General features: G+C 40.5%; 2 protein-coding genes and 1 long non-coding RNA gene across 5 annotated transcripts; 2 read left to right on the forward strand and 1 right to left on the reverse strand.

Moving 5' to 3' along the window:
- Positions 1–25,703: 25,703 nt before the first annotated feature.
- On the forward strand, positions 25,704–28,301 carry MAD2L1 (mitotic arrest deficient 2 like 1). The gene is made up of 5 exons (XM_030010835.1): positions 25,704–25,833; positions 26,025–26,171; positions 26,320–26,440; positions 27,065–27,168; positions 27,432–28,301. The coding sequence occupies exons 1-5, from the start codon at positions 25,758–25,760 to the stop codon at positions 27,602–27,604; spliced, it is 621 nt and encodes a 206-aa protein (XP_029866695.1). The 5' UTR covers positions 25,704–25,757; the 3' UTR covers positions 27,605–28,301.
- Positions 28,302–28,773: 472 nt separating this feature from the next.
- On the reverse strand, positions 28,774–33,337 carry RPL7L1 (ribosomal protein L7 like 1). Its single transcript, XM_030010823.2, has 7 exons — positions 33,227–33,337; positions 32,957–33,065; positions 30,926–31,089; positions 30,606–30,743; positions 30,231–30,340; positions 29,776–29,988; positions 28,774–29,508 (listed from the first exon to the last, which is right to left on the reverse strand). The coding sequence occupies exons 1-6, from the start codon at positions 33,238–33,240 to the stop codon at positions 29,780–29,782; spliced, it is 744 nt and encodes a 247-aa protein (XP_029866683.1). The 5' UTR covers positions 33,241–33,337; the 3' UTR covers positions 28,774–29,508; positions 29,776–29,779.
- A 1,897-nt stretch (positions 33,338–35,234) lies between these two features.
- LOC115340049 lies at positions 35,235–41,141 on the forward strand. Of its 3 annotated transcripts, none has more exons than XR_003922914.1 (2): positions 35,235–36,978; positions 39,074–41,141. It is a non-coding gene; the product is annotated as an uncharacterized LOC115340049 (long non-coding RNA). The 3 variants fall into 3 exon arrangements; XR_003922913.1 differs by having other exon boundaries at positions 39,084–41,141; XR_003922915.2 differs by having other exon boundaries at positions 40,740–41,141.
- Positions 41,142–72,089: the final 30,948 nt, after the last annotated feature.

Consider the following 72,089-nt stretch of genomic DNA (forward strand, 5'->3'; position numbering starts at 1 on the left):
CTTTCACCAGAGACTTTGATAATGGAGCTCTGTCATGCTTCCTTGCTGAAGTTTGCATTGCCTTAGGCTGATTTGGAAGGCCATCTGGAAATTACAACTGATTAATTAGCTGTGAGCCTATGATGTGAAGAGGGCAGATGGAAGAACACCGTACTTCATTGCTCCCTGCCCTGCAAGAGCTACCAGTTCAATACCCAATCCACATCAAGGTCCCAGTCTCTTTCCAGGAAGATTTAGAAAGATTCAGATAAGTCTGCCACTGTAATTTTTTTTCCTCAGCTGCTTTCTCTCCCAGCTCTGTTCACCGGAGATACCAGTGCTGACAAATATGATGTCCAAAAACCATGAGGGAAGGGAGCTGACAAGAAGAGTGTTTTCAGCAGAAGTCCTCCCTTGCAATCCACAGAACTTAGGCGAAACCAGCTTGGTTTTACATTTATCGCTCCTAGATGTATTCCCAAATGGAAAAGCTGTGGTGTTATAGACCTAGATTTTGTCTAACAGAAAAAAGGCATGTGAGAATCCCCCTGGCCCTTGTATTTATACAGCAGATTCACTTGCACACATCACATATACGCTCATATTTACTACCCATGATTTTCTGGCCAAAGATATGGAAGTCCTTTACCAATATCCTGGTGTTTTAAGTATCATAAGTACTAAGAAGCAGTTTTAGACTGACAAGGAGGGGAAAGCTATTTAGCTTTATCTCTCCACTGAGCCTTCCACTTGCCCTCTCTCTACACTCCAAGTGGGAAGGACAAGATGAGTATCAAGTTATTCTTCCATATTTCTGAGAACAAAGACTTCCTCTCTAATACTTTGGATTGCTATCCTTGTGGTCAGCTTGAATTTACAAAGTCAAGAGAGCTAGCTGACCCCTTTGGCGTAACAACTGTGTGAATAATGTTAATAAAAATAATATCAGAAAGACTGGAGATTTAAAAACAAAATCACTCTATTTTTCATTCTCCGGTTTCGGAAGTGAGAAGGTCCGAAGACCAACAGAGCACATGATAGAAATGGTAAAGATATTATTGCTCTTGATTATACAAGGTCTTATGGAATCACAGAGGAATATCTGATACAAGCACTACAGCAAAGTAAGAGAGAACAGAGATTATTTATTCCATTTAGAGTTATAGCTATGTATGAACTACAAGTAATCAAGCAGCTCTTCATTTCTTACTGGATGCAATACAACATTGTCATAGACATCCTAACGAAGGAAGTCAAAGTTAGCTTACAAGCACATTCGTGCGAAAAGCAAATTATTCTCTCATTCTCTTCTTACTATTTTGTCAGCTACTTTTACTTGAAAATTAATGCAGATAAGCAAAGAGGTATCATCTTTGATAAACAGCTCTTTCTGCACAAACAGTATCATAGCATACCAGTTCAAATTTAGCCTTACTTCTTTCAAATTATCACTGATGAAATATATATGCATGAGCATCACTGAAAACTGCACTTGCACAGGTTTTCCAAGAAACCTGGTCATAACTAATAACTTAAGATTACCTTAAGATCAACAACATCAAATGCTTGCCAGAAGATGGCTGGTAAGAGAGGGATGCAGAATTATAGCACAGTTACAATTAATGTTGAGACAGAATTTAAGACAGAAGTTTTTCAGTAATCATGTTTACAAATATTTAATTGAACTTGGATTAAAATGATATTTTGGTCAATTAAAATATAAGACTCAGTATTTGTTCATCAAATCCTTCTTCTCTCTTTAAATTACTTAAGAGCCCATGTTTTGAAACACTAAACTCCTGACTAGAGACCGAAAAAAAAGCTACCTGATGTCCCCTCCAAAAAATCCTTCCTTTTGCACTGAAATCTGAAAACAGAGTCAACCTCTGCCTATTTTACTCTGTCATACTGGCAGACATCAGCCTTGCCATTTTCAACTTGTCAAAAAGGCCACTGACTAGCTGTTTTAAACTAAATTGTAGATATTCCAGGTGCAGCCCAAAGGAAAGAAAAAACAGTATATCTAGTTTGCAAAACCTTTCCAGCTCATCATTATTTTCCAAGTGGGTAAGTCCGAAGATTTTTTTTTTTCCCCAGTAGGATAAATGACACACAGACTCAAATGTGAGTTCATACATTAAAACACTTCAGCTCTTCGCTTATCCGTAACAAGGTGAACAATTCAAGGCTCCTGATACTAGCTAACAGTAATATACATGTATGCAAAATCTTGTTTACCTTTCCCTCCTATTCTTCTTTCCTCCTCTTCCTTCTCTAAACCATTTCAGTGCCCATGTCTTGACATATTGAACTCCGCAGGTTAGGCTGCTTTTGATTTGCGAGGAGAGTTACAATAGTTAATTACAGAGCACGGTCTTCTGTGACTCAAACATTTTGCATTTATAGGCTCTTGATATAGTCCAGAGCAAGAGGCTAACCCATACTTAATTTGTCCAACACGTTTCTGGTTAAAGTTCCATCAGATGGGTGACTGGAATCCCTCCGATTCAGCTGGAAAAGTCACTTTGAAGGAGGCGTTTATTAGCAACATTTGCCTCAGTCACAACAGGAGGCCCTGAGGGCCTGGGGAAAATCAGTGGTTGCTTATAATAGTCAAAACCAGCAATTCCCCACAGGATAAAGTGTCAATAATAGGTTAGATATTATTATTTGGAATTGATTTTACAGCGGGTATAAAATTAAAGAAAATGAGGCCGTTTCTTTAGGCAGCAAAGGTCTGTGCTTTGAAATGCCCTCTAGCCTGACCCCCGCAGCCCCAGCCCCAGGAAGCACAGAGAGGCTGCAGCAGGGCTTGCCTCCCAGCCAGCGTGCCCAGTGCTGCACAGCTGCTCTGCATAGAGCATGATTAACATAGCTGAAGGCCCACAGCACTTAGCACAATTAAATCAACAGGCCGTAGCTCATTCTTCCAGCGTGACAGGAAAAAGGCACAAACCCCAGATGCTTTGCTTTCTTCTATCTTTATGTTTGCTGGAGCGATTTTTGTGAGTGTTTAATCCTCTCTGCGGCCCAACATTCACACGAAAATTTAATGTGCATGTGGTTTTGACTGAAAAAGTCTCAGGCCAGAATATCATTAGTTCACAGTCTTTTCAATTGATATATTCAGTAGTTAATTCTGAGGCTTTTCTACGTTAAACGTTTTCAGCAGTATTGTGAAGGAATGTGTTGGGTAGCCTGTAACTACAAGTATTTCTCTTTTCTTGCAAACGGACACTCTGGAACACCTCTACAGAAATGGCCACAAACTCCTTTAGCAGGAGGAGCACTGTCAGACTTCTGTAGTCTTTTACATTATGTTACTCATGAGGTCTTTTACAGCATTTTACTCTCTGTACTGTCCCAATGAGGAGACAGCTTAGTAAGACGGTCCTGCCGCATCAGACAGACTGTATTACTATTGTAAATATGATAAAATTATTCTTTGCAGAACACAGCAAAGACCATCCTTAAAAATCTGGGGAATAAGAATGACCTTACTGAATAGCTGCATTAAACAAAAATGTGGATACATTCTCTCCCTTTAGCGTCCCAGCCAGGCGTGGTAACTGAAAGTTCCTCCTGTTCAAGCCAACAATTATTATCCTTTCCTGGTTATTTCACTGTCCCTAGAAAATTTAAGGGATACTGTTCTCAAAAGCATTGATGTACAACTGTTTCATGGAACTTAAGCTCCTCACTGACAAACACCTCTAAAATTTAGCCTAAGCTTAACTCTTGAAATGCTATAGGCACTTAGGAGCCAAAGTCTCAGTGAAACCCTGATACAACTCCTTTCTGAAAACAAGACTATCTCATAAATCACTGAATATTTTGTCCAAAACCAAAGCTACATTTCTGCCCTGTTGTAATCAGGTCGAAATCCACTAGTCCAGTTGGACTTACCCAGCAATATCAGGTCTAAGTTTCACCAACCCTACGTAAAACCTTGAAAGTATAAAACTTATTTTCAATCCTGTTGTCTTCTTCTGAGGTGGTTGTGTAGGTTCTCTTTTTTTAATTTTGTTTTATTTTCCTTCTTTATTCCCTTTTCTCTTTGCCTCCTTTATACTCTCCTTTTACATCCTTCTCTTTTGTCTGTGTTTCTATCTCCATTCAGTGCTTCTTCATTGCCCCTTTTTCATAAGACTTCAAAAATTATTTTTAAGCCTGTTAAAACCAGGAAAGTAGGACTGAATCTCATGATGAACACACTATTTTGAAAGAAACCAGACTGTATCTAGAAAAGGTTGCAGGTGATTATTTTCTTTAAAAAAAAAGGTTTACTGCTTTACCAGTCTCACAAGGCCCTCTGGGTCTGAAGGTGGAGACCAGAGTGCTCTTGATGTAGAAGGCATAAAGTGCAGGGCCTCAGTGAAGAATAAGATGATGGAATATTTGTCCTGTCCACACCAAAATGCATTAGTCACAAAAATTTCTTCTAAACCTGTCAACGCATTGCCTTTTTCTCAAGGGAATCAAAGAAACATTTGCATACAGGAGGTGTTTACATAGATGTTAACAGAACATCATGGTTACTGATAGGGGCCTGTGAGCATCACATCCCAGTGCAATGTTGTTGTTTGACAGCCCTGCATCAGCCCATCCCCCAGCTGTGTCCTGAGCTTTCACACAGGAGGTGGTTCAATCCAACCAAGAGTGGAGGAAAAGCTGAGATCTCTCTTTACATGCATATTTAAAAGTATCATCCAGCACTACTTCACAGACCTTGATGTGGCCTTTCTTCTCGTACTATGCTTGCATAAGGAAAAAGCATGTCCTGTACTTTCTCTATTTGTGAGTTGCAAACTAACTGTTAAATCTTTGTGGCAAATGTGTTCTTATTCAGTAGCGGGCACTGTTCTCAGTCTGTTGATACCTTACACACATCTTATATTCACCCTCATTCTCTTCCCTAAGCTGTCATTGGGCTATGAATCTCAGAGCTGAGGGGACCTGGGTAAATTTTCCTCACTGTCAGGGTTAGGCAAACTTTGAGAAAACAGTGCTGGCCTAAATACACATCTGACTTCAGTGGTACAATGCTCAGCTGGGATTAGAGCTGGAAGTAAAAAATGGCTAGTTTCACAATTATGATACAAGTAACCTTCTCCTACCATACACAGAAAGCAACAAAAAACCTGTCCCAACTTGCTCCCTCACTTCCCATTATTAGTGTATGTCCTCTACATTACAGAAGAAGAAACAGCCCTTATGGGACCATGATTTGATTTACATCATCACATAACCAATACATTAAATAGTTATTGGAGATGATTTTTGCCATGTCCTTGGTGCAGTGCTTTCTGATGAAGTGTGCACAATACACACATCTGGTCTATTAAGCTATGGAAACATTGTGTGAACCATATGGTGAGGGCTGATGAAAAAAGAGACCAGTGAAATCTTCAAACCTAAATACATTTACCAAAGTTGGGAGTCTGATTCTGGTAATAGTCAGTACCAAGCTGGGATAATGTAATTAAAAATGTGTGATGTTACATGGGTCCAAACGTAGCTGGAGATTCCAGTGTGAAACCTAACATGCCACATGAAATGCTGAACTTCATTAGGTGAAGCTTCTAACAATCACATGGCATTTCTAAAAAAATAACTTATCAATACAACCCATGACACTGTGAAAATGTGTAAGTTTCCATGTCTCTTTTTTAAAAAAGTACCAATTTAAACAGATTTTGCCACTCTTATGAAAAGAAGCTGCTAGGTTTCTACCTGGGATTAGGATGTTTGACTAACGAATCTTTGAAAATACATTTTATTTTCACAGATATCTTTGAAGTACAGCTTTGTAGCCAATTTTACACTTAAGTATCTCTAAATACATTATGAATAATTTTTCAAGTAAGCTACTAATCTAGCTAGTTATGTTAAAATAATTTGAAGTATTTTGGTGGTTTGGATTTCTTCTGAAGGAGATAAACCATAACAACTTTCGATTATGTAAAATCAGGTGGCTTCAAACCTGTTATTTTAGATTATCAATGCCAAGGCTCAGGCACATCTTTTCAAGTCTTCAGTTTGATTTCATATATATGATTTTTTAAAATTTATTTATTTTAAATAGGAGCAGGTAGCAGTGCTGGGTTCTGGTATTAATTACACAAGGAAACAGAAAACCTGAAGCAAACCTGGTAGCATTTTAAGAATCCAGCTATTGTGAATTCATCTGGAATTCATTGGGCTACCCATGGCTGTAATAAATTCATGCTGTATTAGTAGTAACATCACATGTACACTAATAGATGTTCTACTGAGATCAGTATTATTTAATTGACTCAAAGGATTAATTTAAGATCAATTTTCTTTTAACTATATTTTTAACATAGCTTTCTACTGAAGCACAGCTTCCCAAAAGACAAAAAAAAGACATCAGAAGAAAAACATGCATAAGAAAATACACAAAATCTGACATTTTTGTCTCCTTAGGAAAGAAACAAAAAGCATTAGAATCATATAGTCTGTCCTCCATGTAAACAAACACATTGTGTTTATTTAGAAAATAATTTTCTCTGTGGGAAGCAAAACATTCAACTCTACAAAAGTGAACATATGCAGATTCAAGAGAGGTATTAAGATGCATCTAAGTAAAAATTACGTATCTTAAACTGAAAAAAATGATGGAAAAAATCTGTAAAGAAGTACTGAGCAGCATCATCTGCACATTTCTGCTTTGTCAGGCATGCTAAATAAGAGAACACAAATAACTTGCAGAAGATTTCACTGGTACCAGTTGCACGACTGGGATATGGTAAGTAATGGAAAAACAATAGCTTGGATACTTTGGGTTGGAAAGGGAAGATGTTCTTAACAGTTTGCTACGTCTTGTGAACTGTACCAGAAACACCAATGTGACTAGTTTTACCCCTTTGCAACATAGGTCCTGTTCACCAGTAAGTTTCTATTTCCTTCCTGAGTTAGCTGGCTAAGATGAACAGGCTGGTCAGACATCAAGGCTCAGACCCATTTAATATAATCAATCAGCACTTCTAAAACTGATGAGAAAAAAACAGGTCTTCCTGAGTCTACTGATTCAGCATCACTGAATAAACTATAAAAAGCAAAAATAAAGAACTGGTAAGCTCACTGCTTCTCGTGTTTTTATGCCAACCTCAGTAATGTCATGAGTCAATGCCATGCCAAAGGAACGGTGAAATGCAACCACAGACAAGGAAACAAATGTGTCTAAAAAGAGGTCTTGTCTCCTAGCCAGCCAACAGCCAACTAACTCAATGTGCAGGTACACAATTAAAAGCATATGACCGAGAATTTTGTTGAAAAAATCTTGCAGTTCCAACTCATATTTCTACCTACTCTCCTCCTCCAGAGATCCTGGAGGGGAAAAAAAAGGCATCTCTGTTTTCCCTATACTTTGAAGATAGCCTGGCTTTCTTCATTTTTTCTTTAAAGAAAGAAACCACTGCAGGGAAGTGGAAAAAAAGAGGTAAATGAGGGATACCTGGTTTGGACAATTCTACTTTTCTCAGATAGTATATTCCACCTATGGACAACAAGCCCTAGAAATCATCAACATTCCTTATGTCAAACAGCTGCACTTTCTTATCCTTTTATTCAGATTATCTTCCTCCCTGATTCTATCAATCAGTAGCACAAACAGCTCTTAGCAGAGTTTAGGGCTGTGATCATAAAATAAATAGTCTGAAGACCTAAATTGGAATTTAGAAGAGCTGTTTTCTTAGGAAGTAAGATTTACATGTATGGTGTGTGTATTCATCTGAGCCATCCCTCTCAATAACTTTAAAGCTCTGCCGGCTCCCTTCAAGCAGATTTATCAAAACAGTAGAGGTCTCAAAAGATGTTAGATTTCTACAGTTTTCAGGAATGGGGAGAAAACTTACTAATGCCCATGTGGGAAAGGAATGATATGTCTCAGTCCTTAGTAGATATCAGATAATTCACACAAGAGGGTATTATGAACGTCCTAAATACAGAAAAATGTTGAAGGAGGTTTGCAGCTTAGCAGACCTCAGTGAATCCATTTCCAAGCCATTCTCTTTGTCCTGTGGATTCTCTAGAATCCTCTTCAATTCCACATGTCTCATTTCTCTTTCCTTTTCTCTGTTCAGATTATCGGGCAATGCTTCCAAGGATGCAGTTCTTACTACTTCAGTATCATCTCTTCCACAGCGACTTTAATTTTAATAATCATAAAATATAGCAACATATAGCAACTTAAAACTTCCCACTATGCAAATTCAACAACAGCTTTTGTTCCTGTAGGTCACCTGTCTACTGCTCTAAAGTGATGTTTGTGTAGACCCTTTAATCAGCTTCCAAACTCAAAAAAACCCACATTCAGGCAATCTGTGCCTACCGGAAATGTGACCTACCCCCAGCTCTGAAAAACAGTACTGGAAGTGAAATGGACAGAAACGGGACAAACAGGAAGAAACATGCACAGACAGTAAGAAAGAGGAGAGGCAAATGTGAACCCAGGCTTGCCTCTGCCCTCTTCAGAGATAAGACAGTAGAAAACCTTTTTTGTTTGTTTTCAGAATTAGTTATCTGATGGAGACAATACTTTGTACTAATCTATTTCACACTTGCAGTTACTTCAAATACCAAGTCTTGTGTCAATAAATATTCACAACTATCCTTCTGTTGTGGTCCAAACTGTATTCTGGACTTCAGTTCCACTCCCTCGGTGGCATCGTTATGAAAACACTTGAATTTAAGGCAAGTATCACAGCAACAAATGGTGTGGCTTTATACTAATCATCTACTACATTTCTGCATACAGGAATCTGCAAAAAAGCTCAACGGGGAGGTCTGCCAAGTGTCCCCTGGGATAGCCTTTGTGTAAAAAGGGGTACTTTGGAAGTTAATTAGAGACAATCTGGTTTTTATACTGAGTTTAAAAAAGCCAATTAGAGTTAATGGGAATGCAAATGATTCTCATTCAGCTTTGTTTGATATGGTTACTATTATAATTCAGTTTTTCATCGCAAAACAGCAAAATGGACGTTAAACATGACTGAACAGTGAAAGAATCCCAACTTGCTGGAATTCAATTTTCTTACAGCAAACTTATCCCTTGTGTAAGAGTTGTGAAGGCACTGGGGATTAATTAAACAGCGTAAGAAAGATATACTGAACATATGGACACAACAGAACTACAGAACTTGCTAACATTTACCAGACAAATCATTCACACAGGGAAAGGAGACCCCCTTCATGGAGCACGCTGCCTCATAGCATGTGTGAAAAAGAGCCTTGTTACAGTGCCTTCCTCAAGCATACCCAACAGCGACGGAACAGCAACGGTCTCCCTTTGAAGACAAATACATACACTCAGATTAACTGAACAACTGAACTAGAATGAGCAGAAATTATGTAGCAGCCACCAACCGAATGATATAACTAGGCTTCCAAATATGGATCACAAGAGAAGGGCTACACTGTACAGCAGACAGCAGTGAAGAGATCATTGAACCAAGCTAACACGTGCATCAACAAAGGGTCATGCAGTACTATTACCTCTGAACCCCAGCTGCAACTCGATCCAGAACAGATCCCCAAGTCTATTTTAGGACAGGTATCTGCTTTTGTTTGTAAACCAGCTATTGGCATGCAAGGAAGAGGCCATGCATACTGTGGGCAGCTAGGATGGAGCTAGGAATAAGACTCCAGTAACACTGGCAGGAAGTAGGACTCTGTGGAAGGAGGTTAGTGCTGAGCTGGGACCACCCAGCACTACAGATACCTTGCACTCGACGGACTGCTTTACTTATCCCACTTCGGCAGAGGCTTAGCACCACACTATGATACTAATAGGCTCTGCAAGGGCAGCACAGATCCCAAACTAATTTTGACACTGAACAATAAGCTGAATCAAAGGTTTCCCCGCTTCCCCCACCCGCTTCAATAAAAACAGCTATTTTGGCCCAAAATGTCCATGGATGAGAGTTTTCATGGGTAACTTTTTATCTTTCTTAATAAAAAGACAGACATCAACCACTAGAATTTATTTTATTCTAGGTTTTCTCCACCTTCCTCCCATTAAAACAATTATTTAAAATGCTTCAATGAGCTTCAATTTAGTGTCATGTTTTTTTCTTTTTAAAAGTGCCTTATAAAGGTAAAATAATAAAAATAAAATTTAAAAAAATAATAATGAAAAACTACCAGTTTACACTTACATACTTTTTTCTAAACTGCAGCAGAAACCAGTCTGGAAGCTGTGTGAAATTCTGGACAGAAGGTATGCCATTATAAGATGTTAATATTTTTGTCCTTGTGCTAATACAGTCACTTGTCCAGGATTAGCAGAAAGCAAATTATTCTGTATTTCTTAAGTGCCACATAAAAATCCCCATCCCTGGATCTTGTGTAGCCTTGTGTGTTGCACTCCCACAATCCACCTCTGAAGCCTCTCCCTCCCCTGACAAAATGTCCACTTCATCAGTCCCAGCAACTGAAAAAACCAGTAGCTCTGAAAAGGTCCTTACTCAGACAAATGCCTTCTAACCTGGACAACACAAACAGCTGGGCAGTGTTCACAACCATTTACCTTTCCTGCTCTTAAACATGATTCCTATCTGGAATGCACTATGCTGGAATGCTCTTGAATCCTATTCAATCATTAGTGGGGAAACTACCCCTCTGTTTTCAATTCACTGCCTGCCTACATACTTATTGTTCCTATTCACAGTGCAGGATGGCAAAGGATTAAATTAAAAAAAAAAAAAATTAAAAAATTGTCAAAATGCTTGCTTACAGCCTGAATAAAACAAACACTACATTTTGATGAAAAATGAAAATCCATGAAGTTCCAATGCCATTAATCTTAAAACTCTCATTTTTTTCACTGACATTTTCACATAATCGTATTTTCTGGCAATACCATATTTAGCCAGAAAATTTTCAGCTAAACCTAGGTCTTAATCTGTCTCAGAAGCACTGACTTCGTACTCCAAAACTTTCCTACATTTTCTATGGATTTCATTTATGTGTTTGCAATATACTTCATAATCCACATAGGTTTATATGGTCACGGTAAATTTTGATGTGCTGAGCAGAAAAATTATCTATCTTGCAATCTATCCAGTAAAAACTTTTTGAAAGATACACATCTCAAAAAGTGTGCTTTAGTTTAACTTCATGTAGACAAGAAGTTAAGAACAACGTAAAGTAGAACTTCCTACAGAACAAAAATATTGGTTTTATTCTGGTTAGCATGTCTGGATAATTCCAGACATTTGTACAGACTTTTGTATTAGAAGTTAATAATCTTCTGATTCTCCCCACTCCCTCCTTGATGAAGTACCTCCTGATACACAACATTTCCTGTAACTTTTCACAGGACATAAAAGAACAAACTCAGACTATTGATTATGTCTGTGCATTATAATATTGTACCTTCCTTTGACTGCACTCTTGAGCCAGAATCATACACTTCAGTTGTGTGACACCAAACACTCGCTGTGGGGTTCTAGAAATACCAGCCTCATAGCATTTACTAGACAGTGCTGCCCTCCTTCACACACTTATGGAATGACTGGGTTTTTTGTAACTGTCAGTTATAACTATTTCTATCAAATGCAGACCAAAAATACTGCTAATCATGACTTAACTTTCAACTTTAGTCCTCAGTTAGCAATGGCAAGATCAACTGGTGCTTTCATGACAGCGGCACACAATGCCACCTGTCATATTCCAATGTGCAAATAAATGCTCAGTGGATATGAATTTTTGTAATTTTAGGGAAACACGTAAGAATATTTTCCATGAAACTGTCACTTCAGAAGTGCTAATTTCACGTAAACATGGATTAAAGAAATTAAATTTAGCAACCTGGAATTTATTGAATATACAGCAACCAAATGAAAGCTGTGGCCTGCTTGTATAGGGGACGAATCAAGAGTCGAAGACATTCAGTATGGGACATCACTCAGAATGGCACATGAAACAATGTTTTTTCATAAAACAGTGTTTGCACTGCACCAAAATATTTTTAAAAGTGAATTTAAAAACCAAACAGTAACTCATGAAAAATTAAACAATTAGACTCTTATCCTTGTGCATTTAGGTAATTTCATTAACATTCACTATGGCAAGAGATGTTTCAATCTCAACACTTACTCCATAAGACTCTGCTCTACGTTAATAAAAACTAAGCTTGAGGCTTTTCCTATCTGAATGCCTCTATTCCTGTTTCCCCTTTCAGCATTAATAGCCAAACAGATTTACCAATGAGCTCATCTCCTCTAGGATAAAATACAGGGTATAGGAAAAAACTCTTCTCAGCAGGAAATACCTAATGCAGCTTTTGTAGCATTCACTGTAAACAAGCAGGCTGATGTGCTAGGCTTGTTTACTGAGAAAAAGCTGCTGTTTCAATCATTTGTAAACAGAAACTACATGAGCACCAGAATAATTTATTGAAAAATAAATACATTTAGTAAAGCATCCAGTTTGGATAACTTATTAAAAAGTAAGAGAAGTATCATGTTACAAATATCCTCTAATCTTGCTGCTTCTTGTGTTACTGAGAGACATCTGGCTTCATAGGTATTGTGCCAAAGCCTGTTCCCATTTACATGAATGTAAACGTGGTGTAACTATACCGGTTTCATTGTTTAACTGAGCTTGCCTTGCTGAACATTCCCATAGGGGAGAAATGAGATATTAAGCATCATTCCTGAAGGTGTTCTGACGTGGGTTTTGTCATGTCATGACCAGGGCTGAAGGCTCTCACTCCTTAATAATAACATGCGAAGTTACATCAGCTGTGTTAACTTACCCAAGCATTCAGGAGAAAGGAGAGACTTAGAGACAGAAGATGGTCAAGCCCGATAACCCACTATCAGACACCCAGTCACATATTCCATTATACAACCAGTTAGGATTCTTGCCACTACTAAGAAACCAGAAAGGTGAGTTCTGTTTGGTGTTTAGTTTTCTTGGACAGAAGCAACCAAAGATATCTTCACTTTACAAAGATGCCAAACTTTGCTGCTGACCTTCGCATCACCAGGTGCTGAAAGCATCAGAACCACTGTGCTGTCACGGACACAGAAGAGGTCACTGAGCCTGTCTCTGAAGGAAAAAGTAAAACAGATTCATCTGGCAGGCTTAACTCTTCTGTGGATCCCTGAGGTTTCCCTTGTTCTGCCAGATTTCATTAGAAAATGAAGAGACTCCAAGTCTTTCTATGGTGTGTAGGAGATGGCTGGGAACTCTTTAATACTGCCAAGAGACATAGGAGATTGCTTAGTCCCAGAGCCTTTGTGCCCAAAGCCCGTAAGATGCGTATGGTGCACAATGCCCAAAGAAAGAAACTGCAATGCTCATAGAGAAGAGGAGACACAAAATTTAAAAGATCCAATTGATCTACTAGGATTTTGAGGCTTCCTCCTTAGAGAAAAAACTGTTCAGTTAAAAGCTCTTTATCCAGAGCTTTACTGTAACATTTTCATTAATGGTCTGGATGATGGGGCAAGGTATACCCTCAACAAGTTTGCCAATGATACAAAACTGGGAGGAGCGGCTGATGCACCAGAGGGCCATGCTGCCATCAAGGGACCTCGACAGGCTGAAGAAACGGGCTAACAGGAACCTCATGAAGTTCAGCAAGGGGATGTGCAAAGTCCTGCACTTATGGAAGAATAAAATAACCCCCACACACCAGGGCATGCTGGGGGCCAACTAGCTAGAAAGCAGCTTTGCAGAAAAGGATCTGGACACCAGGTTGAACATGAGGCAGCAATGTGCCTTTGCCATGAAGAAGGCTAACAGTATCCTGGGCTGCACTAGGAGGAATGTTGCAGCAAGTTGAGGGAGATGATCCTTCACCTCTACTCGGCACTGGTGAGGCCACACCTAGTGTACTGTGTCCAGTTCTGAGCTCCCCAGTACAAGAGAGATACGGAGCTACTAGAGAGAGTCCAGCAAAAGGCCACTAAGATGATTAATGGACTGGAGTACCTCTCCTATGAGGAAAGGCTGAGAGAGCTGGGACTGTTTAGCCTGGAGAAGATCTCCTTCCTTGGAGATATTCAAAAGCCACGTGGACATGGTCCTGGGAAATCTGCTGTAGGTGACCCTGCTTGAGTGAGGGGGTTGGATAAGATGACCTCCTGAGGTCCCTTCAAACTTCAACCATTCTGTGGTTCTCTACCTCCTTCAAAGTGCTAGAAATAACACGTGTTATGAATAAGTACATGTTGAATTACACATGTAACCTTTTCACTTCTATTACTTGAAAAAAGTATCACAGAAAAAGGAAAACCAAATCCACTAGAGCAAGTACATATATTTATATATATATAAATATATATTTATATATAAAACCATGTCCAAGATAGAATAATACAAAAGCATGTAACACAATAAATTCAAATGAGGAATATTTGAAATTTGACTTACTTGTGACTATTTCACTGCCACACACCATGTAAATTTACACCTTTCCTGGTTCCTTACATTATTCAGAACTTTGCTTTTCATTTTCCTCAGATATAGACAGATTCAGATGATTTATAAAATCTGCCAGCAAGCTGTTGCCAATTTTAGTATATAAGTGATTTAGACCTGGTTTTAGTTTAATTGACATTTTGCTTATTTAAAACACAAAAATTGGCCACCGAGGAAAAAACACTCACTTTTAACAGGATCATGGAAATATTAGCAACAGCAGTCCATAAATCACTAAAAATGATTTTTAGATTCCCAGAGAATGAACAGTCAGTGTGTCAAATAGAATGGAGGTTTGATGGGGAAGGAACATGTTTTTCTGGGAACAATAATTTTGCTTCACAAAAACAAGTCCGGTTATGAAGGGCAGTCCTATTCCAAAATAAGCATGGTTTCTACTGTTCCACTTAATCATACAGTAAACCAAATATAAGAAAATTCATTCTCAAGCATATAAATAAGTAACAGCACCTTTACCAAATACACGAAAAGACTGGTCCATAAAATCTCACCTTAACGCTGTAAGATACTGATAATTTCACACTACAAATCTCAAGAGGAAATAAGGGAGACATGCAGTTCTAATGCCACACTCCCAGACCATATCCTTCTCCTGCACTCAAAGACAATGAGAATAAGGCTGCAACCAGAAAAACAAAGGGGAAAAAATGGTCATGACAGGGCTGAGTAGGGACTGATACTGCCTGGTTTAAGGAACTCCAAGTTATTTATTTAACACAATAGAAATACTCTGTATAAAGAAAAGCTGAGGTAGCACTAGATAGGTCAGTACTTTGTTTCAGACGAATGCATGCTAGCTTTTATCCAAACCTGGCTATAGTAACTTGTGGTCATTATTCATTAATACATGGGTCAGGTGCTCCTTGTGAATTAGAACTGAATCAATTTTTTCAAAATGCTTTTAAAATCACATCACTAATTGAATTGTGAAGGAGAAAAGTGTGTCACTGCCTTCTCAGAAGGTCTGCAAAGGCAAGCATTGTCAGCTGCACACAAACACAAGTTATTCCCTTGTCGCAACAGCTCAGACATGAGCTGCTCTGTATATAGTGAAGTAGGTACAGTTGATTCTTATGAGCTTTTAACATACTGAAAGTTGGCTAAATCTTGCTTAATGACAATTTATCATCTCAAGAAATGGGGCCCCTTTTTAGTATCTAAATTTTTTGCCTAAATCTTCAGGAAGTCTCAAAATACCGTGCAGCCGGTAGTTTCTTATTTGTGATTTCTCCATGCAAATTTAAAGCCAATCATTTTCCAGTTCTGGTTGTGCTTAGCAGCTGTAAAATTCAGTTTATACTAACTAAACCTACAAGAACAACTCTCTCACGCAGAGGTGGCTGATGAGCAGTGCCCAGACAAACATCGCAGAATCCTTCACAAACCTATGCTATTTATGGTACCATGACTACTGCAACCCCATCTTGAAGTAGGTGAAATTGAAGAATGGGGTCAGGGGTAAAAAAGAGGTAACATGACACAGCAAGTCATGAGTAAATGAGAATCTCAGAGTAAACCCTGTGCTTCCTGAGCTCTAGTTTCTTGCTTACTCCTAAGAATGTGCCCATATGGAGGTCATCTCTGTCAAACTATTTTTGTTACTGCATGTTTTAAGGTGTTACACAAGGCTTTTGTTTACAATGCTTACCCACCATTAGATCATGTCCTTCAGCTCTACAGCATCCTGTTTAATGTTGGAGAATATCTATGTAATGTGTCTGCTACTGCTTCTTTCCTACTGCTTCTTTCCTCCAGGTTTTTGTTTAAGTCTAGGTCCAGTTTTGTTATTATCAGCACTTTTTCATATTTTTCATGAAATATCAGCACAGCTGTCACTGGAGACAGAGTAATCAAGTGCATATCCTCTACTGTCTGAAGAGAATTTCAGTAGATTCTTTTTCCCTCTTTATGAATAACAGTACCATTTGCTTGCTAAATATAATGCAAAATCGGCAACGGTAATGTGTAAAAACCTGCGGGTCAGCACAGATTATTACGACTTCTAAATTCATGTGCAGCCTGGTTGGCCAAAATGTGCCCAAGGACAGAGCAAGGTTAAGGCTGCTATGGAGATGAAATCTAAACATCATCAGTGTAATGCAAAACGCATGTGTGGCAGTAACTGGAGACAGCCATTCACAGTGAGATAAAGCTTTTGGCAGAGTTCAGCAATCTGGTCATGCTGTTGAGTGGAAAGAGCTACATGCAACTCTGGGCATGTTGAAGAGAACACAAAAAGATGCAGGGCATTTTACCTAGCAAATTAGCATAGGCAGCAAGCAGATAAGGTGAATCATCCTGCAGCATTTTAGGAGATTACTTCCGTAATAACAACAGGAGACGTGTACCCCTAAAGTTTACTATGATCAGTACAGCAGCATGTCTTTATTGTTGTTTCCCACCATACTGTTTTGTGTTTTTTTAACATTGTTTACAATGAAAATGTCATATAAACAAATGTGTCAGTCATGAAAAAGAAATATTAAAAGAGATTTTCTGTTGTGAGTTTAATTCAGAACAGGAGACCTCAGTAAGTTTAGATTTTACTGGTACTGAAAAGCTTATGCAAAGTTGAACTATGGAAAATAAAGTATGTGAAACACAAAATACCCTGGCAGCTGGACTGTGGTTCTGGACTCTCTTTGCCAGGTCTGACCATTAAAACTCAATCTCTTCCTTTTCCCTTCTGTCTTCAAATGGATTTTCAATTCCCTTTTGTTCTGTGGCACAGTTTCAACAGATGGGATAAAGAATGTTGCCCAGACAAACTAGCCTAAAGCTTGCTGACAAGAACACTTCTCTGGGCATGGGAGATGAGGTTATGGATATCATCTGGAGGCAAAAATTACTGAACCTCAATCTTCTCAATGCTAGATGACTGTTCTCATATCATAATATTAAATAAGTGAGTGTGGGCATCATCACTGACACATCTCTACAAAAAAAAAAAAAAAAAAAGTAGAACCTCTCTGTTCTTTAAAATAAAAGTATGGCAGTGAGCAAGGCATCTCCAGGGTAGAAACTGCAGAAATGCAATGTACCTAAGCTTGCAGGACTTGTAAATCCCTTGTTGGAAATTTAGATCTAAACTTATTAGCCCAAGTTCATACAACATCCCTGGCAAGCAAGGGTGGAAATGAAGCTGAGTGCTGACTCCCAACTGCAGTAGCCACAAGGGAGTGTCACCTTGCAAAACATTGTACCATCGGTCACGCTGCACAGTCCCTGCAGAGAGCTTGTAACAAAAAAAGAAACCCTGGGCCAATAGGTAGCTTAAGCAAAGAGCACAGCAATGCCGTGATGCCACCCCCTGATGTAACTGGGTAATCAGTTATTACCCAGTGATTTCTTCTCATCAAGCAGAAGGCCTGCATCACCTCTCTCTCCTGTTTTAACAGATTATATTGCATTTCTGAAAAAACTGCAGTAACACTGCATTTAATAAAAATATTTATTTATATATTATTTTTTTTTTCCTCTCTCTGGCAAACGTTAGATCATTGCTTAAGTTGCTACTTCATTACATGTAAGTCCACATCCATGGACTTCTTCATTAACATCTTTAAAGGCTTAAAGAAACTTATCAGATCAAAGATGTCTCAAATCTTTCAGCTAACGCAAACAAAGTGCAACTTTGCTTTACCTCAATGAACTCTCCTCGGTAGCAAGAGTGACCTGAACCTTAGAGTAAGTACCTACTCTTGGCCTACCTGCTGACTAACTGTCAGATTACAACCAAAGAATAGCTCACCTTGAGCAATAATGCCATGTTTTCACTCAAATCAGATTTCAAGGAAGGGAGACTGTAAGGAACAATTAGCATCAAACTTCTACTCACATTACCAAGCCATCTGGTTTCCATTTTTACACTCCTAGCAAAGTCAGGTCGCAAGGTTTGGATGAGGCCATCCATTGTGCAGAGACGCAGATAACTAGCGTGAACTTTCAAATATTGTTCCACTATTCTCTAGTTTTTCTCCTAAAAATTTTGCCAGTGCTGACTAACACAACAAGCAGTGACTAGCATGTCCTTCTGGGCTCATTAATGACTTAGAAAATAAAGTGATTTTATTCAAATTGTACTGGCAAATCTTTTCTTCACTTGTTTTGCTAGCTACTTTGCAATGGTCCTGCTGTCTGCCCTAAGTGGATTTTTTAAGGGCAAACAGAATCCAAAATAGTATTCCCTCGTTTCTTAAGTGGCTGCCAGACTGAAAATTAATCAATGACTAAAATCTAAGAAACACTTAAGTACTTATTTATTACTTAATGAGTGTCATCATTAAAAAATAATTAAGAAGTAGGACATTTCACCTTCCGTGTGATCTATGTGATGAATTGAGAGACAGGAGCTTCTTTACACTTAAAATGGAATTGTATAAGCTTTGTTTTGTACCTGATACTTCCCATACCTATCTCAATGCTGTTCTTGTGCAAAGACATCTTTTTTAGTTGCTTTTAAGCTATCAATGTTAGTAAACAAATATTGCCCTTATTTTCAGATAAAGGTATTTTTAACAATCCACATCACTCCTAGACTACTTATGTTTCTTCTGCTATTAACCAGCAGAGCAGACGAGTTCTGATGAAGACATCACAGAAAGTTTAGAAGTGAGGCATTTGTCTCCATGCTATAGGATTAGAATTCCCAAGGCAGCAATGTGCAGTGAGAGGTGCAGGTAGTGAGGTGGAGAGGAATGGCTCCAGATATAGTCCCAGCACACGTGGCCTGGGTGCCTTATAAAATATTTTACCTCATCTCACTACGATGACACACCGATGACCATTTGTTCTTTCATTTTTTTTAAAGAAAGGTATGCATAAATTTCTCAAAACATGTGAAAAAGGATGTTTTTCTTGAAATAAATTATGGTCTTTAAAGAATTCCTCCTTCTATACAGGAATAGATGTCTTATTTAGAAAGTCATCCTTCACCATTTTCTTAAGCTGTCCAGTACTTAGGAGAAAGAATTTGAATATTTTGAATGCCTATTTTCAGTAATGATTATCATTTTGACAACGGGGCACCTAACTTGCCTGGGGATCTAACTGTAGAAATAAATTATGCATAAGCACTCTAATTTTCAAGAGGAAATTAAGAAATTATTCATATTTTTGCTTCAAATATTTCTAATGCTAATAATATGCTTTTCACAATATATTTACCTTTTCACTCATCATAATTCTTAGGCATTATGTAAGCTGTATTGTATTCCTTGCAACACAATTAATTGAACAAGTCCATCATGGTTATACATCAGAAGTGACACGATTAGAAAGCGATCACAAAAATTGTCATCTAACATGTTGTAATCATACAACAGGATCCTACCAAAAGTCCTTACGGTACTATCAAGGTACATTTACTATGCTACCAATTTTCTAGACCCTTTTGCTCCTCAGTATCCAATGACCAACTGACAGTCTAAACCTCCGCTGATGAATCTGTTCTAGTGTTCTTTAGAAGACCTGATTTAGCCTAAAGCTAAACTGTGGTATACCAGCTTAGTAAGTCTAAACTACCTGAGAACTCCTTAGTTTCCATTAATTTATTAATATGAAAACTTCAGATGCGACAGAAGCTAACACGAACTGGATTAACATTCATCTTTCAAATTACCAGCCTTCAGGTTGGGGATTAAGTAGTAAAGGGGATTAAGTCATAAAGAGATGGATTCAGTGGATTTCATATTACCTGTTACCACTGTAACATGACATTATCAAGCCCTACAAAGTTTTCAAGGCACGGAAAGCTCATTCAAGTTCTGCTCTTTCTGATTCTGAAACAGGATTGTTGTCTTCACTTGAAACCTTTAAAAACCTGTTCATCAGTTAAATTGTCTTTAGTGCAACAGCAACCAAAGGTAAACATCAAAACTTGGCATCAAATAAAGTATTTCCTTCATTCTGGAACAATGTTTTTAAAACTAGCAAAAGAAATGCACCTAGAACTTGCCTAAACTGAAGTACGTAACAGTAAAAGGAACTCGCTGTAATTCAAGACTAAACTGAAAGGGTGCAGATAATACATGTGCCTGGTGCCACCTCCCGGTAGTTTAGAGGTAAAACCATCACAAATTTACTAAATTTTTTCCTACCTATCCTTTAGAAAAATGTCAGGTCTTCGGGGGTAGGGGAAAAAAAAAAAATAACAGAGAGAGAAAGAGAGAACTGAATGTTGTTCTACAGAAGTAGCTTTCAAAACCCTCAAAATCCATAAAAAGTTATTTCACTGTACAAGGCAGCCAGTATCTGGGTGTAGCTACTTTCACTCTAGATGGTGTTCTTACACTGGCTTAAATAAGGAAACATCAAAACTCTTTCATTTTATAGAAGAAATAAGTAGTCACCTGAGTAAGTCTAATTTCAAAATGCATTCAGTACCACTGATAACATTTAAAATGAAAATTAATTAAAAAAAATTCTGCACAGTGTTCAAAGCCAAAATAAGGAAGTCCCTTTGAGAAGTCTGCTCATCATATTACAAGTTATAGTGCAGCTTATTAGCCCATACTGACTCATTTTAAAATCAATTTAATGACTACTGAAAATTCAAGACAATCTTTCCCAGTTGCACCACTCTTTCACTGCTGTTTGTGAAACAATACATTATTGCTATTTGTAATAATATTCCATGTTTTATGTTTTAAAAAATAGCATTAGCCAACTTGAAAAGAAATGTTAGTTATTTTGACAGCTGACACCAGGTACCTGTACTTACCCTGCAAACTTTAATGCTACAAAGACTGTTGAAAACAAACTTGACCAACAACAAAAACAAAAAAGAAAACAAAATGAGCTTGGTAATAAAATGCCTGTCAAAAGGTGCAGTATTTTACATTAATTCTAGAGTTAATTCCAGATAATAATAAATCACCAAAGGAATCCTGGATGAGAGCTGTGAGGACACAATGGAAGGCAGTAAAGAAGCTCACACACAGCAAAGTGATTTAAAGATTTAGAAGATTTAAAAATAACTCTTACATAAAGGAACAGTGACGGTACTTGGCTGTGCTGGTCACCTACCCTACGTCCAGGAAAAGCTTTTCCTGGGAACCACCCAAATGTCACACCCTCCTATAGGACAGAAACTAAACAGCTGATAGAGAAAAAATAAGTTTCACCAAAAATCATGGCAGCTCAGCCAACTGATAATTGCCTTACCTAGCATGAGACCTAAAAATACCATAAGCTGGGCTAAGGAAGTGGGGGAGCAAAATGTCTAACCTGCAGAAAAAGAATGAGTTCAACACCTGCCATGAATTTTGAGTGCTGGCAACTACAGGGCTGGACAGCATTCTAAAACCCTAAAGAGAATCAAAGTGATACACAGAAAATAGGAGGGAAGAAGGCAAAAGGGCTAGCTATTTCTATAGGCTCACAGTACAGAAGAGTACAGAATCTCTTCCTAAAGTGTGGGAAGAAATGACTCGAAAGAGCTTGAGATCTACCAGAAAAGGCAAAGCACTAAGGCTCTGTTGGCCAGGGTAAGAATTCCTTTCTCTGCACAGGAAAAACTGGTTTTACTGAGGCTTAATATGACAATTTGTTAATGTGATATGAGGGCTTTTGTACCAGACAGAACTTTCATTTTATAGACTATTTTGCTATGATGGAAGGAGAGACCTGTCCACATCATCCCGAGGGTAAAAAAAAAAAAAAAAAAAAAAAAAAACCAAAAAAAAACAACTGGGAATGAACTCTACAAGTGGATTATGTCTTCCAGTCTGCTGGATGACTATGGGAATGTGACCTGGGTTGCCTTAAAAAAAGTGAAGGCGTACCAGTGATTTGGATTGTCCCAGGTTCATTGACAATTGCCATGGGGAAGCAATCATTAAATGTTGCAGAAAAGCCAAGCTAAATAGGGGACGTTTCCTTTCACAGAGAGAGAAAAAAATTCTGTCATAACATCAAGCCGTAATTGAGAAACAGAGTAATGACTAAAGAATCGTAAGAGTCCTAAATTAAATACAACTGGGACTTCACATTCCTTATGAAAATTAAGGTTTTAGCATGAGATAATTAAAGCAAGGATAGCCAGCTCCTGGTGTGCCAGAACATATAACTCAGCCTGTCATCTTCGTTCCTGAGAGTCCCTCAGAGTTGGTCAGGAAGCAGGCTGTCAGCCACACAAATCATTCACTAACCCACAGCAGTCTCCCTGCTGCTCTCCCTTGCAAGAGCCCCGCAGCCTTCCTCCTGTCATGTAGCTGGACGTGCCCTAAACACAAACTATAGGCATCATCATCGCATGGAGCATGCCCGTTCAGTAATATGACAAAAGGAGTTATGTACGTATGTCCTCATCACACTTGACCAGGCTATGGTCAAGTGGTGACTGAAGATTAGTTACACAACAGGTAAGCACACATTCGCTGGGTGCCTTTGTTGGGGGATATTGGACTGACCTGGCAGAGAAGCTGAGTGACACCAACCTAAATGAAGTGAAGAAAATGAAGACAAGTGTTGTGGAGCTTAGGACTTGTAACAGGGAAACAAAGATGAGATAATTGGAGAATACAAAGGGAAAAGCAGCAAACACACATTGTCAAATAACTAAACCTTCATGCAAGTGAATTATTGCTGGGGGGGAAAGAGAGGAACATCTTGATGGCATGAGAAGAAAAAGAGAGGTGAAGATGAAGAACGTTCCAGTAGAAGAAATACAAAGGTTAAGACAGACACTACTTCATGGACATAAAAGATTGACCTTTTCAAAACTAATGAATTGACCACAGAAAAATTATGTGTTAAAAGACAAAGGGAAGTATTAGGGGCTCAGGAGAAAGAAGTATTGAAAATACGCAGCTCTTACCATTAGATTGCATTGCAGCATATATAAGAAATGTAAAGAAAAGTAGTAACACATTGTAAAAGGGAAATATATTTCCCTAAAGAGAGAGAAGAATTAGAATTCCAAAATGCAAAGGTGGTGTTTGTTTGGGGTTTTTTTTTTGGGGGGGGGGGCACACCAGGGCAGAAACCAGTGTTAACTGTGACACAGAAATGGGGATAGAGAAGTGATCCAAAACTCTGTGAAACACTATGTGCCAGGCTCACTGAAGGAAGCTTAGAGTTTTAACAGAGGTACTGGGGATCACCACCACCTCTCAATACATCCCAGATGAATCTTGGGAGAAAAAAAGATGGTGCAATTAAGTCTGTTGTTGATAAGCATATCTACCAGGTCATATCAACAGGTCTTCAAGCCATCTACCCTGAAATACAGTGAAGTGTATTTGGTAAACCAAGAAGCATTTGCATTTTTTTCTTTCATTTGGTTTTAACAGTAACAAAACAGCTGGAGGAGAAATGTGTATATATTAATCATAAGTTCTACTATTCTTGCCTGGCCTCATGCAACAGGGCTTTCAAGTTCTTATATTTATCACAAAAATGAGCAGCTCTCCAAAAACCTCAGAGGAAGCAAAACCGATGAAAAGCCAAGTGGGAAAAAAAAGCGGGTTGAGACCATTTTAGGATAGATGAATAAGAGCATGATAGTACATAAGGTTTGAAGCAAACCAGCTGATACTCACAGCTATCTAGCTTCTAAAAGCTGGGCTTCCGATCAAAACGCTTCTATTACCATAGGCTTTGAAATACACCGCTCTTACTCAGAAAATATTTTATTCAGAAGACCAATGTATAACACAATCATTTGTGATCAAGACCCAGAATATAGTTCTCTAGGTGAATAGCTGAATTATTCAGACCCTTTCAGAACTTCAGCACATGATTTCAGGACTATGCTATTTGTTTTAATCACTGCAGCGTGATTAAAACAGTACTTCCTCTTAGAGCAAAAATTGGAGCCAACAGGTTGAGAAAAAGTATTTTATGATGACAAAATAAGCAATCATGCCATCGAGTCACTCTTTTAGCAGCTGGCCTACTGCACTGTGTAACGACCATATGGTTTTTATCCTAGTTTTAAAATACTTCTGTTTTGAATGTCACTTCATTTTAAGGCTGTTCTGATCAGTTTCTTTCAGGGTCAATATGGGCATTTAATACAGGTATGTCTTAGATGATAAATGTCTATTCATTCTAGACACTTCAGAAAAATCACATTCAGGAAAGGATTTCATTTGCAGCTCTTGCATGCTCAACAAATCCATTCACTTTCCAGTTTGCACTTACTTGCCTGTCGATTTTATCAGCTGACTAGCTGGCCACCTAGTTACTATCCCAGTGGACTATGGCTTCCCCTATTCATGATACTATTTAAATATTTCAACACTTCACATTTACTTGCTGTTTCACTCTTTGTCTCTCTTACCTGTTAACATCTGCCAGTTTCCTCCTTTTGATAGTCACTGCTAGTTGCAGTGTTTTCCTTGGTGTCCCTGTAATAACAGGATTGAAGTGCTTTGACCAACTAGCAATTGCCCTTCACTGCAGCAGCCTGACAGAGCAGTGAGCTTGTGGGTTCCCTGCCTTTCTAAATGCCTCTTAACCCCTTTCTTTTTGTGTTACCTGCTATCCTACGTATTTAAGCAAAAAGCATCTGTTTCATCCCACTTTCCCAAGGTCTCCCTTGCCTGCCTGTTGACAGTGCTTGCAGAATAGACCAGTTTTATTTTAGATAGCTACTATGTGATTTACATAGCGAACGCTTCCAAAAATCCCCCTTAAACGAGGCACTTGCTTCATTTCATTCGTACCTGGCAAGTTTCATGTTTAAGTTCAAAAGCGCCTTCATACGGACGAATGCATCTAAACAAACTCCGAAACCGAGCTTCCAACAGCACTTCCACGGCGCGGCCTCACTCCGCCCCCAGCCTGTGCTTCCCTCAGCCCCGCCACAGGCGACGGCTCGGCCCGCCGCAACGGCACCGAGAGCTGGTGGGAAGTTTAACGCGGGAAGACCTTTCCTTTCTATCAGGTGGCTCGCCGAGCCAGCCCTCTCTGTCGACGCACAGCACGGCACCCCCGCTTCGCCACCAGAAGACACGCTGGGGCCGGCGGTGGAGGGTGAGGTGAGGTGAGGTGAGGTGAGGTGAGGTGCGGTCGCGCGCCCTCCCCTCAGCCGCCAAGGCGGCACCGCCCCGCCTCGCGCCCCTCCTGCTAACGGCCGCCCGCGCGCGCGCACGCGCACCAAGGCGGACGGCTTCCCCCAACGGTCCGCGCACGCGGAGGAGGGGGAGGAGGAGGGGGAGGAGGGGGCGGGGGAGGCCTCCGCTAGCGCGCGTGCGCGGCGACGGGCTGACGAGACGGGAAAGGGGCGTTGTGGCGGGGGCGGGGCTCGGTTTGAACCGGGCGGCGGGGAAAGCGGCGGCCGCCGCCGCGCAGCCGCCATGGCCAAGCAGCTCGGCCGGGACCAGCAGGGCATCACCCTGCGGGGCAGCGCCGAGATCGTCGCCGAGTTTTTCTGTAAGGGGTTGCGGCGCTGGGGAGGGGGGGCTCGGAGACCGACCGGGGTGGGTGGGAGGGAGGGAGGGAGGGAGGACGGGGCGGCTGGTAGGCCTCCTGCGGGGCGACATGGCCGCCGGCGGGGAGGGGCGGCCCGGCCGCCTCAGGCACACATCTCCTCCCCACCCCCCTCTCCCTTCCGCGTGTTGCAGCTTATGGAATCAACAGCATCCTCTACCAGCGGGGCATCTACCCCCCCGAGACCTTCACCCGCGTCCAGAAGTACGGGCTCACCCTCCTCGTCACCACCGACCCCGAGCTGAAGAATTACCTCAACAACGTCGTGGAGCAGATGAAAGGTGGCGGGGTGCGGGGAGCGGGGGGGGGGCTTCTTCAAACTGCCAAGCTAGTGCAGCTGGCGGGAGGCTGCTGTGCCCTCCTTGTTGTGTCTCTGGTGATGCTTCTTGTCTTTCTCGCACTGCAAGTAACCGCTGTGGCTTCTTTCAGAGTGGCTGTACAAGTGCATTGTGCAGCGCCTGGTGGTGGTGATCTCGAGTATCGAAAACAACGAGGTTCTGGAGCGGTGGCAGTTTGACATAGAGTGTGACAAAACTGCAAAGGATGAGAGGTGAGTAACAGTGTTCCTCTATGCCTGCTCTTCCCTCTACCTAGTAGCTGTGCAGGAACAAGATAAATTCCATGTGCATCAGCACTGTTCTGGTTCCTCAGAGCAGCCGAGACGGCCTTTTCTCAGTTATCAACATGGAAGGTGTTCCTTCAAACCTACTATCTTTCTTACTGCTATTCCTTCTGTTTGTCTGTAAACCAGTCATTATATGATTGAAGTATACATAATCCTCAGGTGTTGACTTTTAAATTTTTTTTTAAAGCACCAGATCAAAACTTGATTTTTAATCTTCAACAAAGTACGTAAAATCTTGTATTGGGTACATGCCCTGAAGAACTACAGCTTTCCTGTTGTTATGCCAAAATGTTCTCATCCATTCTGGACTGAGAATAAATGTAACATTCCTTACAAGTACTGTGAAGCTTTACAAACAACAATAAAGGGAAACTGACTATCACTTAATTTTTCTAAGCCTGTCTACCTACGACTTAAAAGAGTGTCACTACTATAAAAAAATTCTGTAGGAAACAGACCAACAGAGCCTAACAGGGAGAACTGTATTTAAAGAAAACTGTCAGTATAGTAGAAGCTTGCTTTCTTAACAGAGTTTTCCTATTTTTCCAGTGCACCACGAGAGAAATCTCAGAAAGCTATTCAGGATGAAATTAGATCTGTTATCAGACAAATAACTGCCACAGTAACTTTTCTGCCACTGTTGGAAACTGCCTGTGAGTATTCCTAACTTCACTAAAGAAATCAAATGCTTCTTTTGGAAAATCTCAACAACTTTTCCACTTTTAGAAAATACTTTCTGCTATTTTCTGAGGTTTTTTAATTATTACATGTCATATATCATTACATTTCTGAGAGCATTTTGTTAGACTGAGATCAGGACAGAACTCAGGGTGGCTTCTAGAACATGCACTTTAACTTCAAATATACCATCTTCTTATGTATGCATTACTGTTAACTTGTTTCCACTTGCTTACAGGTGCCTTTGACTTGCTGATATACACAGATAAAGATTTGGCAGTGCCAGAAAAGTGGGAAGAGTCAGGACCGCAATTCATAGCCAATTCGGAAGAGGTTCGTCTTCGTTCCTTCACTACTACAATCCACAAAGTAAATAGTATGGTGGCTTACAAAAAGGATTCCTTCCCCTAAGACATAGCAGGGGTGTTGTATATATCCTGTCACCTTGTATAGTTTCTGTTCCTAGTGCAGCTGAGTCATGAACACATCATTACTGTTGTTCTTGCTGAAGTATGATACAGAAAAAAGGCAACGTGGTTGCCTAGGATAATGTGGTGTAACACTAGACTAAGGTGGCATTGTTTTTAAACAGGTCTAAAGATATTCATAACAATAGTTCAATTCTTACATATCTGTACGAGCTAAACTAATGGTGTGTTAAACTACCACATTCACTAGAAAAACTGTCTAAACCTAGGATCAATTGCTAGAATTGTCTTCAGATCCTGTAATTTTGTATTTTAAGATTATTATAAACTGCATTCTATTAGCAGGCTTAAGTTCTCTCTGGCACTAAAAAAATATCACACTCCTGTCATGCCAGTTCTTCATGTTAAAAGCCTGGGCTGTTTTATTACCAGAAACAATTCTAAAATGAATCAACAGAACAATTCTGAAGTTACTTGTACCTCTTTACAATGAAAGCAGCTGTTTATCAGGAAAATCTTAACGATATGAAGCCTTGTACATTCATTTGACTGCTGGACTCTGCTTCTGGGGATGGTGGTGTTGTTCTAAGTTGGTGCATGTCTCTAGTGTCTGTCAAGCATTTTCTATGTTTGTATTCTTGTTTTACAAATAAAGCTTGAACTTGTATAGTGTTCTCTAATTCCAAGTCTGTAGTACTTCACATTTTAGATGTTTTTATGGATGCTACATCTTCATTTATAACTGTCACAGAATTAGTACCCTAAAGGCATCCTACTTACTGTTACTTCAACTGTTTTCTCTGAGTCTCAAAACAAGTGTTGTGCAGTCAATATGAAATCCAGTCATGGATTAGTAGTTTTCCCGCACTTAAGTCTTCAAATAACAGTATAAATAGGTCACAGTGACCTAATGATTAAGCACAGCGCCTTCCATATTTGTTAAATAGCATCGGACTCTTCCTGCATTCTTCACACATTTTGTACCGGAAGAAATTTAGGATTTAAAACTGTAAGCGTTAATAGAACTTTCAGACACTTCTGTGGTTTTGTTCATTTCCTTCACCAAATGCACTTCAGCCAGAGTATTTAACTTTTCTCATTGTTCTAGAGTTATATATAGATATATATATGACTCTTCCTGTTGTAACAGTGTAATTTCAAAAGTTTATTTAAAAAACATTGATTACATGTACTCCACCACTATATTACAAAGTTTCTGGGCTTTCCTATCAGGAAATAGTTCTCTCCAGCAGTCCCAATCTAGCAGAATTGAAAAGGCAGCCTTCTGTAAATCAGCAGCACAAAATCACAGCTTTTTAAAACACATACAATCTAGGTACTTCCAAAAAACATTACATTATTCACTGCTAGGGCTTGCACTGCAGTAACAGAGGAATACCTAGTGTTTTCTTCTGCCTGTCTGCAATTTTCTTAAACAGGTGACTGCGCTACCCCTTTACACCTAGGAGGTGCACCTTCAAGCACTGCCCCTGAGGAGGACTGGATCAAAGCAGTGAGTGCAAGTCAACTGTAACAGAAATTTAAATAAGGAACTGACAACCACTGCTTCATACCAAAGGTGAGATCAGGAGGCGACTTGTACAGAGCCAGCAGTAGTGAGTATAAAAACCACCCTTATTTTACAGAGGTACAGAAGCCAGACTGCTCCAGGGAGTTCAAGTCACTTCTTTCTTGTACCAAATACAATTTATCATCTTCTTTAAGAAGGACCAGCTCCAAGTCCATCTCCAAGTCTGTATATTTTTTCTTTTTTTATAGAGGCACCAACAGTCAAGAGATAGAGTATATCATTGCATAGAGATAATGTCCATGAAAACTATATGCAAAAAGGAACAGGTTATAAATCCTGAAGTTTTCACAAAGACCCTGCAGAACAAGAAAGAAAGAAAAAAAAAGTCACATTAATGCAATCTCCCAGAAGTCAAGCCTTTATAGAGGTGTCCAATAGGATTTGCTGATACCTAATGGAACCCACCCTCTTCATTCGTTTCCCCTACCTTGGGGATCACTTCTGTAGAGTGAAGAATCAAAAACATAGGTGCCCCCTCGCCCCATCTCCGATGGCAGTATAGTTTTTCTTAGGAAACCAGATAAAGGGCAAGATTTAAAAGTTACACAACAGACATTCCTCACCTGACTAGTTCAGCTGACGTATAAGCTGGTTGATTGCTTCACCTCTGCAGCCAGGCTTACCCATTTCCTTCAGGAAACCCACTTTGTTACGTGAAGCATGGCGAGCCACTGACAGATGGAATGGCCATAGAAAGTTTGTGACTTGTTTGAAATACTTCCCAGCTGAGTAGATTTCATGAATAAGGTCTTCCAGGCAAATAATACCATAGTTCCCTGCAGAGAAATTTTTTTTTTTTTTTTTTAAAAACCCAACAAAACAAAAAGCACGCCCGCTACAACATATACACAAGATGCCCAACGGTATTATCTTTCCTCACACTACTCCAGAACAGCCAGTTCTCCATCTGCAAGTCTTGCAAGGTTTTTCTCCCTCCCCTCCCTCTGAGGTCAGATTGCAAACTCTCCACATCAGCCTCTTTCCTTGATTCACTTAATTTTCTCATCCTCTTCCTCACCTAAATGCTCCTCTATCAGCATATTGTCTGTCAGAGGCATTCTCTTTTTCTTTATCTTGGCTTGACCCCGTTTCAGGATGAGCTCTCGTACAGATTTCAGGTTAGGGTGTCTGCAAAAACAAAAATCAGATTCTGTAACAGAGAGGCTCGATACAGCCGGAAGTCTCATCCTACTCCTTTGTACAGAGGTGAGAAAGTAACCAAGTTATTTTTAGAACAACGAGAAAAGGGACACTAACAAGTTTTAGATATAAGTTGACAAAGTTTTGACCATTACTGGAAAAGCCAGCTATAGATTTGTGATACCAGAGGGAGAATCAAAAAGCTATGATATTTACATACAAATTGCTATCAAGTCACGGGGCTGGTACTTACCCCCACGCCACATAAGGTTCCACAATCCGCAGCATCTTCAGCGATAAAGGAGTCAGTTTAACAAATGTTCCAGTGAAATTTTTTCTCAGCCGCAGCAACTCGATCACTCTTCTTACCCTCCTACTCACTCCCTTAATACTGAGTCAGAAAAACATTTAGTTTAGTATTAGTAACCACATTTCTCTAATACAGCAACAAAAGGTCTCAGACTACCTACAAGGAGACACGTCTGGGTTGATCATCCTTCCTTTGCTTAGAAATTATCTGACAGCTACAAATAGCAACAATAATAAAGGTAAGGAGTAACAAAACTTTCTTACTCTACAATCCGCACAACAAAGGCTAGTTTGTGCTCCTGAGGTACAGGCGTCTGTCCAGGTCTCTGCTCCATGCGCCTCAGCCGGATGTCATCTCGGTGTTTGCGCCATGAATCTCGAACAAAAGCCTCAAGGCGTTTAAACTGGATTTGTTTCCCCTTCTGGTGCTAAAGACAAAAGGATAAGAAATTATCACCCTTCCCAAGAGTCTCAGAGGTTTGCATCTCCAAGGCCAAATGAAATTCAGAACATGATGAACTATGCTCTTTCAGTTTTGGAGGCAGAAAGAAGAAAAATGAATTTGATAATCTAAGCCCAGGGGAGACAGAACTGAGGACAACATACAAATTTACAAGCATCTAGCTATAATTTATGAACGGTGAACTAAGAGTTTTTCCTCAGACAAAAAAAAAAATTAGGACAAAGTGAGACCCAGGATACTTCTAGGCATAGAAGAAATCAAATGGAAGCATTTGCAGCTACAGACAGACAGATCTTCACAACTACGTACACAGCTCAGCCAATCACTGGGAAAGCCAGAAACAATGAACGTATCTGGGTAAAACAGATGCTACAGCAATACCCTAGTGTGACTCAAAATTACCATCCGACAGAAAATAACTGGGTTTAAAGTCCTTTTCTACAAAGGCACACATACAAAAAAAATGCAACCATTCAAATAACTATTAAGTATTACTAATTTAAACACAGAACATCTAGCTTACTTAAAAAAAAAAAAGTCTTTTCAGAATTATGGGAAAATTTAAAGCTTTTTTAAATTAAAAAGATGTTTAAATGCCTATCCTTAGCTCAGGAACACGTACATCCACCTAAATCGCAGTTCTTTCTCATATGAATAGGAGCTGAATGTGCATGGCAGCTACCCAGTAATATTTCAGATACACTACTGACTAAACTATTAGGCCACTTTAAAATTGAAGTATTTAATGTTACATGTCTTCTGTCCCATTTCACCTTGTAAATCACCCATAAAATTGGTTTGAATTTTCAAAGCAGGTAGACCCGATCAAAATCTCATCACTAGGGTCATTTTTCTAATGAGAATCTTAAAAGGTGGCAATTTAACACTATTGCTTATACTTCCCTTTCCACCTCATAAATACAGCAAGCCATTCATATAGTTAAAAACATAAACACAGTACCTAACCAAAACGGCAGGAGTTTTGCACATAATCCCACCAACTCCACAAAAACAGATTCACTGGGAAAGTTTTAAGCCACTTCCAAGACAAGCACCTGCTATATTAGCTGAGATACAGCAGAACAGGTCTCAAATTCTGAAATAGGAAGGTTTGCTGTGCTCTGCCAGTCTGGAAACCACACACCAAGCACAGGGAGCAACACGTGCCACCTGACACGCAGAAAAAGGCTTCATAACGACCTGCCTACGCTCCAACAGATTTATCTAGCTAGTTAGCTCTAAGCGCACCCTCAGAAAGGCACACCGTCTCCGTGAAGGTTTACAACGCAAAGGTGAACTGCTTTCAGACAGCGTAATCCCATGGTAGCACAAACAACTCGGCAGCATTACGTTTTGCCACATTTGGCCATGCACACACGCACCCTGGTAATCACTGATCTAAGAGGAACAACTCAGTCTGCAATAAATTTGTGTTTCGGTATAACACGCCAAAAAGTTTTGTCCTCTTTACAGGGCTCAAAGACACACGGGGAAGACGCTCAACAACTGAAGAGATGGCCTCAAGCTTCCCCTCAGAGAGAACCCAGAGGATCGTCACGGTATCAATACAGAGTCTCAGCAACGAGCCGGCTCCCTCCTTTGCCCCCCCCCCGCAGGGCTCCGGCATCCCCCCTCGCATAGGAAGCTGACCACTCAGATCATTCGTACGACTGCACGGAGCTACGATTCCCTCCTCCGAAACACAAGCACGGACAGCCGCAACAGCACCGCAGATCCACCCCGGGCTTCGCCCCCTTACAGCCAGGCTCTCCCAGCCGGCCGGACAACGCCAACCCCGCCGCCCCGGGGATCCCCCCGCGGCCGGCCCCTACCTTCCGCTTGTTGAGGAGCGCCTGCTTGGCCTGGGTGGCCTTGATGGCCTGGTAGGCCTTCCTCTTCTTCAGCAAGTTCTCCGGCACCAGCGGGATCCGCCGCCTCGGCCTGCGGGACGGGAGAAGCCGGTCACATCCAGCGGCACCGCACCCCGACACCCCCCAGGACACCCCCCTCCGCCGCCGCCGCCGCCGCCGCCCCCAGCCCCGCGACCGCGCAGTCCCCGCGGATGGCGGCGGATACCCGACCCGCCGCTCCCCCGCACTCACTCCTCTTCCGCCATTTCGCCGGCAGTCGAGGGTGGGGGGGGGGGGGAATGCCGCTGCCGCGCATGCGCGAGGCGGTGTCATGGCCGCCCAGCCCGGGGCCGTGCTCCCCGCAGCTCCTCCTCGTCTTTTACCCGATGGGACGCACTCCGCTCGGCTGCAGGACCCGCGGAGAACAGGAGTCCCTAGGGCACCCCCGGGATTTCCCGGAGGGACTCCTCGCCTCAGTCGGATCGCTGCGGGAGCAGACAAGGACCGTCTAAAGGAGTAAAAGGTATTCTTTACATTTTTCTGGGTTTCTCTGCTGGAATCTGGGACCGGTCGTTAGGGGGTTCTCATAAGTCGTAGGAGACGTCCTACGCGGAGCACCGTATACCAGGTTACTAGTGCCTGGGGGTATACATCTGGTATCGTTCGGTATCGGTACAGAGCTCATATAACTTGTGTAAGTTTTTGTACTTCTGGCTTTGTGCCCGCTCGCTGTGAGTGCTGCGCTCTGGTATTTGGTACGGGCACGGGTTGAGCTACGTACTTCTGCAGTAACGTACTCTGTGGCGGTATTGATTTCTTGGTATTGAACTTGGATATATTTGTAAGGAATTGTTTACTGAAAATTCATTTGGATTTGACGCTCGTGTATGAATAAGCTGAGTTAACTCTGGTGTGACTGGTGAGCGACCGGGACGCGGCACAGCTGCAAAGTGAGCGTGGGAAACCTGGCGAACTGTGTATTTCACCATGAAAAGGAATGTGAACCACTTTTTCTCATAAATTGCTTTATCTGTGATCAAAACCTATGGGTAGTATTTGGATGGGATATTCAGTGTGAGAATTGTGGAACGTGGTCAGGGTGGGAAAATAAAAGAAAGATAGGTTGAAGTTATTAAAGTAATTTGTGGGAAAATAAACAAGGTACAGAATCAGTAAAGTAGAAGGGGGGGCCAACAAAGTGGTGGAATTCTAAAGAAAAGCCCCCTGGGATGTATCCTAGCACACTGGAGAGATATAGGGGGACCACCAGGTGGGAATGTGATCAAGACAACATTAATTAAATACTGTAATCAGTGGTGGCCTTTATACAAGCTGGAGGAGGATGAAAATTGGCCCTTTAATGGATCTTTGAATTATAATACTATAGTGCAGTTAAGGTTATTTTTGCGGAGAGAAGAAAAATGGGATGAGGTTATATATGCCAATATGTTCCTTACCTTACGAAACCACCCGGACTGGCAGAGAGATTGTGGGATCAATGTACCACCACAAGACCCCCTGGTTTTATCCTTAGAAAAAGAACATAGAGGTGAAAGAAAGAGGCAGGAGAAAATGAAGAGATGCCGCTTAGCGTGTAGCATCGGACAAAGGTGTTTGAAGCTGACAAACCCCAGGAAGAAAGTAGAGGAGGTAGAAGAGCAGCCTGAGGACCTGGGATTACCCCCTCCATTACAAATCTGCCTCCCTTACCCCGTCCGAAACAGATAGTAACAGTGAGGAGGAAGGAGCAACAAGCAATTTTACTCCAATTACAGCACGAACCCGGAGTAAAACCCAGAGGGCTGGGTTACTCCTAGCCCCATTGAGAGAAGTAATGGGGGTGGGAGGCCGGGCTAGGCTAAAAGTTCCCTTTTCGACCGCTGATCTGGATGCCTGGAAAGAGGTAGCTAAGGGGTATCGAGATGACCCCATTAAAGTGGCAAAGCAATTTGAATTAATAGTAAAAAATCAGGATCCTGACTGGTCAGATGTAGATTTAATTTTAGGAGAAATGACAGAAACAAAAACAATTGGTATTAAAAACCGCTCGAACCCGTGTACGGGCCCAGATCACTGGAGGAACTTTACAGGGGAACGTAGATGACCACGTCCCCCTGACTGACCCACACTGGGATCCCAATGATGCATGAGATTACAGAATGCTAAAACAATATCAAGATTGGATTAAATTGGGATTAGAGAATGCGATTCCAAATGCTGTAAACTCGTCTGCATTATATGCTGTCAAACAGGGGCCAAAAGAAACCCCTACTGAATTTCTAGATCAAATAAGAAATGCCATGAGAAAATATACTACCCTAGATCCTTCTTCAGACGTGGGAGAGCAACAGCTTGTCTCTCTGTTTCTGGGACAGTCATCTACAGATACAAGGAAGAAGTTACAGAAATTAAAAGAGCCAGATATAAGGGACTTAGAGAAGTTGCTTGAAGAAGCATGGAGAGTTTTTAGAAATCGAGAGGATACAGGTAAGCGAAAATTAATAAAAGTAATGGCGACAGTGACAGTGGCAGCTTTGGAACAGAAAGGAATGGTAAATGGAGGAAGATTTAGAGGACGTGGGAGAGGAAGGCCCTTTGGGAATAGAAGAGGGATAGAATGGGTATTGGGAAGAAATCAGCGTGCGTATTGTTGGGAGGAAGGACATTGGAAAAATGAATACCCGAAACGTAAGGGAGTACAACAGGCTATGATAGCGGAAGCGGAGGCCGACTGATGGGGACCTGGGGCATCTACCCTAGCGGATCCACTGGTTAAAATTAAGCTAGGGAAGTCAGGGAAAAGTAGAATTTTTGGTGGCTACGGGAGCCTCTTTCTCTGTTTTAAATCAAGAATTGATACCTGTAAGTAAGGACTTTGTAAATGTAAAGGAGCTACTGGCCAACAGGAAAAAGCGTTCTTTTTAAAACTCCTCAAATTCAAGTTAGGGAAGCAAATTGGGATACATCGATTTTTGTATTTGCCAAATTCTCCCCAACCACTACTGGGTCGGAACTTATTAGAACAATTAGGAGCAGTGATAACTTTAAACATGGGACTGTGGAATTAAAAATAAAGGAAAATCAATTAATTGATATTTTAAGTTTAGCCCTAATGTACCCTGGGAAGTCTGCCGCAATGACCCCCGAAACTGAAGAAATTACTAATCGGGTATATCCAGGAGTATGGGCTGCAGGGACTCCCGGGAGGGTGAAAAATGCCATTCCTATAGTCATAGAGCTCAAGGAAGGAACCAGTCCAGTACAACAAAAGCAATACCCTTTGAAACTAGAAGACTGAAAAGGGATAGAAAGCCTAATTAGTAATTTTTTACAGCATGGACTGTTAGTGGAATGTGAATCAGAATGTAACACCCCCATGTTACTGGTATAGAAACCAGATGGAACTTATCAGGTAGTACAGGATTTAAGAGGAGTAAATAAAATCATTAAAGATTTACACCCTGTGGTAGCCAACCCTTATACTTTACTCACTAAATTACGAAGTAATTGGGTATGGTTTACAGTATTAGACTTAAAAGATGCATTCTTCTGTTTGTCTTTGGCCAAAGAAAGTCAAAATTTGTTTGCATTTGAATGGGAGAGTCCTACTACTGGTAGGAAAACCCAACTTACCTGGACAGTGTTACCCCAAGGTTTTAAGAACAGTCCAACAATTTTTGGAAACCAGTTAGCACAGGAACTTGAAACATGGGACCCTCCCTCCAGAGATGGAACCTTTTTGCAATATGTGGATGACTTACTAATAGCAACTGAAATGAAACCTGATTGTATACAATGGACTGTAAGTTTGTTGAATTTTGGGGGATTAAATGGATATTGAGTTTCTCAACAGAAGGCTCAGATGGTGCAGCAGCAGGTAACCTACCTCGGGTACGAGCTATCTGGAGGACAACGAGAATTAGGAACAGACTGAAAAGAAGCCATCTGCAGAACTCCTCTCCCTCAGACGATAAAAGAACTCAGGACATTCCTGGGAATGACAGGTTGGTGCTGATTATGGATTTATAATTATGGAGTAATAGCAAAGCCTTTATATGAACTTTTAAAAAACAATCCTACTCAATTGAGTTGGTCCAAAGAGGCTCAAAATGCATCCGAAACCCTTAAAAAGGAACTAATGAGAGCCCCAGCTTTGGGCCTACCTGATGTTACTAAACCATTCTGGCTGTTTTCTCATGAGAAGCAAGGCATAGCTCTAGGAGTCTTAGCCCAACAGCTAGGGCCTTACAAAAGAGCTGTGGCCTATTTTTCTAAACAGCTTGATGAAGTAACTGAAGGATGGCCAGGATACTTATGAGCTGTGGCAGCTGTAGTGCTAAACATCCAAGAGGCTCGGAAATTTACTTTGGGCCAAAAGATCACAGTACTGGTCTCACAATACAGTATCGCAGTACTGGAACAGAAGGGAAATCATTGGCTTTCCCCGTCCCGATTTTTACAATACCAGGCCATTCTGGTTGAACCGGACGATGTTAATATTGAAGTGACTAATGTTAGAAACCCAGCTTCTTTCCTCAGTGGGGTGACATCTGAACCGTTGACACATGATTGCTTAGAAACCATAGAAACTGTGTACTCTAGCAGACCAGATTTGAAAGAAGAACCCCTGGAGGATGCACAGGGCTCCTGGTTCATGGATTGTTCACGGTAACAAAGCTGGAAGCAGCTTTGTCCAACAAGGTATCCGAAAGGCCAGATACACAGTGACAACAGCAAGTAAGGTAATTGAGTCCCATTGAGTCATTACCTGCTGGGATGTCAGCTCAAAAGGCTGAGATTATTGCCCTGATTAGGGCCCTGGAATTGGCAAAAGGAAAGAAGATAAATATATGGACAGATTCCAAATATGCCTTTGGAATTGTCCACGCTCATGGAGCAATTTGGAAGGAACAAGGACTGCTAACTGCACAAGGAAAACAGATCAAACATGCTGAAGAAATACTTCAGTTACTAAAGGCAATTCAATTGCCAACCAAAGTTGCCATTATGCACTGTTGAGGACACCTGAAAGGTAACACTGACCAGGAAAAAGGTAATAGATTGGCTGATGATGAGGCTAAACAGGCAGCAGAAAGAACGCAAAAGATCTTAATGTTAATTCCGGATAGAGGTAAGAGTTGGGATGAACAGGAAAATATTGGATATTCTAGAACCGATAAAGATCTAATAAAAGAAATGGGAGGACAGATTCCCTCTAAAGGATGGGGCCCACCTGAGTGATGGCAGAATTATAGCTCCTGCTAAACAGGTATGGGGAATTGTCAAGGAGGGGCACAGTAGGACACATTGCGGGGCAGACTCTGTGTATAAATATTTAAATCAGAAATTAATAGGGAAAAATTTATATACTACAATCCGACAGGTGACTCAGCAATGTGAGGTATGTTTGAGAAATAACCCCAACACAGGTAACAGGGTGCACTTAGGGAACACTGGGAAAGGAAGCATACCAGGGAACCACTGGCAAATTGATTTTTCTGAACTTCCAAGAAAAAGAGGATACAGATACTTATTGGTACTTACAGACACCTTTTCCAGATGGCCAGAGGCATTTCCTTGTAGAACAAACAAAGCAAGAGAAGTAACTAAGGTATTATTAAATGAGATAATATCTCAATTTGGAGTACCTATAGTCATCTCGTCAGATAGGGGTACTCTTTTTTGTGCGCAAGTAGTGCAACAGGTCAGTAAACTATTGGGAATTGACTGGCAGTTACATACACCCTACAGTCCACAAGCCAGTGAGCAGGTGGAAAAAATTAATTGTATGATAAAACAACAGATAGCCAAAATATGTCAAGAAGCAAACCTATATTGGTATCAGGCACTACCTATTGCACTGCTTAGGATACGTGTGAAACCTAGAGCCAGGGAAAATCTGAGCCCTTTTGAAATACTGTATGGGAGACCATACCAGGCTAAATATTAAGGGGAGGATTTGAGTCAATTGGGAAATTCTTACAGAATTCTTTGGGAAAACAATTAGAGAAAATTAACAAGAATGTTTTGGGAACCAGAGCTAAGGGGTTGGATCACCCGATTCACCCATTCAGCCCTGGAGATTGGGTTTATATTAAGAATTTTTCAGGTGATCCACTAGAGGAGAAGTGGAATGGACCTTACCAGGTATTGCTGACCACTTTCACTGCAATCAAGATAAAGGAACAACCAGCTTGGATTCACTATTCCAGAGTGAAGAAGGCCCCAGATAAGCAATGGACTTCTGAACCTCTGGGACCTTTGAAATTAAAACTACAAAGACATTAATATGGGAGAAGAAAATGAACTCATAAGCATTTTAATTATAATATCTACCATAGGCATTGTTGCTGCTTGGAATGAGAATATTCAGTATCGGGTAATTCAGACACTAGTCAATGCTACTAGGGCAAAAGATTGTTGGATTTGCACAGCATTACCTAGAGGCTCCAAACTGCCACTATATGGGATAGCCAGTACGAATTGGACTCAAAATGTGTTTTGGAATTTTAATTATTCTTGTAAATATGGCCAAGAGAACGATACTTCCAAAGGACCACAATTTGACCTAGTTACTCTAACAAATAATACTTTGTTCTGTTAAAAGGACCCGCAAAACAGATCTGCAGACTTAGGATATAGAAATATAACAGGAATAGGATGTAGTTGGAATTATTCAGCAACTACCACATACGGTGGGACTGTTTGGAGCCAAGGCTCAAAAAGAAATTGTGGTTCTGGTCCTGGTTTGGAAATATATCAACGTGGTCTGAAAATGACCAAGGGGTCTTGTAGATTGCCCCATGGATGGTGGTGGTTATGTGGAGATGGATATGCATGAAAGACGCTACCTAAAGAATGGTATGGCGTGTGTACAGCAGGACATCTAACCACCCAGGATACTCTACACAACCACTCCCAGATACCCCCAGGATTTTTGAGGAGATTTTATTACTAAAAGTACAAAAACAAACCTCAAATCCCTTGACAGAACGACCCTCAGGATTTCATAGTTTTGTACAGTGGTTATTCCCCATGCTAGGGGTCAGGGAGTTGGAAAAAGCAATTGTAAACATCTCTGCTACCTTAGATGAGATATTTAACACCTCTACGAATGATATTGCTAATATGCAAGTTGAAATTGCTTCCCTATCACAAGTAGTGGTACACAGTAGAATGGCCCTAGACATATTAACTGCAGAAGTGGGAGGAGTATGCACGGTAATTAATCAGAGCTGTTGCAGCTATATTAATTGAGAAGGGCAGATTGAAAAGGACTCACACAAAGTATGGGAAAAGACTAGGATTTTCCATGAAACTATTAAGGACAATACGGAATGGGGCTTTACAGATTTATCGGATAAATCGACTTCTTGGCTTCCTAATTTTGGATAGTTAAAACAACTATTTATCAGATTAATTACTCTGGCAATTTTAGGAATATTTGTGTGTATGCTTTTCAAATGTTTTCTTTGGTGTTGCCAGAATTCAGCTGAAACGTATAGTGACTGGAAAAGAAATAAGATTAGACATCAGGTGGAAACGGGAAAATATTTTGCTTGGACTCTTCAAAAGGATGGAACGTTATACAATATTGCAAAAGAATTTGCAATGACAAAGAAAAAGGGGGGATAGAAGCAAGAGCCTGATGGAACTTTACTAGCCAAAGCCTTTTTAACAAGCAGCAGCAATGAACTATGTAGCAGTGGCATTGTGAAACATATATGTAAGCACATGGTAATCTTTTAACGGAACTTATCTTCAGGAACGGAATGCAAGGCCACTATGAGATAAAGAGGCACAGGATGCCTCAAGACGGCAGAACCAGCTGAAACTAGCTCTGGTTTTGTCAGCAAGGACAAGGCAGTAAAAGCTATAGTTCACCGAGGGGACATGGTGATGAAGAGGAGTGGATGAAGTAAACGACCACCAGATGTCTCTGAAGCCCACCAAAGACTATAAATGCGCATGTGGGAATGGGTGGTTACCTATGATAATGAGTTCTCAGGAAAATCATGAATGTGTTAATCACTTCTCAGATATCTTCTAAATATGTACATATAACTTGCATATAAGCTGTATAACTGACCTGACATGGTGCACATATTAGGAGGGGCGATCTCCTGTGTGCCCAGCGCTGCAATAAAGAATACCTACTTAATAGTCATCATGACTATTGAGTCCTGATTTCGGCTTTTCATGGCATCACCTCCTTCACCAAGGAACCTGATGTGCACGGAGGCGTGTGCCTGAGGAGCGGAGGGATGACTTGTTGCCCGGGCCGTGCTCTGTCTGCGGGAAGGGGTAGGGACGAGATGGCGGTTCTGTGAAAGCCTGATGAACGGCGAAGCCTGGCAAGCAAGCCCCTCGCTCACAGAAGGGACTGCTTTGAAACTAAGTGCCTTCTCCATCTCGCCCCAAAGTTCCCAAAGAATGCTGAAGGGGAAAAAAAAAAAAAAAAAGCGGTGTCCATAAGTCCCCTCAGCTCTTCCAGCCCGTGCTGTGGTGACAGAGTGGCAGCAACTGAGCGGCAGCTGCCAGGGCAGAGGTTTTGCATCGAGCTCGGACCGGTGGTATCCACGTTTGACAACACTGCAGGGCTTAAGTACCTGCCCTCGCTGCTGCTGCACCCCACTTAAAAGATACCAAGGGCAGCCTGTGCGGCCACGTCCAGAAGACACTCTCAGGCCACGACATGTCCCTCTCCCCAACTCTTCTGGTGAGAGAGAGATGTCCCACCACACCAGAGGCCTGCGGCGGAGAAAAAGCCTTTTGGAAAGAGCTCGTCTTTCAGCCCCTGGCCTGAATGCCCTGGGGAGCTTCACCGGGAGGAGCACAGACCATTTTCTCTCCCTTGCTGGTGGCTTCCAAGGGCAGCGGTCCTGCCCCCAAAGAGCAGGTCCTGCCTGAAGGACTGAGCAGACCCCAGCAAGGACCCGAAGCGTAGGTGGGCAGCTGGTCACCGCCACTTTTGAGGAAAGGCTCTCGCCTGTGGCCAGGGTCCTGCAGAGTGAGAAAAGAGACAACCTTGCCTCTTGGGCAGCAGGGGTGGTGTGAAAAGGCAGCACGCCATATCCAGCTGCGCTGGAGAGTGGGGGGGGTGGTTATGGAGCAAGGGCCTGGGGCTGGCGAGTTGCTGTGCGGAACTGTAAGCCTCGGAGAGAAGGGGAAATTGGGACAAGTGGTTTGGACAGCACTCTCACCCGTAGAGGGTGCCACAGCCTCACACTAAGGGGATGTTGTTGCATCTGATGAGGTTGTAATCACGTTCTGCTGCCTCCTCTTTACCACGTAGGGCAGAAGAGGGATGTGTGTCTACACACTGGACTTGTTACTTCCATTGTGCTTCTAATAATTGATTTACATCAGATAGTTTCCTCTTCGACTTAACATTTGAGAGCTTGGGCCTTTCACTGGAAACCTCAGTGATACCAGGGTTTACCTGCTCACCTCAATGAAGCTGCAAAGCTTTATGACACTGTAAATTAGGCCACTTCTATTTTGACACCTAATACTTGAATATCTGTATTTAGAAACGTGATCCCACATTCCAGTACCTGCTCAGGCATATGCTCTGCAAAGAACACTCCCCTTGGTGAGCAAACCCAGCTTCCTATCAACTATTCTCTGATGCAACCTTTTGGATTATGAGACAGAAAGCAACAAGCTTATGAAATAAATCATGTGTAAGTTTCACTGAAGAAACTAGAAGGAAATACATAACTATATAAATTGCACTCTGACATTAGGGTAAGATGCTCCACATAAAAATAGCTGAAATGCCTGGTAGCTCACAACAGAAAATGTGGCCCATTGAAATCTACAAATGGGTGTAGTTTAACAGAAGGGAAATGCAAATTGGATCTTGGGTATTTCATTATTAAAGGTAAGGAAACAGTAAAATATTTAAAGCGCTGTTACTATGAAATGTCACACACCATAGCAGCATACATAGGCTGACTTGTTTAACTAATATTTATATTAATGAATGACTATTCGAATGCCCTTGTTTGCAGGGTTACTCAAGAAAAATATTCTCACTTTTCTAGACAGCAAGCTGTTGTAAACTGACTGTAAGCATTCTGAACTCCTGTTCTCTCCTTTTTTCTTGACAAGGCCTTACATTTTCTGAGATTTCCATGAACTGTTACAGACAAATCCAGCAACTGCATGCTTACGATAGTCACCATCCATCACTGATGGATTAAATGATTTCTCCTAGTTTATAGGTCATTCAGAATGATAGGTAAAATCCTTTTTAAAAAACTGGATATCTAGTCATGCCCCTTTCAGTCATTGCCATTCAATGACTGCACAAACCTGGAAAGCTACTGGCTTTCCATCAGTATTTTTGATGAAGCTCCATTGTGAATGCATTTTCTCCATTCTTTGCCAACGCATCTCAGATAAGGCTGAGAACCCACCCCAGGAAATTATTTTTGAAAACAAGCTTTTATATAATTCAAAGAGGCCTGTTGGTTTGGGGAAGGTGAGAGGGGAAGGCAGAGGTCACCTTTAAGGACCAAAATTGAATGTGTTGTACCAGAAATAAGTCATCCATAAAGCAAGCCAGGAAAACATGTATCTTTTCATCAGCAGAATAGGATATAGCCCTTTTTTTCCTGTACTGCATGGAGGCTTTTTGCACTTTCATTTCAAAATACCAAGAAAAAAAAAAACAACCCTCAACATATTTTTCAGCAAAGCACATTACCGTTTGATACTAGCTGCAGCAGGTCGTCTGTGGTGTTTTGAGGAGACGGTGTTTGAAAGGTTGAATAGAGAGATCAAAATCCAAACGCTGCAGATGTATTTCCAGAATGGACTGTTTTTTTTCTCTACCCTGGAAGGGAATAATTTAAAAAAGAAAAAAAATAATAAAGTATCACTCAGAAAGCTAGGTCCTGCTTTGTCTGAGCTGCTTGCCTTTATAAATAAAACTTGGAATATTTTACAGATGACAGAGTGACCCTGCTGTCATCACACCGGTCCATATTGGAGTGCTGCTGCAGCACACTCACAAATCACCGCCACAGTTTCTGCCTGCCTTGGCTTGAAACTCTTCACAGTGCATCTACAATACCATTAGGTCCTGCAGAGCTAGCCAAAAGCAGGTCCCTTCATTATCCTCTGGACTTCGTTATGACATTAGAGTAAAAGAAAGCCAGCAAAGACAGATCTCTCTTTTGTTCCCCTGCAGGCCTTACATGACTCCTGTTCTCTAGCCTCGTGTCTTGCCGGCTTTCACTTTATTGCGATACTTTAGACTGGTATTTTGTGTCATGTATTTTAATGTTTATTTTTATTACCCTATTCACAGATACAAATGCAAAGACATTAGAAAATACAAAAATAGCAAACTCGTGCTGATGGGTGTGAATCTCACAAAGGGAGATGCTGTTGCTTTGTTTCATTGCTGTATGGGTGTAGTCCCCTTCAATAAAGTAACCACAGCTCTTGTTTGGATTAAACTTTTAAGGCTATTTTCTCATTGCAGGAGGAATAAAAAGCATGGACTTCAGCCACAGCTTAAATCCTCATTTTCATTATGCCAAAGGCCTAGCTTTCTGAAAGTATCTGAACGTCCCTCTCTTTCCATCAACTGAGATGTTTGGTGTACAGAGCATTGGTTTTGGTTGCATTGTTTTTGATGGTGAACTGTACACAGACGTGGAAGGAATAAGTTGTATGCAAAGTTCTAGTCATCTACATCGTGAGGCTGTTTCTACAGTTGTGCAGTAATGGCAATCATGGACTCTAAATTTCTGAAGTTTTTAACCCTAGACAACAGTTTATCTCCCCCAAAGAATTTGTTAAGACATGCCTACTGCGATAGAAATTTCCAACCCTTTCTTTATACTTACTGTGCTTCTGTTTAGATACTGCCAGATACGGTTCTTATGTTACAGGTTTTCTTATTATTTCTATTATGAGGGGATTGTTAATAGTAATATGATATATTGCATTGCCATAGTTCCATAACTGTATCTAAGCCATACACCTCTGTAAATACAAAGCAAGACAGTAGATCTGTGAAGCTGTCACAGTATTCAGACTGGCACTTGATCTGCAGTTTGAAAGTGCCACATATGCAGCTTGAAAAAGTAACAAAACCACACTGCTAGCTGAGCACACAAATGTGTATGTGTATATATATAAAATGCGTATATGTGAATCTGTGTAAACAAACGTAGACATAATAAAATGTAAATATGTAAATATAGCTAAGAGAAGAGTATGTCAAAAACTGACTCACTTTTGCATGCAAACTTTTAGGGCTCCTGTGATGCAATCTATAGTGCAAAGTAAGAGGAGGGATGATATTGACCTGACTGCAGAATCAGTGCCTGCATTTCAGAAAGGCTGGCTGGGTAAGAAAACAAAGGGCAGATAATGACACAGTGACAACGATTCTGAAAGCAAAGTCAGGAGTTGAGGTGGGATGTTAGAAGCATTTTGTCCATGAAACGTCTTGCCTTATTTTATCATCTCACTTTAAGAGTATAAAACCCCATTACATTCATTTCAAATCCCACAAAATCTCTGTTGACACTGTGCACAGTCTCAAAACAGCAAAAGAACCACGCTTGAAGTCTGTCACTCTCACCAGTGAACTGTGCCCCAATCTGAAAACTGTCTGTAATTAATTCCCTATAAAATGAGCCAAAGAATTAAATTCTGTTTATTTTGCCAAACCGTGATCTAATCTTGGGAACATTTTAATGGGGAAAATACCTTGTGATCTTAAATTATGCCCTTTTTCAGATCTTTTAAGGAAAAAGTTTATATGATTTGGAAAGAGGCCCAGGAACTACTCCATACACACACTCAAACCAATGTTTAACAGAGAAAAAAGCTGGGTGGTCCCAAACTTTCTCTCATGAAAATAACAATCATATGGAGATAGACTAATATTTAATAAAAACATCTGTGTGAAAAGCTGTGGATAGATGCATATTTTTATTCTTTTAAAAATAAGGTTCCTTAACTTCGGCATTTTCGTCAGAAATCCTGCAAATCCCTTTTATGGCTCAAAAGCAGTAATCGGGGTATAATGCAGAGACGTGGATGAGACTAACGTAGGTGTGTACCCTCAGCTAGTGGCCACCTAATATGTCACATTGAAAGGGCTAAAAAAGTTAAGTTCTTGGCTTTGTGTCTTCCTGGAAAAACTGAGTGGGGAAAAACCATTCCTTTCAAAATAAACGTTTAACATTTCAGATTTCTGCCCTTGTCTTTTCACTGAAGGGATTTGCTTTATTCGGACTTTACAAGTAACCCTTCAAAACTCCACTTTGTGACCTTACAATTCGTTGAAAAACTACAACTAACTGAATCGCCCTACTGAGCTGCAGATACCTGTATAAAACAATACTAGCAACTCAGTCCATCCCAGTCACAGGATATACACCTCCAGGATATAGCCCACGTGTAATGGGGTTTACTACATCTGCATCCATGGCGAGTCCAGTCTGCTGGGCATAACCGAGGTACAATCACAAGACATTTCAGGATTTGACCCTAGATATGGCCTCCTAATACATGAGCACAAACTTCACCCAAAAAGGGGCTATATATTTATAATTAGTTAAAAAAAAAAAAAAAACCACAACAACAAAAAAACCCCAACAAACAAGAAAAACCCCACCACACCAAAACCTTTCAGGATACCTTAGCATTATTCTTACATTTTCACTGAATTCAAAGGAAATAGGATCAGCCAGACCAAGTATCATTTAAAACACTACTTTCTAAATATTGTGCAATATCCATCTTATAAATAGTTTCAAGTAAGTACATGAGTAAAATAACTCTCCTTTGACAGGGTGATAATTCATAACGCACCCGTTGCAGGGAGACCCTGTTGCTTGCCTCCCTCATTGTGGTACAACTGATAACCCCATCCCGCAAGCACCTATTTCTGTGAGAAATCCCCCTGGTTTCCATGGCCCCACAGACAGCTCTGAACCTCTCCCGCTCCGGGATATTTGCTGGGCTGGGCCAAAACTGCCTATCTGTGGGAGATAGGAATGCTGCATCTCTCAAGAGGCATGCAGTCCTACTTGGTAAGACCGAATGTGAAATTATTGCTCAATGTGCTAGTTCATTTATGGCTTCATTGTCTTCTTCAAGCTGCCTCCTGTGTGAGAAGCAGACTTGGCAGCTATAAAATAATTTTTAACATGTGGAGTTTCCCATGTACACAAGACCAAGTCCTCTAGCACTGCCCCAGCAGAGAGGCTGGCCAAGTTTCTTCAGTAAAGGCTACTACCATTATTTCTTTTCTTTCTTTAGTGTAATTCATTTACAAGCATTAATGGAAAATATTCTAGCTTCAAAAGCTCAATTTTACAATAACTATTGTGAATACTTCACTAGAAGAAAAGCAGACTACTAATAAGCCCCTAAAACTATTCACAATTATTTTCCTTGGAAATTATATCTGGAATTTTAAGTTATGAATATTAAATTACAGATTTACATATGTCAAAATATTCTGACATTTTCTAAAAGAGTGGTGGTACCTATTTACATGTTTCCAAAGTGAAACACTTGTAAGAAACAAAATGTAAATTAATTTCATTTTACTTCTAAAGTACTTGTAAAGGCTTGATTAATGAACCTAAAATAGAAAAATCAGTATTTTTCAATTACAATAAACAGTGATGAAAGTAATTTTTCTGTCTTGTCTACAAGACAGAGTGTACAGTGTCCACAATTTGAGTGTACTACAAATTTAATTGTACCTTTAAAGAAAAGTGAGGTAAAAATAGACATCATTATATATGATCTCCACAGGTCTCTATGACCTCTCTTCCTTCCTCCACAGGGATGAAAAGCTACATTTTATTTGGGAAAAAACCCGATTGAATTATGTCTGAGATGAAAGACAGAGAGAACAGAATAGGTGTCTTTCCCACACTCAGTAATTGGGAATCCTACCTCCTACTAGATTACTTTTTAATTGAACCTTCAAGATAAAAACACAACTCATTATGCCATTTAGGTTGCGGAAGCAATTAATAAGTACACCACAGCATGAACTATTCATAAAAATACTACAGACTAGGGAGCCATAAAAAGAGATGGAGTAGAATAACCTAATTAGGAAGTTTATCATTTCAATGTAGACGACTTAATAGAGAATGCTTTGTATACCCAGATACGCTTTCTATCCTAAATGTTAACGATTCTGATACAATGGTGGTGGGTGGTAGACAATGAGTTTTATCTTAAAAAAAAAAAAAAAAAAAAATTAATTATTCTTCCTTTATGGCTCTGGTTACTGTCACCAAACTATGTAAAATCCTTTAACAAGTTCAGTTTTGGAGACTAGGGGAGGGAGATGTTTCAAGCAGAAATAGCAATCAAAAGAGAATTAAGATGTCATAAATGAGAAGCGATCTGCAGTAATTTGTGTAAAATCACAGCGGACTATTTTTACCGGTTTGTAGATTGCCCTGTTGAGCTCTAAACGAAGCTGTGGTTCCGAGTGCTGTAACGGTACATGGCAATAGGGCTATAAAGGTCCTTTCACTTTTTTCCCCTGGTAATTTATGCAGGGAAAGTTTTGGTTGGAACATTTTATTTTGCCTACAATTATTTGTTACAACTGCCTGGTCAAGATAAAGGTACATAGCATTTGTATTTGACCAGGAAATATCAGGCAGGGAAACACAGAGCCTGAAGGATGTCAGTGGTCGCCCATAGCTTTATCCCAAGAAAGGGGCCGTGTCCCGGCTACTCTGAGCTGCCTGTGCACGGCAGGAGCAAGGGAAGGGAGGAGGTAGTTGCAGGGTTCTCCTCATGGCACGGCAGAAGACGTTATAAGGCTGAGTACTAAGACAATAAGATGGCAGAAAAAAAATCAGTAACTAAAAATGCAGCAATGATTCACAAATCTATATATGAAATGATGGGTTCGAGGCTAATTAATAAGCTTGGGAGTAGGGTTTTGGAATTACTAAAGATAAATAAAAACGTCAGCTCAATGCTTAGGACAAAAAACTGAATAGTAATTGAAAAGTATTAGAGAAGGGATAAAGAACAAAGCAGAGACCATCATTGCATACTGTTGCCCCTTACACCCACATTTTGAATGCTACAGCTTTAGTCAATCCTCTTGCTTCCATCTGTCCATCCCATACCTCCATCCACCTCCCCCCAGGATAGACTTGGAAAAGGTTCAAAGAAAGAAGATCAAAGATATGGAATAGTTTCCATCTGTGGAACAGTTAAACAGACTGGACCATCAGGCTGGAAGAAAGGTGTCTGAGGGAAAATAAGATAGTCTGTAAAATCATAAACGGTGGGATAGTTGCTCCCTCTTTCTTCCAGTACAAGAGCTAGGGAACCTCAGATGAAGGTAGCAGGAGGCAGGTTCACAACAAATAACAGGTTTTTCCAGCATGTGAACTTGTACTTAAGACACAGACCTCTTAGCCACCGGATTCTGACAAAGGTCAGGTGAATCAAAAATCAGGAGAGGAATTTCTTGACCCTATCATAGACTCCCAAGTCTTAGAAGAGCATTGACATGGCACATCTGCCAGCCATTTATACATTATGAAGATGCAAGTTTACGTGCCATTTTCTGTGAAGCTACTTTTCCTGCAAAAGACTGGAGATCTATTTACAATATTGAGCTGGGCCTGCAGATACAGCATTAAATGATTAGATTCTCAAATACTGATAGTTCCTCCTTTGGTGCTCGTGGCAAAATACCTTTCAAGTGGGCACCTATCAGATGAATGCAAAACATCATTTGAAAACACCACCTTACCTGCAACATTTAAGTGGCTTACACAACCTACAGCCTTCATAACCTAAGTTTTGTAGCACTTTTGACTCTTTATACCTACCTTTTCTTTATATGTTTGGGCTATATCATGAAATTTATCCAGTTCAGTTCCTGAACAGGTTAACTTTTGTGGTATTCCTTCTAACTGTACAGGCAGTGAGATTCCCAACTATTCTTCCATTTCTCATAACAGGCATGCACTCGATTTTTTTCCTACAAAGGGTGCAGATGTTTCTTTCAGAACACTCAGTCTGTTTTTTCCTAAACCTTCACACACTGATCCTAATACAGATAAGCCAATTAAGAAGGCTGCTGAAAATGAATAAATTAAAGCCCTAGGGATGAACCAGAAATAAAAAAAATATCAATGTTATGCCCAAACCCCTATTCTCCAACTATCTACAAGTCTATAACAAAAAAAGGAAAACCAAACTGAACAAAATCAGTGTTGTCGCAGAGGGGCCCCAATGATCCTGCACTCTCCTCCAATATTTTAAATATTTGTAGTTGGATGAAGATGAGAAAAGAAATACAGTTGTAGGTTCAGGTGTTGTTTTTAAAAAAAAAAACGTCAAATAATCTTTTAACTGTACGGCTACCTGACCTTTCCCTGATATATTGATTTAGGATATTAAAAGGACATCAATATTTGCATGTACACCTCAGAGTTTGGTTGTGTTTTATATTAGGTCTCAAGCTCTGCTGATAACCCCATTGCATAAACTGTGCCATCCTATCGTTCTAATCCCATAGCAAGATCTGTAACACCTCTAAATAAAATTGAGGCAGTTCTGTTCCAGGCTTTCTACCTACTTTCTCTTCCTATGGCAGAGAAAGTCCCAATGACTGCTTGTGCTTCCTAACATACCGCGTTTTTATTTTCTCCTTGCACCAGACTGGGATTCTGTGCCAACCTCCACATTTTCAGCAACAATGCCTGCATTTGCAACTGAATCATTTTTCATTGCCTTCAAAGCATAGAGTAGATTAGATATCTGCCACAGAAGCAAGCATTCTCAGGTAACCTCCTGTCTCTATAAGCCGATTTTGCCAAGCAGAAGAGTTCCAGGTTCCAGCCATGCATGCCCGTCCGCCTCCTGCCCTCCCCAGTGGATCTGGCCTTTCTACTAGCTCAGCTCTAAACTTTCCATTTTAACCGAGATCTATCCCATTTTATATTCTCCCTTGCTATTATAGCAAAACATTTGAAACGGCAGTCAGGAATCAGTTTCTTTGCTATAGAAGAGCTAATTTAATCTGACTGCATGTCCTTCTCCCCTGTTCACTTGCACTGCGTCCCATTTTCCTGCCTTTGAAGTGCATCCTTTTCAGACCTTTAAACAGCCTTGGATAAAAGAATCCATTCTTGCAATGATCTATTATTGCTGGTGTCTGAAAGCTAAAAAGATGAGAAAATTTCCCAAAGACCTGAGAACAGATGGTATTAGTGAGAAGGGGATCAAGGAGCTAGTTAGCTGCAGGTACCACTGTCTGGCCCACAGCTGTGGGGAGCGCTTGCTGCAAGCGATGCCCAATTGCTTGGTTCCAGTGTCTTGGAGAGTCATCCTTCCAGCTGTAACATTGATCAATCAACTGACAGACGGAAACTGCAGGGGTACTCGCTCATCTTACCACTTACAGCTTTCACATTGCTCAGCCTAGCGGTACAGGGATATAAGATGAGGGGCAAACCTCAACAGGAATAAACCACAAAAATTCAAAGCAACTGTGCTGCTTCTCTGTGCTGTGCTCGGCAAGACTTACTTCTTCCCTGATAGTTCTCCACAACCCCCGGCAGGATCAAGTCCTTTCTATATCAGACGCTGTGTTCTCATATCTGAGAGAGTTTCTGACTCAAGAGACTATACGGAGAAAGCTAATAAAGAAAAACTGGGTCCCATTTCTAAACCAGTCAGCAGGATAACAAGCACGTCTTGCTAGTTTCAATTTTCTCCATGCACATGCTAATTATACTGTAAATTATTTTTTGATACATCATAAAGTTTTTCTTATTATTTAATAGCAAGAATAAGCTCCTTCCTGTCAGTACACAACCTCAGTAGCAAAAGAAATCATTTGGGTGCAGGTGTGCTTCAAATGAACATTTGTTCTCAAATCTTCCTCCTTGGCATCTGACACATTGCAGTTGTATCTGAAAAATGCACACAGACACACGCATGCATTTTTTTTTTAAACCAGTTTTGTCAAGTCACTGCCTAATGTAAGAGCTAGTGCTCTGTGAAGAGGCAAAGCTAATTAGCCAGGTAGGTTTTGTCAAGGAAGAGAAGGCTCTTAAATTTGCAGGAGAGGGAAGAATCTGACCTACTTTATGTATATACCGGTGCTTTCATTTTAGGTGCTTTCACAGTCTTCCTGAAGGCAGTAGCCAAATTCCCTATGTAGCCAATGTAGAAAGACTACGTATTTTCACACTGCTTAAAGTGCTTCAACTTAGGTTTCAATATCTCCCTCTCAAGGAAAAATCATTTCTCACAGCCTTTTAGACAGGCAACAGCAAATGGAAATAAACACCTTCAAACTCACCCCTTTCCAAAATCTTAAAATCTCTATTCAGAAACACTTTAAAATCTGATATGAAGAAAGAATGGGGAATGGTAGCTTCTCCGTCTCTCATTCTCTTCAAATCCAGACTGGCTACCTTTTTAGAAGATAAGCTTGAATGAAAAACATGTTATCTGCAGGATTCAGCATAGAGATAACAAGGCACAGCGTAATGGATTACCCAAATGCGCTGCTCCGACGTGATCTTACTTCTTGTGTTGGAAGGAACGTGAGTCAGCGAAGAGGTGCCCGTGCCGAGGCTGGGGCTGCCCAGAGAAGCTCCCCAGCGCCAGGGACACGCCATAGCTGTGCCCAACTCCTACCAGGGCAAGCCCCGGTCCCCTCCCCTCCTTCCCTTTGTACCCTGGTTTCTGTGTGGAAAAAAAGAGCACATGCGGGTCAGGAAAGAGCCAAGAAGCATTCTTACCACATCCTAGTGAGGCCGAAGGACCGCAGACTACATTGCAGCATATATCTATATAGCCCAGGTATACGCTGTAGCCCCTGTATTTCATTTTGATCCAGATAAGGATTCAATTTGAAGAGCTCACTTCTTCATAACACTTCAAAACCTGGAAGGCACTACTGGAATGCATCCGTGTTATCTGTTTGTAATGATCCCAACAGACACCTGGATTTAGTGTTTTATTTTTATTATGGATCACCTACCAGATGGTTTAAATGAAAACACTTCAAGTGATGAATAGCTCATGGATTCTTCATGTCACTTTAAAGGTTTGCTTTTCTGAATTTGCATTGTGCAAGTGGTCCCTCATATGTGTTTTGTTGCTGATTCTCTTCTCCAGTTTACAAACCACCAAATCTACAAGCTGCTTTCAGAATAATCACATCTACCTGTAAAGTGTGAATACTTCTGCCAGTACACATGGGCATCTCCACTGCTGTCTCTTTCTACAAACAGAAATTCACTGGGAAGTTAATGTAAGGCTTTCTGTATGGAGCCAAAAGGGAAACTGGGGGGGTTTAGTGGAACAAATGCAATTTCTTTTTCCTTCATTCAGCTCTAATTAAAATTAATATCACTTTGGCTCATACTAACACCGTTAACTGTAACAAAATTAATAGTTCAAACTTTCAGCTCACTAAGCTTAGATACTGTTGCACATATGGTATGTGATCACTGACTGTTCCTGATAAAAGCCCATATGGGCTACAACAACTATGCAACAAAGACAGCAATGCTTTAGCCTCGCTTCTTCTTGTTATTTAACTTGTTTCTCGGTTTCACTCTACTTTTAACTGTGAGATATTTGCTGTCTATTGTCTCTTTCCCCCTTATGCATAGTCTCTTCTCACAGTCATCACAGCTCCTCTAGCAGCCACCACTCAGGTCATTCTGCCTTTACAACCCAGATTCACACCGCTGTCAGCAACACTGCCCTTCCACCGCACTGTGCTGGCCAGCCTCCTGGCTGGCAGTACAGAGGTATTTTCTTTTACAGTCTGCTGCAACAAACAGAAATATAAACTTCATTCTAAAAAGGTACAAAGCCTGACTGCTAAACAGCATCCAGCAGAGGCACGAGCTGCCAGCAGACCCAGATCTAGCTGTGGCAGCGTGTGCCCTCTGGGCTGCCGGCATGAGCAGCAGGAGGGAAGCAGCTGGGATGAGCCGGGAGCTGGGGGACAGGGCTGGAGAGATGCCTGCAGGCATAGGGAGTACAATATCACTCAACATACTGTGTCTGTTTGAAGTCAAAACACCCTTCAGACTGAGTACGGGATGTATATCTGAGCTCAGCAAAGATGTCCAGAACAGATCATATCCAGCCTTGGTTTGGGGAATGGCAAAGGGAAGTTCTGTATCCGTGTTGTGGTGCAGGTTTGGCGAGATGCCTGGCATGTAAGCATGCACGTACAGGCGCACACAAGTGTGGACCTCCAAAGTGGAGACAAGACACTAGGCCACATGGACCATGGGGCTGACTTGGTCAGCACAACTTGTAGCTGAACTATGTCTTCTGGGCAGTGACTGGACGGGCAGTTAGGGAGGACAGACAGCTCCTGGCAGCGGGAGCCAGCAGCCCTGGGCCACCAACTCACACAGGAACAAACGCTGCTGGCACTCTTTACTGGTTTTAGTGTCCCTTCCCTGCTGCATTGCTTGCAAATGTGGACAGCAAGCCACTCTTGCAAAATTCAATCCAAATACACGAAACACAGCTCCCTGACTTGTGCTTTTCTTATCAGCTCCTTCAGATCAAGTGTAACTCATCAGCCCTTTCTTGCAGCCCTCTTAATGACAGAAGTCTTATTAAATAAAAGCAGCATGACCAAAGAACCATGCATCTTTACCAGTCTTCTCCAAATGCATCATATTCTTACTACAGCAGTGGCATTAATAACCACTGTCATACCATGCAGTCCTTTGGGAAACTGCACTACGTGCCAGTAAGAAACTTTTCTTCAGGTTACTTCCTAAGTGGTCATTAAGAGTCTTTCACAAAAATACATACAACAGGAAACATTCTTCCTATTCTTTTTTTAACTTGATTTTGAATAGAAGTATCTTTACTGTTGTTTGTTTGCTTGATAGGTTCTACAGCTGTTGCTCCGAAGGTATGAAATATTCCCTTCCATCACTTCTAAATTATTTTAAAATCTAATGCTTAAGTTACCCTTCCCCTGAGCTTAACCCATTTTAATAAGTTTTAGATGAATTATGGAAACAAAATAAGCATCTCATTCATCTCAAATCTCTTCCCTTACTTTAGCATACCCTTGGAAGACACATGCCCAGAATACATTAAGAATAATAATTACCACTGATGCAAATATAACGGTTTAAAGGCATTAAACTGGAATTACTGGGTTTCTGAAATGCAAAGCACATGCCAATGCCAATTCACTTGCTGGAGAAGAAAAGGTATGGGTAAGAAACCGAGGGGAGTGTTGCTTCAGTGACTGTCCATTTTATGCCTGCAGTTTTTCTGGCAGAAATTGAACACGCTATCTATAGTGGAAGGCTTATACATGACAAACACGAGAGTATCAGTTTATTGTGAGCCAGCGCATTTTTGTACCTAAAAAATGTCAGTGAATGCCTATTAGCAGAGTAAGGTCATCCATGCATTGAGTCATAAGGATGTTTAAACAGACAACTGTGTTACTTAGTAGGATGCTATTAATAAAGCAAGAGTCAATGTACTGTTCTCCGACCAAACTGAGGAAGATTATTCCCAAACACTTTACAGCTTATGCAAGACTTGTGACCGAAACATTTGGCTGTGCATGGTTTAAAGCTTCTTTGGATACATCCCCAAGTGTCTGACAAAGTGGTTGCTTCTTCCTTCTCAGTCTCGACAGCGGAGCGGGAAGACAGTCACGGCCTCTGTCTCTGCCTTGGCCTCTTTCCCCCCGGGCTCTGGCACCTCTCTCGGAGGCAGTTCCTCTCAGACCCTTGGGTTCAAGCTTTCCCCTCTCTCCAAGTCTGCTCTGGTAGAATTACAAAACATTTCTCCTTCAGAGGGGTCTGGTGGTTGTTGGGCTTTTCATATTTTTGTATCACTTTTACACTGGTGGTATCTGAGCACTTTATAGAGATTTTGTATTTCATTCTCCTGACGTGGCCACTGAATCAGAACCCCATCAGTCCTCTCGTGCTGCCTTTCCTTTCACAAACACACTTTAAGCTGAAAAAGAAGATTTGGCCACATATTCTGACAGCTTGTATTTTGTTACTTCCTGTCCTCAAGTGCTGTATCTTTATTATACCGACTGTAGAAAGGGATAAAAAAATAGAACTATGCTAAAGCTTAGTTTATATAACACTAATTTAATAGGGAGCTATTAAAGGATAGCTAAAATAGAAACATGCCCTTTAGCCCAAAACTTAATTTCAGCTGAACCTGTGCTCTTTCCAACATAACAGGAAGCCCATGCTAATTCTGTAAAAATGAACTTACATTTACACTTCCTTTTTAGTAGTATTTTCATTATGACTGACAAAAAAAAGTGAAGTTTTAAGCTTAAATCTTTAAGCAAAAAATATTCCCACAGATATATGACTGTAGTTAATCTTGACTTGAAAATTATTCACTATTAAAAAGCTATTACTTATCAGGATAGTCATAATTCTTTGTGTTTTCCTTCATTTTTTGGTTGGTTTTAACACATGCTATTTTTTCAGAAAAGTCTCTTGATTTTACTGAAATCTGAGTTAAGCAGTTTCTTGGGAGAGAATTTACAACTCAAAAGGTGCTCTAGTTTGTGTTAAATTAAGTGTAAATAACACAGGTGATCTCATGATCAACATGACTTTTAGATACAAAGATCCCATCACCTACAATATCTTTTGATAGCACCTTCCTTATGGAAGAAATTCTATACTTGAACATGCAGCTTAAAAGGCCACCTTTGGCACATTACAACTTAAAAATTAAACAGAAATATCATATATTATTTTTGTGTTCAAAAAAATTGTAAGAAAGTGTTTAAAAAAGCAGGAAAATTAAATAGGCTAAACTACAATACAAAGGCCTTTATAAATAAAATGGAAACAAATAAAAATGTGTATAGATGATCCACATGTATAAGCTTACATATGTAACTATATTCAATACTAGTGTAAAAACCAGACAGGATCGAAAAGGCGGCCAAATGCTGTACAGCATTCTTACTGGAATTTTAAGAGAGACTTGGTCCAAAAAGCAAGGCGGCACATCTGGTTTGAGGGGAAAGAATAGTCTATGAAATGTTTTTAAGGGGCTGGCAAAAGATGCAGTGCAGATAAGGCTAAGGTTCATGATCTCAAGATAAGGTCCTGATTTTGGTGGTGAACCCTCCGCATTCCTACTGGCACACACAACCTCACAAGAGGTAGCTTGTTGTGAAAGATCAGAGGTGCCATGTAGCAGCACTGCAGATGTAAAATTAGAAGGGGCTTCAAGAGATAAATTTAAGTTCGTTTTCCTCATGATAAAGGAGGATCCTTTCTTCTCTGTCATTCCAGACTCCACTGCCTGCCCATGTAATGTATTGTAGGACTTCGCTATGCTCATCATTATAAAGTCTTTTCAATGTATAACCTTCCATGCTGCACTTTAAGCTCATTACAGTGTTCTTTTTAAATCAACTGTAGCATTTTTTTATTAGATCTATTAAGCACAGGGAAATCAGTAAGCGGTAAGTCCAGGAAGTTAATGCAGATGTTTTCTAAATCTTCTCTGATTGTCTTACTTGTACATGGCTGGATGGGACCCTGTCCTTATTACAGGGGTTTACAGAGCTATGGCCTCACTAGCCAACTGGATAAGAATTTTCTGCTGCAAGTAGTTCAAAAGGCAGCTGCAAAGCCGTCTTCCCAGGACCACGTTGCAAAGAGCAGGGCTGGCCTGGGAGCAGAAGTGACATGCTAGAGACATGTCATGGTGTCCTGAAGACACTAGGAAGCATTGAGGCTCTTGGGACAGTCATAGGATGCTGCCTTAGCTTAGAAATGTCTGCAGGGTGCTTATAAGGGAGAGGCTTAGAATTGGGAAGAAACATTTTTACGAGTCAGCTCCTTGATGCTGTGAGCTACAGTGGCTGTCTTGCAGCTCATGGGGGTGCAGGACAGAAATCCCACAATAACCAGCTCCTGGCAGGAGCCATGACCCCAGCACCGGCACTCGTGAGCTCAGCGGGGCTCAATGCTTTCAACACAGACAGAATTTCTCTCTTTGTGTTTCCGTAAACTAAGTATCTTGTGTTTCTAATGCTTAGTAAATGCAGTTAAGCTCAGCTAGGACTCTTATCTTCCACAAAGGTGTCTCTGCTGACAGCTAGGCTACCAGGACCGTGCTGTTTTGTAAACTGCCCATTTCCTCTTCCTTTCCATTGTGAGCAGTGGAATCCCAGCCTGTTATGAACAAATTCATTGCACACAGTAAGTAAATATTTGTTGTACCAAGTCTCATAGTTGTTCCTCTATTATTTTTTTCACAATCATTAAAACTCGATTATGGCTCAATATTGGTCTTGTCATCTCCACTTTGCCTACACAATAGCACAGCAAGACTGTTACTTAACATTTTGAAACACTTTCACACTCACATAGCTGAAACAACATTTCATTTGGTAGAGACCCTAAATCCATGCGGAGGGAGAACAAGAGAAGGAATAGGGGTCCACAGAAACCTGCCAGGTTGCAGACCCAGCATCTCAGCTGATGAAAATGATTCCCTAGCTTCCAGGGTGGAACCAGGTACATCCATACAAACAGGCATGGGCTGTAAACTGTAACATGATTTAAGTCTTCTGAACTCTTATACAACTATTTCATATTTGTAGAGCTACTACACAGTTGGTTTCAGAAAAATAGCTAAGAGTTATTGTTCCACCAGTTAAAAGCAAGTAGTATGTGACAGTTAAATCAAAAAGGGACCAAGAAAGTGTGGAAGAAGCAGCCCTAGAAATAGATCTTCACTTCCCAAATGTTACTGCAACAACTGAAAAAAATCTTTGCAACAAAATAATCACTGGCAAAGAGGTCTGTTTCCCCAGAAGAGGTCTCGACGTCTCTGAATGAGTCAGGGGTCACTTGAAACAGAGGAAAAACCTGCTGTGATGACCAGTTCTATGCACTTTATCACAAAATGTAGGAATTTCCCACAATTATGCTTTGCAAGTAAGTTACCATCAACATAACAAACACATTCAGACTTTACATGTGAACAGAGGTATTTCTGGGATCTTTGAAGAGGGAGAAAATGTAATGTGATTAGAGTTGCTCAGAAGATAGCCATAAAAGAACTTCCTGTTTGAAAGGATTTTGCCCACATCTCCTACCAAGAATAATACTAAACAATAACAATAATTGAGATTTCTGCGGGGCCTTTGACCCAAGGAGCTTACAGAACAAAAGAAGAATTCCTTCTTAGTTATCCAGGGTTTTGTTTTGTTTTATAATCAGGGACTCAAGGGCAATGCTCCAACTTCAAGCCATGCCTCTTGGTGCGGGACGGTGCTGACATTCACGACATCCATCAGGGATGCTGGAAAGACTGTGCCTGACAGACAAAATGCCTATGGTCATCCACTCACTACAATATAATCAAAATCCCTCGGCGCTGGCACAGGGAGACCTCCTTCGCTTCATGCACTTTTCTTAGAGGAGTAACCTGGGCAGTCCTCGTGCTTCTCAAACAGCGGCACTGGAACTGTTGCCATTGCAAATACAGGCACAAGCTACTTTAAGTATAACTTAGTTTCTAAACATATCTATTCCTCCTATTATTTAACATGCTAACTTGGTATGTGTCTAAATTTAACTATGATTACTATTATTTGGAGTGAATAACTCCTTAGTAACCTAACAGCTAATAAAATATATGTTTGTCTGCATTTAAATAGCTTCCCTGCCGGTGTGGAGCTAGTTCCTGTGCTAACAGCACCTCGCATTTTACTGAAGGGCAGTTCCTCTAGTCCACTGCTCTTAACTTGCAACAATCACAAATTGTAAGGACTGAATTGCATGCTCTGAAACTAATAAATAACAGAACAAAATAATAGATAGATAGATGTCCCATTTGAAAGAGATGGGGAGGCCAGAACATGCCCAGTCTGCGTGGAGTTAAAGGGCCTAAGAGTAGGACGCAGCTCCAGCTCCTTCCTCCGTCTCTTCCTAGTAGCCAAATTTCAAGTCTGAGTGTGCTCATGTGGACGGCTGCCTCTGTTTAAGAGCAAATTAATTACAGGCATATTGGAAATGTGAACAAATTAAAACCCCTCGTGCTTCACACGCTCTTGCTTTATGTATTTGTGTCCTCTGTTTTGAATTTCCCAAGAGAAAACGAACAATTAAAACTAGATGGTTTGCGACGCAAAATTTCCTAGAGACTGTAAGTAGCTGTGCTAGAGATGACACATGGCTGTGAGAAGGCAGCCAGAAGCTTGTAAAAGAATAATTGAAAGGATTAATGGGGAGTACCATATGCTCACAATTTGAATCTGGCCACAGGCAGTACAGAGTATGCAGAGATTTCTAGCACAGCACGAGGCCAGAAAAGGTCACGGGCACCAATATCTCTAGAAGTCGAGAGAATAAACCTCAAATGAAAAAGACTAGCTATATGTAGGACACGGGTGTTACTCGATGAAGGATCTGGACAGATGAGTCCTAGAGGATTTTGCTCCATCTGTCCAAGACATTTCTGCAAATCCAGCTGTGAGGGGCTGGGGACAGATCAGGAATTGTTCGTCTGCCTCAGCCACCACTGGCTGCAGCCCAGTTTTTAAGCTAAAACACTCCACCTCTGTGGGTTTTATGCTAAAACAAGGACTTTTAACTGGAGTGTTGACAATGAAGACACATACCCTGCTCTGATGCTGTTGCAGTGGAGCAGGGAGTGCTGGGCTGCTCCAGTATGCCAGGAGCCCCTGCCAGCCCAGCTTTTAGGGTCCCACAGGAGGTGGAAGGGTGGTCTTGTAAGGGCAGCATGGCTGGTTTACCACAGACTTGGTGTGTGACAGTAAGTGCCTGCTGTATCACTACACCCCGAGCACACACGAGTGGAGTCACGGGAGAGGAGACTTCTTCCAAGTTCTGCCCAGACACACCAGGGCTGTTCATAGCCTGGCCTAGAAGAGGAGATTAGAGCTGCTTCTCACACGCTTGCATTTTCTTTCATCTTATTGTACATCTAGAAACAACACACCTGAAGAAATAAACCCAATAAAAAACAGAGGTAAGGTGTTTACTGTCAGTATACCCTTTTACTCTGAGATAAATGGTTAAACTCTTCCCAAAATATCTGAACACCAAAGACAAAGCTGCTTTTGTGATAGAAAGCTCAGTAAAGATGTGGGACTCAACTCTCCTGCATACTCAACTCTCTTCTCTGAGCTCATAGCCAAGAACAGGACACACTGGGAGAACCTAAACACTGGCAGTACAGCAGAGGTAAAGCAATGCTTGCCTGCTATATAAGGAATAGATCTTCAGGCTAGCAATCTCAGCAAAAGGAGGAAGACGTACTAATAAAGTACTATAAATACAGAAGTGTTTATAGGACATGTTATATAACACCTCTCTTCAAGCTTCGTGCCTTCCCCTTCGCTGACAAACACCATGAAATGTTTTATCTTACTGCCTCTTTATATTAAAAGGAATCTAATTTTAAAGACAGAAACTGGGCCAATATCTCATGATTTAAAGCTACAAATTAGCATTCACATGAGCAAAGCATTTGCTTTTCATTGTGTTCTATTTGCTGTTTCTACCATACCTTTCTTCCCCAAATAATACGCTTTTTTTCTGTTTGCAGAGTTATGCTGAAAGCAGTAGTATTTCCAGAATTTCAGAATGCACTTGAGAGAAAAAAACCATGTTTTAAAAATGCACTAATTGGAGAAATACACGAAAAGGCTGAAGTAATTTTTAAGATAGGCAGGGTAATAGATGGCATCTGTTGTTCTTGCAAATAAATGTCAAGTAACAAGCCTATGAGCCTAAAATAAAAGATGTGAACAGCTGCTAAACAAAGAGGCCAGAAGTTATAGCAGAATAAAGTCTTAAGCCTTTTCTTAATACATTGTACGGAAGACAGTCTGGGCTTGCCTGGTTAACACAAGTAGATGATAGTTAGATCCCCATATAATCCTCAGGTGGAAAGAAAATGCAAATAAAGTGACACTCCATCCCAACCCATCCAAAAGAGTGAATACAGTAATTATGTTGCTGTCTCAAATAGGTCTAACTGCCACGCTAAATATAAGATAACTGCACGTACATTTTGAGCATAATGAAGTTTTTACCATTTTCACCAGAAAGATGCGTATTATAATAAGTAGATCTGCTACCTCTAGGCTTTAAGGACAGTTTTTCTAAATAGTTTGATTTATAATTGCTCGGTCCTGTGCCGGAAAGGAAGAGAAGGCCAGCCACGTAGGAAATAGCCGACAAAAAGCCCATGCTGTGGGAGTGCATCCCTGGAGTACATGCATGGGAGGGAGCCAGCTTTGTAGCACTGCAAGAGGTTCAGCTGGCAGCACACCAGGAACATTTTGCTCCCAACTCGGAGTATGGGAAGAGGTTGGAAAATACAGCACCTTCACAATATGTCATTTCTCATTGTAACTAAAAGCTGTCATGGCTTGAGGGAAGAATGTAGGAAAAAGGAGCAAGAAAGCAAGCATATGGAAAACACGGGACAAGAGAGACTGTGAACTATGGAAGAAAAAAAGCAAGGAAAAGGGGAGTAGAGTGGGTGGACGAATTAAGAAAGTATAACTAGGAGACAAGAAAAAGGAATAGGAAAGGAGAAAAAGATCAAAGACCAGGCTGTTTTTTCCTAGCACTAAACTAGAAATTGGGCCCATATGACCAGGTCTGGGGCCCAGCAGGGCTGCTCTCAGGAGCAAGTCTAAATCTAGTCAAATCAAGTGCCTGCCCAAGGCTCGTTTCCACCCACCCATGCCTTACATTAGGTTCTACTGACCACACGTGTCAGTGTCTCCATACAAAAAGACTGATGAGGAAGAACATGTCAGGGGTCAGAGCAGGGCCTCAGCCAGGAGGTGACACACAGCGATTTGTATCTGGGGAGAGCGTGATTTACAGATTATTTCCATTGTGAATGATACAGTCTCATCCTTTTACAGATATTAGAACCGCTAACTTGCACTGCTACTCCCAATTTACTCTGACATTAGTTTCCCTGTTTTCCACAGGACTGTCATCTTTCCATTTCTTCAGCAGATACTTTTCCTGCACTTTCCTTTTCCTTACCATCCCTCCTTTCATAGCCTGAAAAACTCACAGGTAAAGGTGTAAGAAGAGTTGCTCCTTGATTTCCACTACACAATGGGCAGGGAAACGTAAGCTGGGGGCAGCAGAAACACCTGGTATCAGGCTGAAGTGCAGAGCTGGCCAGGGAACAAATCCATCTCATGATTGCATTCGAGGTTTCAAAAATCTGTTTTTGTTTCAATGAGGTATTAAAACAAACACTTTCAAACATTTCTATGAAATGGAATTGTGTTGAAACATCTGTTTTCTAGCTGAAGACAATTTTTATTACTCTCTCAGTTAGGATATGATCAGGGACTCTGTTCTAGATCCTTCCAATTAAATATTTTGTTAATATCTCCACTATATATTTCAGCCACACCGCAACAGCCTAATTTGTGCACTGATGACAAAAGTATAGTAGATGGGGGGAGGGGGAAGAGTGTTGAAGTGTTTAAGTCCTCCACCTACTGATGAGTGGGAAGAACAGCTGCAGCCTTCAAGAGAGGAATAAAAGGGATCACGGCCAGAAGCCTTTGACCTACCTCCAGCCAGTACTGGCTATCTTGTCCCTTCGTCCCCATCATTCTTCATTATCTCTGTCACTTGCATTTGCTCTAAATTAATCTAGCATTGCTGCCGACACGGGAGCAAATTTGGATGGCACCTCACCTTTCCTAAATAGATCTGCTTCCTCTGTTACTAAAAAAAGGGAACTAAATAATGCATCTGTCTTCCAAAACACAGGAACTCACTGGCATTAGTGTATCAATGCTGTTTGATGATTTCTTGAACATGCATTTAATGGAGGCTACCTTCTGCAAGGCCACAAGCTACAATACCATCCCTCAGATTAAACATTTATTATTCTTTTGCCATTAACAGGTTCTTTTCTTCCTGATTGTAACTCTGTGGAAGACCATGAACTTAACTGACCTTTTCTTAAGGTTACTGCTCAGCTATGTTTCATATGAAATAACCAGTAAGTCACAAAAAATTCTTTTTGTCTCTACTGTGTATATACCTACAAATAAACTACCTATAGACTCCCTTAATTATGAAAAATTCCAAGAAAGATGCCATTTATTAAACTGTTCATTAAAAAATAATTTGGTTGATGCATGATTAAAGGATACTTCACATGCACCTATTTCTCAGGAAGAAAGGAAATCTGAAATCGATACCTGTTTCAAGTTCTATTTCACAAGGCTTAATTTAATTCTTGGCAATGAACCTGAAAATTATTTCAGATTCAAAGAAAAGCAGGGCTAGGAAAGAAAGAACCAACCTGCAGTAAATGCAACCTTTGTCTGAGGTCCTGGGGTGAGACCTGAGCCTGTTGTCTTCTGAGCTCCTGAAAACATTCCACATGGGAAAGAAATACTAGGTATTGGGCTTCCAACCAGCACCAAAAATATGAAAAATGAAGGCTCAGTGGAGGTACAAAAATGTGTTTCACACTAAATATTTTTTCCACTTAAGTTCCACCTATAGAAGTAATTTGGATTTGTAAAAGTTTTTTCAAGGGGTCTATTTAGGGACTCACTGTTAAAACCAGGAATATGAACCTGTTTCGTTTTTATCACTGTTTTAGTTGAAGTAAAATAAAAAAATTGTGATTTTTCAGTTTTCTAAGATACCCAAATGGGATATTACATTATGATGAAAGTTATTTTGAAATATTAAAAAAAATTGTTGCTAAGGGTTAAGAACCTATTAAGTAGTGAACTGAAGACTCTTGCTTTTTTTTTATTGAGGAGTCTGAATTTTAAATTTCCATGGTTGTTTTTACTATCCCCTCAGCTGTGGAAGTCTTTGGAGTCCAGTAGGGATTCTGAGGATAAATACACTGAACGTTTTGTCTTTGGTATTTCCTCAGAAGCAGAGAACAATGTTAGAGAAAGCATTACTCCTGTGATCTATCAATTCATTCTAGCATAAGGAATACTATTAAACATTTCCCAGAGAAAACCAGATTTCAAGTCCCTTAATTTGGACAAACTGTCATTGTGTCTTCTCGATGTCAAATCTGGTATAGGAACTTGATTTCAAGAATGGTCTGTTGTGGATCCTGCTCAAAGAGTTGAAATTTGAGCTGGACAAAAAGAAAATCTCTAAAACCTTTTCCAATATGTAAATATTTTTTTAGTCTATTTCCAAACACTGATCCATGCAGCTCTTGTTGATGCTTCACAGCTAAGCCAAGTTCACATGGTGCTGGGCAGTTCCCCCTTGCCCTCAGGAAAAGGCACAGAGCCAATGGAAAGGAGAGAAGAAACCAGCAGCAAAAATAAAATGCCACGCTTTCTTCTTCCCCTCCCCTAAATTGCCAATTTACAACATACAACTACTTTTTAATGTTACCTCTACACATACACCATTCCTATCGCTTCACCTGGGAAGTGAAGGGTGGGAAGTGTCACAGCAGGAAACAGGACAAACCAGCATCTAAGATATGGTCCATATTTTACTGAAATACGAGAGAATTTCAGAATGCAAGAATATTACCAGAGTCTTTGCAGAAAGCAGTTTCACTGCGAGTTGTGCTGGACACACGATGCCCTCATTGGCCTTGCAATGAGATAACCCAAGTGGAGGACAGAGTTTGGTCTTTGCCGTAGAATCAGAGAAGCACCAGAAAGAGTCCCTTTCCTGCTGGGGCACAGCAGTCACTCACCTGGATCGATCGCTCTCCTCCAACAGCGTCACCTGTTGGGACTGTGCGACTGCCACAAGGCTTGAGGTTCTTCTCTGCATCACAGTATTGTTGGCGTAGGCTGCAGAACGTTCCTTCTCAGGGGAGGATGTAATAGGCAGATAGAGCATAGATGGATTTTCACATCCTAGCCTAAGCTTGGTAAACTGAAAAGGTTTGGGGGAAAAAAAAAAAACCAACCAAAACAAACCAAAATCAAACATATAAAGGACTCTAATAAAATAGGGGGCATCTTTACAGGTCAAATTTCTATCTACAGCTCACTTCCAGAAAAAGATTGCTTCAGGTTAGGTTTCACATTTGTGTGCAGATGGGCACTCCCACTACAGAAAAGGATTAAGTCAAAATTTCCAGACCTGAGTTCCTAAACTCATAAATTAGACGTTAGGCCCCTATACCAGATTTCAAGGATTTGCAAGTAACTGCAAACAGAAGACACTGACATAAACCGAAAGGCAGGTTACTTCTCTGGGTGCCCGAGCGTGACTCTACACAAGCCTGGGACTCTGGCACAGACAGCAGAGTACCTGGTGCCGATCCTCCCCTGCCCCAAGCCTTCCACTCCGGACAAGATGGTGCCATTTATTTTGGCTGTAGCAAATGATGTTCAGTAAAGCAAGCTAAAAAGAAAAGAGATAGCCTAAGAGATGTCAGAAATTAATAACTTCTCAGATCTAGGTTCCAACCAGTTCAAAAAGCTTTTCTGCTGACAGTAGGTTCTTTTCAACACTAAGAATGAAATATTTATCTTTATCCTTTGAAGCTGTGCCATTCACACCAATAAATACACAAGAGTCCTGAAATGGATACTTACTAAAACAAAATGCCTGTTCAAAGTTAATATCTTTTTCTATTTCAAACCACATTGTACACAGAAATTCTTTGGAGCTTTTTAAAGACAAAAGCAAGAAAAATAGAGGAAAGGAAAAAAATTTTAAGCAATTCTGTTCCTATGCACCAAGCAATAATGTAAAATAGAAGAGTTATGTCAAAGTGAACCACTAAATGGGTATGCTTTCTGTAAACCAAGCCAATACAAATTTCATAAAACTTTCCTTGTTAGAGGTACAAACCATCCGTTAAAAGAATAACACTGTCATGCCATAATATTATCATTTGCGCTGCTCCAGCTGAACGTGAAGTTGCCTATTGCATTGAAACAACAATATCAGGTATCACAAAAATGTGTCTAGACTCCTGACAGCACACTCCCTGAAGGCAGCCTGACACTGGGAACTGAAGTCTTAATTATGGAGGTACTGCTGAGATATTGTTTTCTTCTGAGCATTAGGTTACTGGTGCATTTAAGTTATTAAATAGGCATCTATAAAAGTGAATATCAATTTACTACGGCTTCTTAACAAATATTATTAATCCTTGCATGCTGTGCTTATATTTGGAAATTTAACTTCGTCATTCAAGTTTTTACATGGCATTTAGGAACAGGTTAGCCATTGCAATAATTACTTTTGGGTGTCCCCACTTTTTGCTCAATAACTTCTAAATAGCCATGTATCAAAATAGTTAAGATCAAGATCAACAAACAAATCAAGACTTTTTAATAAATTCCCACAATGCTTTTATTATCAAATTTCATAGTCAACAAATTTGTGAGCATCTGGCAGCTGCACGAATGACAAATCATGACACAAAGCCTTAGCTGATACCACATGAAGCTGATACTTCAGGGTATGATCAAGGTCACAGTGGTAATTTATCAAACATGTAACTCTAGTTATTTTCTGTTATATTTATATATTTGTATCCTTAAGATAAAGGAAGTGAATGACAAGGCTATGCTTGAGCATGAAAGGTAGAGCGTTTACAGTAACGACTCTCTACCTGCTTTCTAATTTCCAGAGAGGTCACAGAGGTCTACACAGGTCTCCATGCTGTGGCAAAAACTACCAACTCTTTGTTGTATTTATTTCATAAAATTTATATTTACGAATTTACCCTCTGTTCAGATCGCTCACAGATATGCAGTGTTATTTTATTACCAGAATGAATGGTATCTGTACTCACCTGATCAATTCAATCTTATTTCAGAAGTACAGTGACTTAGGGCCATGTTTTGAGAAGAGCCTGGTATCCAACAACTTTCATTAAAGCACCTAAACAAAAGCATTTTATGCAGTTCATGTAAGCACCATAGCTATTCACTTTTAGAAATAACTTGAAAAAGACTCCACCTTGAATTCCACTCCCATGAATTCATTAACCAGTCCTGAAAAGAAGAACGCATCTAGAGATTTGCCACAACTCACTGTGAAGATTTCTGCTCCTGTCTACTGCTGTCATTCCCTATTTATGCAAGGACAGAAGTGCCCTTCTTCTGTACCTTAAGGCATTTAGTCATGTATCAAAGCCTTTTTTTTTTTTTTTTTTTTTTTTTTTTAACCAAGAGAACTCCTGAAAGATACTGCCATGGGAATCAAAGTAGGGCAGCAGATAACTTGAAGTTGTATCATAATCAAAACATGTTCCAAGGCCACTATTCATAAGCTTGAAATTAAAAGGTACACTAAAATTTTTCAGAAAGAGCTGCAGACGATCCATTACCTCATCAGAGCCTAAAGCACTTGCACACATTTGAATTCTGGATAACTGACTGTTGCATTCATTACATTTTCAAACCCTTTCTAATTATTTTAAGAGTTTTTATAAGCTCCATAATTTCTGAAAGAACTATCTATAGATATATAAGCTAATATATGCTTTTAAAAAGAAAGGGGGGGGAAAAATGTCCAAGAAAGTACAAAATTAATTCACAACTGAGTTTGAAAAGGTGTTAAACTATAGTAAGGAATACAGTGCAAAAGGAGTTTACTGTAGGTACTGGGGTCTAAAGATCAGTATTTCAAATACATACATGTGGAGTACTACACATGTTGTAAACTATCCACTTCCAGAGCAGTGTTTGTCTTAGAGTAACACAAGAAAAGGTTAATTCCTACTACGTTTGTGCAGGCAGCAGTTACAGAACAGATTTAACACGAGCAGCTTGAGAACAACAAGTTTGAAGGGTTTTTCATTTCATTTTCAGCTGTTTCTAAAACATGTTGTCAGCTGTCTGGGTTGTATTTTATTATGACTTTCTGATTTACCCCTTCAAGAGGAACTTATTACTTTTGCAAAAAATGCAATGACATGCCAGCTCCTTCCAGCAAGAGAAGACTGGAGCATGAACAGAAGAGGAAGCTATGAAAAATACATTTGAATTCAGCTGTTTTGTTATGCAAGGTCATACACACAAAGAACTAGCAATCACATATCAGCTGCAGATCTGCAATACAAACAAGATGACAAGCACTAAAGGGAAGACCCTTGTATTTATTAGCTCTGTTTTTAGGTCTCCCTCACAGCAAAAACACCCTTAAAACCAGGCTGAGCAGCTCAAGTGATAATTCTTGCCCTCCTGTTTTTCTACAGCAAACTAGCATCAAACTAGTTTCTGCATGCAGTTCTCCCATAAGAAGACAATTTACCATGGCTGGAAAGGTAAATGATTAAGTTGCTCAGCTATGGCTTGAAAATTTGCACTTAGAACTGAAGACCCTTGATATTAGGAAGAACCTCCTTCTGACATTTGCGTATAGGCAGTTGATTCAAAGTTTTTCATTATCTTAAATTATTTGTTCTCTGTCAGAGTACAGAGCCTTGAGGGACTCATTTGGACAAATGGGCCCCACTTTCAGAGAACAGGTCTTGTGCAGAGAAGTCACACTACCTATACCACCTGTGGTAGCAATGCTGAGATTTCAGCTTGAACACAGAGCCAGGTGGCTCAGCTTTTTGCATCCATACCCTTTGCAACGACTGAGCTGAATTATGAGCCACTTCTACCTGCGCTGGTGTCCCTGCTTAGATCCGGTTCTCTCTTTCACTCCATATTCAAGGTAGAGTGAGACCCACTGAAGACAGATTAAAGAAGCCGGGCTCAAGTGCCCAACCAAATCCCCAAGCTATCACCATCATTGACCTCAAAAGGCAACTAAATTATTTTCTGTCACCTTTATAAACCGTAGGATTTCTGTGATACCTAAACCAACTGGAAGAGTACAAATTCTTCACTCCAAATTTTTAAACAGATCGATAGATACTATCAAATCTCTTGACACAGAATAACACAAAAATTAATAGCAACTACATGACCAGAGACATAATAGTGGGAATAAAATGGAGAATAATTTATTATTACCTTCAGTTTGAAGTTAATTATTATTCAAACAATGTTTCAACATTTTTATAGTTGTTTTCTCTGTATATAAATGGAAGAGTATACATGCCATAGCAATTCAGACCTCCTGGTTATCAAGTAGAGAAGGAAGAAGAAAACTCAGGTCTATAATGGACATTATTTTAGAAAAAGTGTTTCCCCAGCTATTCCAAGGAAATATAAAGGTTGAAGATAATTGATGTCCTCAAGCACAGGTGAATTTCTGTGGACATGAAAGTAAATATAGCCTCAAAGGCAACTAGACAGCAGGCCACTAATCCTACCCTGTATGCGTTTGTTTGATTGCAGCAGTGTGGAGAGCTACAAACAGAAATGCCAGAAGTCTACGTTTCCCCGCACTGGTGATGCGGTTTTCATGCACTCTGTAGAAAATTTAATAATGGGACCCCCTCCTACCCTCGTCTCTTTGTCCATCCCCATGGCCCCTCCAAAGCGGCACTGTTCCACAAAGCCACCACAATGGCTATATCGCTGTTTTAGTCCATCACAAAAGCCCAAGAGCGTTCACTTCGCTTTCATACGTTCCTTTGCACGTTTTCTTTGTAGACTAAATTACCTGACAATTTATAATGTAAACTGGTGCAGAGAAACCTCTTTATCTGAAGTGTGTCAGGAGCCAATATCAATATCAAAGCCTAGAAGCCATTGCAGTGTTTATATCTTATTAATGCTTTAGTAAGGTCTCCTAGAAAAAGCCTAAAAAAAAATCAAACCCATATACCACAACACAAAGGGCTCATAGAAAACACACAACAAGGGATTTCAACATCAATTAATTTGCTTGCTAATTTACAATAAAATTGCCTACTGGAAGCAAGGAAAGGACACATCACAGACAGGTATATTACAAGTGCTATAGTGAAATCTGTTGTTCATCATTTGAAGTGATGGGACTAAGACCTTCCAGAGGGGCACATGTGGTTTAAGATACACACAGTAAAGCAAAAGACAGTTTATCCTTCAGAAATATCTTTCCTTCTAAGCCAAAGAGCATTCTGCTACAAGGTCAGGTTTTGAAGAAAGGGTGGTAAGCTCAGATGAGGGCCAATCTTCCCAGACCCTCCAAGAACAGGATACTGGACCTTTATCACAAACCCCTCGTGATTCCTCTCCAAATGTCAGAGCCAGCACACAGTTACACCCAGATACTGAAGTGTAAACGTCTGCCATGTTTCCACAGGATGACCTTCATTCTCCTACCCTGTGGTCAAGAGAGTACGGAGGACAGATCCCTGAAAAGTGAGACCTGACTTTTGCTACTTCACCATCTGTTAGTGGGATGAAAGAGTAACTTGATAAGCTTTCAAACAGTGGCCATCTGCAATTCAAGCCTGGCAGCACTATGAATGCATTAGCAAAGGTGTCTATTTGCAATTCAAACATCTTTTCAAAGCTTTTTTTTTTTTTCCTTCCCCCTAGAGATTGACCATGAAGGATTTATTTGCTGTTTCTTTTTTTTTCCTTAATTAGAAAGGTATCTCTGATCAAAAACAGGGAACAAAAATACTTTCTTCTGAAGCTTAGACTCAATATAATCAACTTATTCTATCAAATCTGAAAGTATCTTGTGTCAGAAGTCAGGATATGAAAATGAGAAAAGTTTTGTTGGAGCTAGAATGGGAAAATAGTGTTAGTTTTTTACTTCTTTCTTCTACTATATTTTGCTTCTGATTAGATTTTAGCGTTGAAAATTAACTTAATTTGAACAAATACATCACCTTCCTGCTACAGGGAATTACTCCATGTAGTCATACAGATTGTAGAAGTGTTTATTTTTTGAAAGCAGTAAATCCAGATCAAGCAGAACAGCAGAGATTGGTTAACTTTAAATTTGATCTTTGAAAAGTAGGAATTTTTTTTAATTTTTTTTTTTTTTTTTGAGGAACCTAGATGGTTTCAGAGAACAAGTCTCTAAAAATAAGTCTGTGTGAAATTTCATAGAGAGGACTAGAAATCTCAGTTACAAGGACAGAGATGAGAGCAAGTGAATATTCTTTTTCTCTGCCACTATCACAGTCAATCTAGAGCAAACATGAGAAAAAGAGTACCTAACGTGGCTAATGAATT

Source organism: Aquila chrysaetos, chromosome 1 (assembly GCF_900496995.4).
Source record: "Aquila chrysaetos chrysaetos chromosome 1, bAquChr1.4, whole genome shotgun sequence".
Classification (NCBI taxonomy): domain Eukaryota; kingdom Metazoa; phylum Chordata; class Aves; order Accipitriformes; family Accipitridae; genus Aquila; species Aquila chrysaetos.

Bases quoted from the DNA above. Each gene is read 5' to 3' on its own strand.
- MAD2L1 (XM_030010835.1), top strand. From the start codon at position 25,758: ATGGCCAAGCAGCTCGGCCGGGACCAGCAGGGCATCACCCTGCGGGGC. The intron at 25,834-26,024 runs GTAAGGGGTTGC...CGCGTGTTGCAG, and splicing joins GATCGTCGCCGAGTTTTTCT to CTTATGGAATCAACAGCATC. The intron at 26,441-27,064 runs GTGAGTAACAGT...CTATTTTTCCAG, and splicing joins AAAACTGCAAAGGATGAGAG to TGCACCACGAGAGAAATCTC.
- RPL7L1 (XM_030010823.2), bottom strand. The intron at 30,744-30,925 runs GTAAGAAAGTTT...TTTCTGACTCAG, and splicing joins TTTGTTGTGCGGATTGTAGA to TATTAAGGGAGTGAGTAGGA. The intron at 29,989-30,230 runs GTGAGGAAGAGG...ATTTCTCTGCAG, and splicing joins GCTGATAGAGGAGCATTTAG to GGAACTATGGTATTATTTGC.